General features: G+C 38.0%; 1 protein-coding gene across 2 annotated transcripts; it reads right to left on the reverse strand.

Annotated features, from left to right (window-relative positions):
- Positions 1-236: 236 nt before the first annotated feature.
- Positions 237-43,412, reverse strand: TTK (TTK protein kinase). Of its 2 annotated transcripts, none has more exons than XM_087914943.1 (22): positions 43,295-43,412; positions 31,461-31,604; positions 30,397-30,616; positions 28,000-28,106; positions 25,646-25,789; positions 24,006-24,102; positions 23,836-23,917; positions 23,619-23,716; positions 22,323-22,401; positions 19,219-19,330; positions 17,724-17,902; positions 15,835-16,001; positions 15,343-15,463; positions 13,219-13,311; positions 10,972-11,129; positions 10,724-10,875; positions 8,468-8,592; positions 7,254-7,334; positions 3,649-3,825; positions 3,340-3,430; positions 3,032-3,129; positions 237-1,110 (listed from the first exon to the last, which is right to left on the reverse strand). In XM_087914943.1, the coding sequence occupies exons 2-22, from the start codon at positions 31,600-31,602 to the stop codon at positions 1,021-1,023; spliced, it is 2,613 nt and encodes an 870-aa protein (XP_087771069.1). In that variant the 5' UTR covers positions 31,603-31,604; positions 43,295-43,412; the 3' UTR covers positions 237-1,020. The 2 variants fall into 2 exon arrangements, with proteins under 2 accessions (XP_087771069.1, XP_087771068.1); XM_087914942.1 differs by lacking the exon at positions 43,295-43,412 and adding an exon at positions 32,674-32,815.
- Positions 43,413-72,089: the final 28,677 nt, after the last annotated feature.

The raw sequence follows: 72,089 nt of genomic DNA on the forward strand, positions 1-72,089 counted from the left end.
AGCTGTGATTAAGTAGTGTTATATTTCAGAGTGATAAGGTAATCCATATTACTTCTGGGGACCTAAGAAATTAAATCAGAACCTCGTGAGGATTAGGATGTCTGTGTTTTAGGTACTTTCCCACTGTGATTGTTAGGGAAGAATTAATTGAGTCCAGGGAATGTGTCTGCACAAGAAATTATTCTTAAGTTTTTTTATTTTTGTTTTGTTTTGTTGTTTTATTTTTTGTCTTTTTTAGGACATGGAAATAGGAACTGACCTGAAAATTATTAAACTGCAATGCAAATTTCACATCACAAAAGGGTTTGCCTAAGTGATAATATCATTACAGTAAATCAAAAATTAAAAGAAAACCTTCAAGCTTAACAGTAAAGAGGAACAAATTTGTAGAACCAGAATTACTAGATTACAATTTCAATTTCAGGATCACTAACTTGTTAAGCTTTTCAAATAAAGTTATTTGATTTTTATAGGATGTTCTGTTTACTTAGAAACTGCAAGAAGATTACACAGGATGAGTATCTTTTTATTTACAAAGTTGAACATCAGTATCAGTAGTCTGTATCATCTGTACATCAAAATCTTTCCATGGGAATATGTACAGGATAAAATAATGGACAGAAGCAGCATAATTTGAAGAACTGCTTTTAGAGTATCTACCACCAGCAAAATATGAAAACATGACAGCTGAATCTGATAGAAAAGAATTGACTTGATTCATAAAGATAGTTGTCCAGAACTAGAGTTCCTCAGTTCACGTTAAAACAAGTAAAAATATTTCCCTCAAGATTCAGAATTGCAGCTAAGCTTTATTCAACCAATCCATAAGTATTTGCTATCCAAATATAACAGTAGACCGTCATGTTATATAGCAGGGATGATCCATATCTATATTCAAATACTGGATGAACAAATGATGAAAAGCATTTGTAAGTGGCAAGACAAATATACCCAGAAGGGACCAGCCTTTGCTAAGAATATCTTATTTTCATTAATATCTTTTGTAAATCAGGTCTTTTATTACTTTGTTTTCCAGGATGTCCAACTGTCAGATTTCGAAAAAGCAGACACATCTAAACCTTCACCTTTGCTGCACTGCTCATATAACGTCTGAAATTTAAAAAGACAAGACAAATTATTAAATCTTTCCTCTTTACTTTCAAATCCCCCCTTTTTCCCCTATGGAACATTGAGCTTAATCCTTTTTTGTCATCATCTCTAACTAAAACAAATCCTTCATAAATATTTACTCCTCTTCCCACCCAAAGTTTTTATTTTTGCTTCCATTTTTCTTCAGTTCTCTCAGACACTTAGGAGATGATTTTCTGCTATTTTTTTCTAAAACTTCTGCACTAGTGGTGTGTAAATGCCAGTTCAGTATACACACGAGCACACTGAAAGCATATAAAGGGAGTTCCACTGTTATACACATCCTGCTAATAACACAATTTGTAACACAATTCGGTGCAGGCCTTATTTTTCTCTTGTTTTCCACTTAGCATACTTTATTATTCTTCTGGAGGAAAAAAAGAAATAACCATCAAAGAAACCTGGTTGATGTTACAAATGCAGTAAAACACAGAAAAATAATTTTATAATAATATATAAATATATAATATTATAATATATAATTTTATAATAATAATAATAATAATCAGCAGTATCTGCTGATTTACAGTTGAATCTCATTAGTTTACATAGTCTTGGAAAGACACAACTAACTTGAATAAAATAAATTGCAGCTTCTGCTCACACATTTTCCTTATTCTTCCCAACACATATTGCAAATAATCTTCTGGAATTTATTTTGGCCATGGTCAGGAATGGCAGGTTTAATAATTAATAATTTAGGGTATCTTCATACTTTCTTATAAGACTTCTCTACTATTTTAGTAAAAACATAAATTTTAATTAAAATTTTATTTAATTTTTTATTGACAAAGGATTAATGTATTTTTCTGCAATTATTTTCAAAAGAAATTGGAAATCATGTCTATAAATATGAGTCATTAGAAAGCCGCACATTATATATTGCTTATTTTGACCAAACTAAGTAGAAACACATTGTATAATGAAATGTTATTTTATTTCTGTATCTAAACTCAAATAGGCATGATGAAATTTTTCTTTTAAAAAAAAAATCAGGGAAACCCATGAGAAATCAACTGGCTACTTCCACATTTGTAAACTTGTTCATTTAAAAGAGCTTACCTGATATTTCAAAACACACTTAATGAATGAGGTGGAATTCAAGACATTCAGGAATATAACTCTACTCATAATATTGATCCCCTCAAAATTAGAACATAAATTGTAAATACTCCTCCCCCAAGTGACAATTTCTTGGAATAAAATTCAAAGTTTCTCCAATTGTCCACAGCTCGTTTTATCTTTTCTTGCTGTGTTGCACTGGTGGGAAAGAAGGACTCTTTTAGGGTCTTCTGTACAAATACAGGCATTGACCAGGGCCCAAAGAGTCCCTGGTCAGGGCATGAAAAAAGCCCTGGCAGCACCAGTGTGAAAGGTGGCGCAAAGTCTCCCCTAGTACAGTAGTGGCACACAGTGTGGCAGTGGAAAGGGCTGGGAGGTAGGAGCAACTGGACAATAGGTGATCATAAATACAGGTAGGCCCAAGTAAACCTGAATTTTGTTCGTGTGACCATGAAAGTAATGAAACTGCCAGAAATGTGAGGACTGATGATAAGTCTTTGTTTAGCATTGTTGTAATTTTGAACAGTTGCTGAATGAACAGATATTAAGCAAGGACTACTTGCGTAGAAGAGCGTCCCATTTCACCTAACTCAAACTATTGGTTATTGTCTACTTTATAAGAGCCTCAATTTCATCAACAACATAATTCCTTATTATTTACTTACTAACTCTTGAAACTATTTCTTATTACACATTCACCACTCAGTGAACCTATTTCTCTCTCTCCTGAAGAAACTCTGAGCAAGAAATTTATAGTTATAACATGATTTTATTATTTTCATTTTAATTATACTATCAGTGATGTTCCTTATTTACTTACTCTAGCAGCTTTAGAAATAGAGTTAGGAGAATTCAAGCCAATCAGTTGACCAAGAATACGCTTCATTTCTTCTGATGTTCCTTTTGCATTTTGATGTCCTAGGAGAATTTAAAATTAAATTTTGTTTGAGATATATGCCCTATTATTTGATTTTAAGCTGTTTGAAAATGTTGGTACATACCATTTGGTAAACTTAAGGTATACATACATACATACATACATACATACATCTGCAAATATTTTTAAATCACTTTTAAATTTTAGTAAAATAAACACAATAATAATATCTATTTTAAAAGTTGAATTACCTATTTGTGAATTGGACTGTATATGTACATAAGGATGAATCAAAAGTTCAGGGATAGATATTCTTTGCTTAGGATTCCTAATTAAACAATTCTGGAGGGAAAAGACATAAAGATAGGAAATAATTGAAAATGGAACCAATCATGCTAAAGGATATATACATAAAATCAAGAAATATGAAATCAAGAAACCTATTGTGCCTTCCATATTCTGGGATATTTAAACATAATTAAAATCATGACTTGGAAAATTATCTCTAAAGCAGAACTCAGAGCATGAAATCATTATAAAAAAGAGATACAAAATATTACCTTTAAGACATCCAGAAGATCCTTTTCTGCAATATCAGGAAACATTATCTCATAATTAGGGTCAATTATGGCATGAATTTTTGTTATATTGTTTGTTATGTTCTGAAATGGAGTTTTTCCATAAGTCATGCAATATAAAATACAGCCCAATGACCACACATCACTTTTGGGGCTAATCTAAAAAGTAGAAAGAAAAATGGGATCACTCAATCACACCATTATTTTGACGTTCTTAACATAACCGTATCTGATCTAACTGATTATGCCGTAAAGGGGAACCATTTATTTTATACGATCATACATTGTGATTCTGCATACCACTGAAGTGATGTATATTAACATCTGTACTTGTCATTAATTCACAGTCAAATCAATGAACGTGAAAGATAATTAACCAAAAAGTAAACACTGTTTTCAAGGTAAACAATCTAAGTGGCATTAACAGATCAAGTTTTTAGGAATATGATAAAGGAATGCTAAAAATTTGCATCCATGAAATCACAAATTAAATACCAAAGCGGCCGCATTTAAATCTATGTAATTGTATGATCAAACCTCCTTAACAGATTTAGCTGAATTTCAGGGATGACAAAGAATAGGGAAGAGGAGGCAGAGAAAACTGGGCCAGGAAAGCAGAACATCACACTTTAGGAAGTGGTTCTAAATAACTGCAGCAGCAACAGCACAGCATGATGTGAAATCACATGGAGGTGGCAGTAGTTCTACCTCAGAGGTCTCATTCTCGCAGCCCGCGGGCCAATTGCGGCCCGCAGGACAATATCCTGTGGCCCCCACTGTGATATGAAAGTATAATATTAGTGCGTTCTCCATGTGTCGCTAGCTGGCTAAACACTTCTATGTGCGGCCCAGCCACACCCAGACTCTGCCTCCAGCGGCCCCCAGATAAATTGTGTTTGAGACCCCTGTTCTACATCATGCAACTTGCCTAGGTATCAGTAGAAATGTACAGTAAAGATAAGGCCAGGGTGAAGAAATCAGGCACTATCACCCCAATTTAATTTTTGTACTTGAAAACAATATTGTTTGAAGTTGCCATGAGCTAAATTTTGGCATCAAGGAGCAAATAGTTTGAAACAAACATTGGAGGGGGAGGAGTCCCTGTCAATCTTCCTGACATCAAAAAGCAAAGGCAGTTCACTATAGAAGGCCAGGCATGAAAGAACATAAATATGGGGACAAAAGAACGCAATGGCTAATGCCACCCATTGCACTAACCCAAGGTCAGTGGGTGACAAGTTATATACTCTCAGATGCAGATTACATAAGGTCATCATTTGCATAATATTTCAACACAGATGTAATCATTTTGATGTCTTCAACTTGCTGTCGATGCCTATGGGAATAATGCCCCTTCCTCTCTAAGCAAGTTATCTTCTACTGTGTTTCTCCAACAATACTGCCCACCCCAAAACGAAGGCCCGGCACTGTTTTGTGCCCATGCAGTTAAATGAAGGCCTGCCCCCAAAATTTGGGCCTATTTAAGCACATGCCACTTCCCCCCCCCTTCGCTTTCTCTCTCACACTCAAGAAAAGCGAGCAAGAAAGGGAGAAGGGGGGGGGCACTTTTGAACACATCCAGATTTTGAACACATCCAGATTTTCACATTGTCATGATCATCCCCTGCCGTGTGTGTGTGTGTGTGTGTGTGTGTGTGTGTGTGTGTGTGTGTAGGGGGGTGTTTCTGGAAGAGATTAGGGAAAAAGGGGGGTGGATTGGAAGAGATTTTCCCCATGAGAATGGGGAATGCAATGCTTATAGGGTGTGATTTATACAGGCTGCCTCTCCTGTTATCTCTTCAGCCTTGGGGAAACTTGTGGGAAAAGGTTAGATTCACTAAGATTCCATGGTGGATTTTTGACTTTTCCCAATTCGCTTGCTGAGGAGGTGGGAGGTATCCATTCTCCTCTAGCCTCTGCCTTTTCTCTTTGGCTTACAGCTTCCAGAGTTTTCCCAGTCTCCAAATACACACACGTTGGGGGGGGGGGGGGGGGGGCGGCTTCCATCCAATGCAGTGTCTGTGTATTAATTATTGTAATTCTCATGGGGAAAATCTCTTCCAATCCACCCCCCCTTTTCCCTAATCTGTACCAGAAATACACACCCCCCACACACACACACATATCCATCCATGGCAGGGGCTGATCATGACAACATGAAAAGTTCTGGACATGTTCAAAAGTGCCTTCTCCCTTTCTTTTTCTTGCTCGCTTTGGATGAGCGACAACTGTGGCAGGGAAATCAGGGAGCAAAAGAAGCGGCACAGTGGCCAGGCTTTCCAGAGTGGACGATGGCAGGCTACAGGTAGGCAAGCAAGGATGCGTGTGGGGTGCTCCTTACGGCCGCTAAAGAAGCGGCCCATTGGAGAGGCAAGGGTGCGCGCCAAGCCTTATTTTCTGAGAAACACGGTATTAATATTAAATTTCTGCCTGCTTGCAAGATGCTTCTTATTTTAGTAAGCTGTCTTCCACTTGCTTAATATCCATCTAATGTAGCAAAGCATGGAGATGGTCATGCTTCTTTTTTAAGGAATCCATTCAAAAGTTAATGCAACTCTTAAAGCCACAGCAAACCTTTTTTTCTTAGCTCCCGTGGAAGCCTGAAATAGTTGGGCTGCTTTTAGTACTTTTATAGGACAGAAGAAAAGTGCTGCAGTTGTGCAAGGTCCAACTCACTTCTAAATCATTCTTTAAAGCAGTGGTTGCCAACCAGTGGGCCAGGGACCACTGGTGGTCTGCCAGAAAATTTTTGGTGGTCCGCAGAGAAATGTCACCCCCCCAAAGCAATTAATCCTGGCTGCGCAGGAACACAAGGCTGCGCTGCCCACATGGCCTGCAGGAACACAAGGCTTGCATCGCTTGCATTGCAAACAACACGAAGTTGTGAGGGGAGGGGGATAAGGAGGAACTTGCGCCATTCACCCCACGCTCCTCACCTGGCCGCTGGGCTGCTTCATTCTGCTTCTTTCTTCTTCTCCTTTTGGCTGCACACAAGGAAAGCAGCAAAAGCCTTTCTTTCTGTCACCCAAACTCCACCAGAGACTTTGGGACCCTGCAAGGCTCATTTCTGGCGGAGTTTGGGGAGGAAAAGAAAGACTTCTGCTGTTTTCCTTGCATGAAGCCAAAAGTTTCTCTCTCTCTCTCTCTCTCTCTCTCGCCTGGAGACAGAATCCTGTGATCCCAAATAATGAATGAACAATTGATAGGAAAACAGGGTGGGGAATTTTCCTGCAGACTTTTGTTGGAATTTTCCCAAGGTCTCTGGTCCACGGGATTTAAAATTATGAGTTTGGTGGTCCCTGAGGTCCAAAAGGTTGGCAACCCCTGCTTTAAAGAATGCACAACCCTCACAATTTTGTGCTGCATAAATAAATCCCATGGGTTTCAATCAGCAACTGGCCACATTTAAGATGAACTTTTTCTTCCATTTTGTTTCAGAAGGAAAGTTGATAGGAAAAAGGAGTTTGCCTCAGTTTTCTTCTCAAGCTTCTTTATATTTTATTTCTATCTCCTTGTTCAAATAAAGTTTGCTCCAGTTTAGAAAACAATAACATTTTATCCTTTGAACTATAGGAAGAATATATTACCTTTGATCTTGACTTGCCATTTTCTGCACTGGAAGACATATCTTTGATCGCCTCTGGTGGCATGTAATTCATGGTGCCAACCTTTTAACATAAAAAATAGGATTATGTAAATTTAAATAATAGTTGCATTTAAGACTTCTATAACTGATTTAAAATTTAAATTATGTTAGAGATTTAACATAACAAAACTTTTTGGGTTTTGAGAATACTCCAAATCCATGCTACAAATCAAACCTTTTCCCCCTCAAATAGCATGAGAATTTAGCAATTTAATCCCAAAGATCTTATAGGCTTTTGAATGTCTTACTGAACATTTCAATAGAAGACAGACACCTCATAAGAATTTGGCCATTTTAAGTCTAATATATGTTTGGGGATGCTACATAACTATACCCTGCTCTAATATATTTTACATCAAGTCAGGAATCCCTGATAATGGATACTAATATTAGCCATGCTAAAGGATAATTAGGTTCTCTGGTTAAGAATTCGAATAAAATTAAAATCCTAATACACTCTAGATTCAGTAATAACTACACTAATTTAGCTACTGTCATGACAAGAGAAACTTGTTTTACTGAAAAACCAATGCAGTCATACAACCCATTCACGATTGCTTAACCTTAGTTTAAAAGTAGAACAGTTCTACAAATAACAGCACAATGTGTTAGCTTTTAACCATATTGCAGTGATGGGGCAGCAGATACTCCACTTTTAAACCTAAAGGTGGCCATTTAAATATTAAACTCGTTGGATTCTAGCTTCTCATCAGCTTTAATCAGAATAGCCATCCACAGAATAATGAGAGCTAAAGCCACATCTAGAGACCAGATTATTGTTTTATCAATATTTTTAAAACCTCTTAGACAGATGTTTAATACGCTTCATAGTCCTATACATTTACGTATATAGGATTCTCCTGAAAGTTTTCAGCAACAAAGTGAAATAATTGGAACTATAATAGCTAGGACAATTCACTTTTCTCTCTCATTAGAGGTCATTATGAATCCTTCAACCATAATCATTGGAAAAATAAGATTTGACTCTGTCCAAGCATACCAAGGAAGGAAGTAAATGAAACACATAAATGCAGTGTGCATGTTGCTGAATGTTTCCTGATTACAACATGTTCTTATGATACTCCATTTTCAAACAACAGGCAATGATTTAAGATAATTGCTTCTTTTATGTTTAGTCGTTCATAGTTGTCTCACCTGGGAATCTTTAACAATGCTAGTCACATCTGGCTGCATCTGATTTGCAATGCCAAAATCTATTAGTTTTAGCATTCCATCTACTAACAGAAAGTTTGCTGGCTTCAGATCACTATGGACAATACCTGTAAATTAAAATTTGTTCAATTAATTCAAAGTGTGTCAAGAATGATTATTTACCCACATATTAAAACACAAGGTAGAAAAAAATATCAAAATCCTATGTAAAGTATCTAGGTAATCAGGAGTGGAGGGTTTTTGTGTCCTTGATATCACTGGATCTTTTCAGCTATATGATATTGTATAACAACTGATTTAGAAAACTGTCTGGAGACACATGTGCAATTTTGAATTATATTTTTTCCCCCCGAGTTTGCCCACTGCATAAATGACCACATTCCAACATGCCATCTTCTCTATTGATTGCCTCTGAAAACATCTGGAATCCTCAAGTAGTACAGAATATTTCTATTACGATGTGTAATTCCAGCCTTTTATTTTTAGAATTTTAAATAGTCTGTAATTGGAATCTAGCTACTTGAAAGACTGTCTCTGTCTATTTCAACCTGTCCATCACTTAAGATTCATTGCTATGAACTACTTCTCCATGCAGATGTCTTTAGAGGCCGCTGGTAGCAATTCATAAGAAAGCAATTTTGATGGCCTCATCCTGAAGTGGAATTTGCTGCCTCAAGAGCCTATAATCAGCTTCCTTCCTCCTTTGGTTTCTGTGAAAATCGGATTGATTTTAAAAGGGGACTAAAAGCCTTTGGAGTGGTTGGTTGGTATAAAGTTTGTAAAGCTTTTTCCACCCAAATCTTATTTAGCTGACAATTCTAATTAAACATTATTATGGATATATAAATATTTTGCCCGATCCAAGGCATTATTTTAAATGTACTGTTATTGTGATGGTTGTTTTAGTGTTAATATTTGCTGAGTAGGTTGCTGTTTACTTCTAAAATAATTTTATGGGATTGATTTGTAACTATTGAGGGAAATGCTGTTTGGTCTGGTTTTGTACTACCCTTTGGTAAATAATAATGAATAATTAATACAATTAATGATATTAATTATGAAGTTTATAATAACAATAATAATGTATTTAGCAATAGCACTTATATACCGCTCCACAGTGCTTTACAGCCCTCTCAAAGTGGTTTATTACGGAGTCAGCCTATTGCCTTACCTAGTTCAACTGTAGAATAGAGCAATAGCATTTTAAGCATTAAGCAGCTGAGGAGGTTGCTGACTGAGAAATATTTCATACCTGACCTACACCTGCTTTTGGTATTGTTTAAATTATTGTGCCAACAACAATATGTAGCCTGACCGTTCACACATAGCCAGAGGAAAACAACTTTATAGCAAATCTGGCTATTCTCAAAGCAAGATTCCAAGTTTCCCATCCAAAATAAGGCCACCTACCTTATTCTTTAGCTCAATTTGGAAAAGAAGCACATAAATTAAATTTAATTTCACTACAGACCCTTTTTTGATAGCAGCAGTCACTGAATTCTTTTGTAAGGGCTTCTCAGGCTTTCTAGAGTAAAATTACTTATTAGAAATGTGTGTAAGTATATAAGTAATTTGTATCAGGGCTGTTAGAAAAACATGTGCTATCTTCAACGTGTATGTGTATAAATATATCTAACTGAAATGTAGCATTATTTAATATTTAATAATATATTTTTACAATTTTTATTTTTTTCTCACAACTACCTCTGTGAAACCCTTTTTTGTAATCAGAGAAGAGTATGGATTGCTTTTCAGGCAAAATTTCATTCCCATATGCTGACAAACTATTCTTTCTCCCTTCATCTTCTCAGGTAGGATACTGTAGCTTGTTGAAGTGCCTCAAACCCTCCAAGAAACATCTTTATTCTTAATCATCACTTTTCTTTGTTTGCACAGATGAATATTAATGACTAACAATAAATTACAAGTACTTTCTCTTATATCTATCTGTATCTTAAACCCTGGATGGGCAATCTTTTTCATGATAGTACCCAACAATGCCTTTGTAACTAAGGCAAAGTTACAAATACCATACATGTGAGTGAAAGTGGGCTTAACAGGAATTTTTCTTTTTAGAAACTTTTTGAATGTGCCCTTTACTCCTGCCATATCGTGCATCCATTGTCTTGCTGTTTTATTTTCTCTGGCTATTCAGTTGTACTATTTTAACTGTATTCCTTACACTTGTTCCTGAAACTATTCTAAAGAACAGAGTCCAGACATACAAACAGTAGTTACCATGTTGGTGAATTGTATGCACAGCTTCCAGCATGTTTTTCCAGTAACTTTTCCGTTCCCATGGATTAATTGTCTTTTTCTTTTTAAGCCAGCTATTAAGATCAATATTTCCACATTCCATCACCAGATAGATATTCTTCTCACTGATTTCACTAAAATAACACAGTTGCAAAAATAAAAGTTAATCTAAGTGTGCATGGGGAGGCAGAAAGAGGGATTAAACTGATTTTACAAAAGCGTTTACTTACTAGTCATAAAGTCGGATGATCTTATCACTATGCTGCTGAAGTTTGCTTAGGTGAGCAATCTCATTTTTATAGCTTTCTATGATCTGTTGATCTGCTTCTTCTAGATTAACATGTTTGATGGCAAAAAGCTGTTTCTTTTCATCGAGTACTTGAAATACCTTTAAAACCCAATTAAAAAAATAACGATTATTTTTAATATATTGCTATATTTATTCAATATCATTTTATTTTGGACAGATACATCACTTTACTGTGATCATTAACCAGCACAAGGCTATGAATTTCAACATACTGTATAATCAAAAATATTCTATATTTAAAAAACCAACAAACAGAATCCTCAATCATGTATGAAATAATAAATACAACAGGCTTGGCTGAGGTTCATTTTCCATTTAATACACTATATTAAAGCCAATGAACCAGTGTTTTATTTTTCACTGCTTCGCCACTATCTACAATCTTGTTTTGAGTTCTTTTTTTAAGAGCCTTTAAACAGTATATGATTATTCCTGCATTATTTTCAAAGTCTCAAAACTAACTTATTTACGGCATTAAATATATGCATTCTTATCACTAGGAGGGAGAGTCAAGTATTTATCACTGACTCAAGATTATCCACATATTTGCCTATTTCTACTGACTGGAACAATATTAAGGAGAATTAATACCAGTATGTATAACCATTTAGCATTGTTATTGTTGGTTTAAATGCATTTGCCGAAAAAGTATGTCAATTTTTTAATTAAAGTATGAATATACTTTTCAACCAATTTTTTTTAATCAATTTATCTATTTAGAGATCTGAACTTTTTGAGCTCTAAGAAAAAAGTAAAATTCTAGATTGGCTGATGGTAACTGTTTTTGGATTAAAATAGTTTTCAATGACTCACACCTAATAAACTCATAATTAGATGTGTTTCATATGATGTGTTCCAAATAAGCTAGCTTTGAAGGCTGGCCAGAAGTTCCATCTGGTACAGAACCCAGCTAGTAAGCTATTAAGGGTGTGTGTGTAGATAAATAGCATTATGTATGAGTTTGATGATAGAATTTGTATATAGAAATCTCAGCCACTGAAATTTCATAGAGTAATTAGCCTTGCGTACACAGGACTGAAGTTTCAGGACTACATCCAGTGTTATGGTCATTATGGTATGGTCATATTTGGGGCTTTTGTTGATATATACTACCTGTGCATACTCTTAACTGGAGTAGAAGAGTCCAAACCATGTTTTCTAAAATAGGTGTGGCATTTTTTCAAGGAAGTTATGAGCTGCTAGAATTGTCTACTCTGTGGTTAGAAGTATATAATCAAATATAAAAATATATTTTCATGGCTATACACAAGAAACAAGTATCCTTACAACAGAATATTTTAGTACCAAGAATAGTTACTATTTGTTTTCAAATAACAGATAAAATAAGCCCGCAGTTCCAAGCTGTGAATGTGGCACCTTAAGGTGCTACAGTGAACTCCCCAAAGTGCTATGGGATATTTTAAATTTTTGAGATCCATTTGCAATGTCACATTTTTGCAACACCAAGGGTGTGGTGAACTGAGGTGATGTAATCTATTGATATTTTATTCTTCATATACCATCTTAGTCACTTTATTAAAAAAAACACAGGCATATACTACTGTTGCATTGTACGTGCTAATTTTCTGAATTAATGAATAAATTGGCTTCTGCTGACCAAAACAATGAAGTATTGGATAGTGAAGTCTTATGCTGATCTTCTCAAAAGCAGGCACTATTATGCTCAAAGAGACTGCAAGCTTAAATTATTCAATTCTCTGAACCAATTTATAAGTACTATATATTAAAATTAACTAACCATGAGATATTGTATTTGTCGCTAAGATTTACTTTCCTCTTTTCCAAACTGAACCATTAAAATATGGAAATGAGGGGAAAAATACTGTTTATCAAATATTGATGATCTGGAAAGAGTGTACATTTGGATTGATCCCAATTCATTGATCCCAATTAATGGATTTTGCACTTTAGCATTCATATCTTTTTTCTATATTAATCTGAGGGTTTAACTGAATTGTATGATGAATGGTATAATGAATAATTTGGGGATTGAAAAATCATATAATGGAGAAGGGAAGTGTTGTATGTTTATGCTCTTAGCACAGTAAAGGTTTAAAGTAAATGTATGTGATTTATTTCACAACAATTTCTCACAAATAACAGTTTTCATCAAATCAAACAAATTTATATTGCAATATTATCTTACCTTACTAGATCCTCCACTGCCTATTTTTTTTAACACAGAGTACAATTTTCCTTTAACAAGTATGCATTCATTTGATGACACAGAAGCTGAAACCTGAATAAAAAAGTTTGTATGTGAAAAGAAATGTACATTAGAAAGAATCAAAATCTCTGGCTTCATTGCATTTACCATATTTTATTTTTATCATATATATTTTATTTTGTTTTATTGTGATTTGATTGCTGGGAACCACCCAGTCATTGAGTTGGGTGGCATACAGTATGTTTAATGAATTGTTTGTTGTTGTTATTGTTAAAACAAAGGGTAGATGTACAATAAGCAACATGATTTTATGAAGATGTAAATGATAAAATCAAGGAAGGCTCGCTTAGACCTTTTTGTGTCTCTCTTTGTGATTTAAAATTTGGCAGCAAAACAAACATCAGAAGTGTTATTTTCCAGCATTTTAGAAAAGAACAAAATAAATAAAGACAATGTTAGCTTTCAGATTGACTGTAGAATATGCAGATAATCCTCGACTTATGATTGGTCACTTAGCAACCATTCAAACTTACACTGACCCCCCCCCCCAAATCCTTATGACATGGTTTCACAGTTACAACATCCTACCCCAGAGTCACCGTGATTGCATTTTGGACAGTTGGCAACCAGCCCATTTATGACTGTTTGCAGCTCCTTGTGGTCACCTGACCTCAATTTATGCCGGTTTTGCTGGAAACTAGTGTTCACTTCCAGTTTCCTACAAAAACTGTCCCATAGTGAACAACAGGTCACTTAACGATGGCATTCATTTAATGACAGCTGCACTTGTTTAACAACTGCTTCAACAATGGCTGTAAAAATCCGGTTTGGTCACATGGCTTTCTGCTGTACAACCATCACCATTTATGATCATAACTGCAGGGCTCAATTACAGTTGTAACTTGAGAACTACTTGCACATAAATGTATTGATACATGTTTAAAAATCAGTCCTTTGACCACATTAAAAAAAAACAAGCTTCTTGAGAGGCCAAGATTTAAAATCAGTCTCAAAACAGCACTAGCATTACATTCTGATGAAGTCAAAAGAGCAATTGATCTTAAAGCGATTTAGTTTCCAACAATTTATGTACAATTAAGAGAACAAGTTAAAGTAGACAAAAGGACCCTTAGAACTGAACATAAGTCAGCATTTGAAACTGAATTACCTGCAAATTGTGAACATGTAATTGCTAAATGTTTTTACTAAAATTGGAAAATGAACAATTTAAAAAGTGTATGATATAATATACAGATGGATTAATGAGAAAATATGTGATTGTAAAAAATATTTTTTATAAAATAATGAATCGCTGGTATGACACCAGAAAAATGATTTAGGATATAGAAAGATGCTTCAAACTTTTGGAAAGGTGGAAAACATGTAGGGTTGTTTTATCATGCCTGTGGACTTCTAAAAATCTAGAAAAAATGGTTTCAAATAGATACAATGATACAAAGAATAATATTCAATTAAAACCACAACTTTTTTGTTGGGACTAATGAATACCAAACTAGAAAAGGCCTATGAAAGATGATTTTTGCATATGGTATCTGCAGCAAGATTATTATATGTGCAAAGAATGAAAGACTCTGAAATACCCACAATGGAGGAATGGTTGAAGATGATAAAATTTGCAGATGGCAAAACTGACTTGCTTGATTAGGGAAAAGACAAGTACATTTGTCAGTGACAAATCAGAAAAAAATAAGAATTTGTGATTTATGTGTTTGACAATTAGAAAGGATAGAATATGGAAAGAAGGAAACCACAGTGTAATTTATACATAGGATAAAATACAATTGCATTTTATTGCATTCATAACTGCAATAAAGAAGATTGGAAGCTGCTTTTTATATTTATTTTCCTTCTTACTCATTCACTAACTTACTTTCTTATTCTTTTGTTTGTTAATTATTCATTTTTCTTTTTTTCTACAAATTTGTATTGTTTTACTCAATACAAATTAAATTTAAAAGAGTTAATGTTACTCTGAAATCACTAGCAAAATTCTTAACCCCTTCTTGCTCAAATGAATGAAAAATTATTCAGAAATCAACACTTCTTTTGCACTGTCTTATACAATTTAGAAATAGTTGATACCTGCAATCCACTCTGTAGATGGAATGGAGTTGTTGGAGTACAATGTTGCAAATATGAAAAATGGTTATATGGTGTAGTTGCCTTATCCATAGGAAGAAAATTATTTCTTACAACTGGAGTACTGAAACAGGAAGAAAAAATATAATTATAATCCATGCACAAAATACTGTATTCCTAACAATCATATTTGCAAATAATGAACAACCTGGGGTGTCTGATCTGAGCACCAAGACTTGAAGGTATAAAGTTTTTTATTGGACTACTGTGGAGTATATGCCATTTCAGTATTTTAAGAAGTAAGTTAGGCCAACATGACATAACTTTCCAGAATTACCTTTTCACTTTCAACTTCACATGAATCCCTCAGAACATATTTCAACTCTTCATTCACATGTCTGTTTTCTTATGATGGCTTAAACTGTCCAAAAGCAAATTTAAATAACCTATAAACAAATCTGAATGTTAAAAAAAACCAGCCTCAAATGAAATTACCAGGCCATATAATCATGAACCATGTTGTTCCGAGGTGTTCCACCAACAAAAGCTTGACTCTTTCTCTCTGAAGCAGTCTCTGGTGAAATGGTACGTGAAACTTGCTCTGACGGTGAACATCTTTTAGGAACTGGAAAGGCAGCATGTTCAAAACTTGAGTTTTTTCCCTGCAAAATGAGGAAGACTATTATATGTTTGGTTCTTAAGAAGAACATAGTATATATCCACTTCCATTGATTCATAGTTGACAATATAAATTGAACTGGAAAGCAGAAATGGATAATATTACTTACTACAGTGAGTACAACTATCTTAACACTTTTGGGGGGAAACAAGTCATTGGAGAAATCATAGGGATGGAAAGGGCCTTGGAGATCTTCTAGTCCAACCCTCCTAAGGTAGGAGTCCTTACTTCATCCCAGACAGATGGTTGTCCACTCTTTTCTTGAAAACCCCCAGTGATGGAAGCAAAAGTAAATTGAAATCACAGCTTTATTTTGCTTTCTAGATGATTAAATGCATTTTTATGACTTCAACAAACAAGGTTCAAATAAACATGGGCTTGTGTAATATGCCATCCAAGCCAATCCACTTGATTTTTTTTCCCCCAGAATACAAAAAGGTTACACTTTCAGTTTTGCAAATCTAATCAGAATGTGGCATAATTTTCATTCTGGCTATATTTTTTCTGCTGACATTTCTGTGAATGCTTGGCTGTAATAATCAATCAATCTATCCAGTAAGCTTGTATCAGTTTGAAAAGCACATGTTCTCCATTTTGAGTAGAAACTCAACCAATCTTCAGGCTTATTAGCAGTCATCATAATCAGAGTAACAGCTCCAGAATTATCCATTGTATAGCTTTACTTAAAACTATTTAATTGTGTTTCTAGTAAGCATGTTTTTATAAGGAACAAGGACTTCCCTAGTGGGAAAGGTATGTAAAAGGGCAAAAGAAAAAAATGTTTTTTTTTCCTACAAAGGATGCTGCTGTAGACTAAAAACTATGGTTTAACATCTATTTCTAACAAACATATTGTTTATTAAAGTAGAGGGTAAATTTAGTTTTTAGCCTACAGCAACTTCCTTTGTAGGAGAAATCTTTCTTTTTCTTCCCAATGTTTTTTCTGCAAGTCAAAGGTCCACTTATTTGGGCCAATCAGGTGTTGATGCATTGGTTATGACAGGAATTGACTGATCAGTTTGTCCTTTGAGCCTAATATGGGCTGAGAGAGAATGAATGAATCAAAGTCACCTAGCCAATTTTCAAGCCTAAGGCGAGACTTGAAGAGAGTCCTCTGTTTTCTAACACATATGGAATGTTGACACATGATGAACACCTTCACAAAATGTGTTGCTGCTATGGTTACCATGATCAATCACAAAACAGCCATTTATCAGAAGGTGGGCTGTAATTTTTCTCTCAGATGCTCTCTGTCATCTTAGTGCCTACTTGAGTATGCCTATGTATAAATGTGACACTAACAGCTGGTATTTTCCAGATTCCTCTTTACTTTTCTTGATACTATTTAATAATAGTAATAATTTATCAAATGTGTATGCTGGTTGACTTACAATGATTCTGGGTGGCTCACAATAATCAAAAAAAAAAAAATTAACATAAAGTCAGGATAAAAATCAAGTGGAACAAGGAGTCTGGTGGGAATAAATGAGGTATCAGGGATCATACTAATCCCAGGCACTAGACTGCCTACTCTCACTCTAGAGTAATGAGGTTTTTTCCTGGACAGCAAAAGATGGGGTCAAATTAAAAAGACACAAAACTTCATTATATTACAAATTGCAGCAAATGCACAATCTCAAAAGCCGGGTAGCTCAGGATCAATTTTTACATTGACTAAATTAATAATTTGTATTAACAGATTTACCTCTGAGTTTCTTTTATACTGTGTTTCAAAGTGGGGCCATTTATTTTTAGATGCAAGACAATTTAATTTGAACTGCTCCTGCTCCTTTTGGTAACTTGCAAGAGAAAGAAGGGGCTGCTGTTGTCCTTCCGGACAGGAGGATTCTATTGTTCTTGGTTCCTCCTGCAGTATCTCAGTTTCTGAAACAAATAATCTAGTTATTAAAATGAATCTAGTTATTAAATGAAATTCCAGTTGGATATCTAAATAAAACAGCCAGTCAAGAAAAGGACAAATCATGTAGAAAATAAAATGTTGTTAAAAGTAATCTATTTGTCAATTTCCATTGTTTTCTACGGCTGAAACACCTAAAAAGATTTGAAAAGCAAAATGGAATGCATGAATTCCTTCGAATTTTGCTTCAGCAGAACATAGCCAGTTCAGAATATTTAAACAGAACAATCCAGGTACAGGTCATCCTCAATTTACAACTTAGTTAATGACCATTTGAAGTTACGGTAGCTCAGAAAGAGTGCTTTACAGTCTCTTTACACTTCTAGCTGTCATAAAATATTGTACCACCACCCCGATGGTCACCTAATCGTGATCAGGGTGCTTGGCAACCTGTTTACACTTACAACCGGTTGCTAAGTGCCCCACAATCATGGGATCATGATTTGCAATCTTCTCTGTTGGCTTCCCCAGAAAGTCAATAGGGAAGTTGGCAGGGAAAGTTGCAAGCTACTGCCACCTTGCCGAATGATTCTCCCCTTTCCCCTCCTCTCCGTGCACAGAGGGTCAGAAATCCTTCATCAGGATGCAGAAGTGAAGCTAGGATTTTTACAATCCCTGCTTCATTTCTCCAGCCCAGCACAGGAATTCCCTTCTGTGGATGAAAAGGAGAGGATCTTGAAGATCTCGGTTTCATTTCTGCAGCCTGTTGCAAGGGTTCTCTTCCGTGCACAGAGGGGAACTGCCTGCCCTCCTTACCAATTATGGCTGTCAGTCACGGGCTACCTGTAGTTTTTGGCGAAATCAGTAAGAACCTATATTACTATATTTTGATTTGACTCAACCAGTAGTTTCCTCTTTTTCCTCTTTCTATAATTCATAAAGAAGATTGTGCTGTCTATTTCTATGTTCTATTTGAGTATAGAAATCTATGCATGCCAACTTAATTGCCCACAGAAAACATATCTTAAACAAGCAAAGGATTTTGCTTCTTTTTCAGAATTAAATTTTCAATACAAAATCAAGTTTGACACCCAATATTCAAGGTATAAATCATAAGCCTTTGCAGTTCCTTGTATTCAAAGGGAAGGAGTTACTTTGGAGCATATGGAGACAGTTAAGAAGCACCTTTCGAACTCCTTAAAGCAGCTGCATCTTTACTCAGGCTATGCTCCACAGATGCATTGAAATCCCACCTTATTGCTTTTGAACCCAGAGACTGAACAGTGCTAATAAATTATAAAAATTACTAAGTTATCATAACTCCACATCCATTAAAACAAACCTCTTTTTTTAACGCAAACAGGATCATTTTTCTCCTTTAACGTAAGAGTTGAATTCATAGCAACTTCTGAATTCTCTTCGTCGGAGTGTATAAGATTTCTAATTGGCAAAGGCTAAATAAAGGAGGAAGAAAAATAAGGCTCCAGTTAATGGCTACATGACCACTCACTCCTTTCCCCATTTCCACTTGGTCCAAAATCCACAGATGAAAATGTGCAGCATATCAAGGGGGGCTGAACAGGGGTGGGATTCCACCGGTGTAACAACCAGTTCGGACAAATGGACGCTCTCTCTGCGCACACACTCCACGTTTAGAAAAGCTCTAATGCTTACCTTCAAGAGCAGTCCCTGTGAATAAAATGGGAAACTGCTCTGCCGTGCAAATCAGCTGTGCTATAAATAAAGGGAATAAAACATAGGAAAGAGCAGGGGCGGGCGGGTCCACATGCTTGTCGCAGCGAACCGGTTCGCTGCCAGCTGATCTTTGGAGCAGGGGGTTCACCTGAAACTCTCTAAACCAGGGGTGTCCAACCTTGGCAACTTTAAGACTTGTGGACTTCAACTCCCAGAATTCCTCAGCCAGCTTGAGGAATTCTGGGAGTTGAAGTCCACAAGTCTTAAAGTTGCCAAGGTTGGACACCCCTGGTCTAAACCAATAGAATCCCACCCCCCTGAGTCTGAACCATGTTAAGCAGGTGTACCCTTCAAAGAAAATATATGGCACTGAAAACAGTTTCCCAATCTCCCCCTCTGTGCAAGTTACTACCGGCCTACCGATTTTAAAGGCTTTACGGAACAATGCAGAATGAGACACAGAGGTTACTGGCAAAATCTCTCCTGAAAAACTTTACAGCATGAGAATCCAGTGTCGTCTAAATCTAATGAGTAGAAATTTCAAGCCTGTCATAAATATTCCGTTTCCCGTCACAGTATATCACTTGAAGGTTCGGTTCAGATGTTCTTATTTTATCAACTGCCGTGTTGTTAAGGCTGAATGTCTAACATTTGCTTTTGGATTGCATTCATGGGAAAAGATGGAGGGAAGAAGGTACAGTTCACCCACATTTGTCCACATCAACTGCTTTACTTTAATTTTATTTTGCAAGGTATCACTGAATTGTTTCAGTGACTATGTTTTAAAAACAGGGAAAAACGACTTAAATTCAAAGCTAAGAATACAGGTAGCGCTCAACATACGACCCTTTATTTAGAGATTGTTGAAAGTTATATCAGCTTTGAAAAAAAAAAACGACTTATGACCGTTTGTTCACCATGATAACCATTGCAGAATCCCCATGGTCACATGATCAAAACTGGGGTTGCTTGAATACTGCATGTATTTACCACAGTTGCACTGTTCTGAGGTTATGTGATCCCAGCTAGCTTCCCGAAAAGCAAACTCAATGAGGAAAGCCGGATTCGCTTAATGACCAAATGATTCACTTTAACAATTGCATGACTGGTTTAACAACTGCAGTGATTGGCCTAACAATCATGGCAAAAAAAAGTTGTAAAATGAGGCACAACTCACTTAACAACTGTCTTGCTTAGCAATGGAAATTTTGGGCTTTCATGTGGATTATAAGTCGAGGATTACCTGCAACTCATCAGACTAGGAAGATTTAGTATCCTATTTCCTAATAGTAAGCAATTTTTGACTTATATACTGTTTCAGTGCTTTACAGCCTTCTCTAAGTGGTTTACAGAATCAGCGTATTGCCCACAACAATCTGGATTCTCATTTTACCAACCTCGGAAGGATGGAAGGCCGAGTCATCTTACAACAGGACCTGTTTATATAACAGGATTATCTTCTTCATTTGAATATCATCCCAAAATCTGCTTAGGAAAGTTCCTCCCACTCTATAGAGTCAGTATAGCTCTGTTACCAAATCCCTATTTTTTTTTTCCTATGAGAGCCAGTTTAGTGTAGTTGTTAAGGCATCAGGCTAGAAATCAGGAGAAGGTAAGTTCTAGTCTTGCTTTAGGCACAAAGCCAGTTGGTTGACCCTGGGCCAGTCACTTTCTCTCACCCCTAGTAAGGAGGCAATGGCAAACCTTGCCAAGAAAATTGCAGAGACTTGTCTAGGCAGACTCCAAGAATCAAACACGACAGAATGGAGAAAAATAAATGGTCTATATATACTGTACACAGAATGGAGATCTCCAACTGTGGGCTGACCGGCCTGCCCTCAGCCAAGGGTGGCTGAAGCAGAGATCTTCATTTGCAGTGCAAGTCACATTTAACAAGTACTCTAGCTAGAACAGTGATGGCTAACCTTTTCTGCACCAAGTGCCCAAAGCACTCGCACATCCCTAAAATGCAACTTGTGTGTGCCCCACGCATGCGCCCTGCCCCCCGCATATGTGCCCTGCCGCCATATGCCCCCACACATGTATGCATGCGCCCCACTCCTGTGCATGCACATGTGACCCCCGTGCGTGCACCCCACCCTCTGCACATGTGCGTGACCCCCACATGTGCATCCCACCCCCACGCACCCCATGCCCCACGCACATGCGCAGCAGAGACCCGAAGAACAGCTGGTCAGCAGGAGGCATGTGCACATATGCACAATGGAGCTGAACTGGGGCGATGGCTCGCCTGCCCAGAGAGGGCTCTGTGCGCCATTTCTGGCACGCGCACCATAGGTTTGCCATCATGGAGCTAGAACATCTGCAAGGGAGACTTTCCTTCAATTACCATTCTATTTTCTTTGGTAAAGAGAAGAGGCAGTTGATTATTATCAAGGCCCATATTTGCTAGACATTTTATTTGGAGCATTGCAAGCACAGCTCTGCTAGTTTCTCTGCAGTATCAAATGTCCCAATTGGTGCTACACAGAAAAAAAAATTATCTGTGTGAGAGATAGCAGCAGGAAACCCTTTCCCCGTGTTCCTGGATGGAGAAAGGACATCAAGAAGCAGATTTTCCCTCCGGGATTAGAACTCTGATATTCCCCTCGCCCCCCCAGTCTCTTATTTGTGTCAGTAACTTCTAGATGCAGTTCCCCACAATTTACAAAATCAAACTCCATTTCTCTTATTCCTCCTCCTACAATTTATAAATGACAACAACAGACATGAAACAGAGTATTCTATTACCTTCAAGTCTCTGGGCAGATAAGGACCACTTTGGTTAGGTTTTGATTCAGGTTGGATCAGATTGGTTCCAGATGTTTGCCTAGTTTTCCACAATATTAAAATTTAGTTACAAGATTCCAGACATAGAAGCAACAACACTCAAAAAGAACAAGAACAAGCTAATATAACTATTTAAGAAACAAGATATTTACACTGTCTCAATTTGGCACCTTTTCTTGTTAAATAAACTCAAACACTTTAAAATAAATAGACTTCAATAGAAATTTTCCAAGCCCTGTGGCCTTGGGTTTGTCTATACAGTCCTTTCTGCCCTTTCACAATGCAAATTCGAAATTGTCTTTTAGAAGCAAATGAGTTTGAAACATTACTGTATAATAGGAATGAACAGCTTGTGTCCCAGAATTGTACTTACATCTAAGCACATTTTTTAAAGCTATTCAGAGGTCTGGAAAGTTACCTGCTCCTTCCCTGTCTACTACAAGTGGGAAAGAAACAGGAAAAACAGACCTGATTGTTCTGTTATTTTATCTTACTCACCACAGGCATTTAACCCGATACATTATCCCAAAGAAAACTAAATTGCTCCTTACATGCACATCTATCATACGATTCCCTTCCAGGATAAGTAATGTTATACAAGCCACAAAAAGGAGTAAGAAATAATAAGCCAAAAAATTAGAAAGCATGAGAGGAAAAGAAATTAAAAATAAATCTATTACATTCTTCCTCTTCCACAAACACATATGTAACTAACTTTGCAGATATCTAAACATCTATTATTTATTATTTTTTTATTCCGCCTTATTTCATCTACAACTCAAGGTGGTGAACATACCATAATACTCCTCCTTCCTCATTTTCCCCATAAGATGAGTTGGGCTAAGAGAAAGTGACTGGCTGTTTTTTCTTTCATTCCTTTATTAATTCATTCTCTTTACCCTTCAGTTCAAGGCCAAATCTTCCATGTGGCCTGGTCATCACCAGAGAGGTCCACAGATATTTGGCTTCTGCTGCCCATCAATTATTCGGTCATTCAGGACTTTTCAAGTAACAGTTAGTAAAAGAAGGGTGTAGATTAAATTACTGGCCTTCATTTTGTCATTTTGGAGCTAGTATGCCACAAATGCAACCTAGCTTGTTCATGCTATTCTGTACAACGTAGGAATTCTAGTCTGGAGACTACCTTCCAAGCCAACATACTGAAGGCTGTCATTTCAACTTCAAGATATACATAGGATACTCTTTCCTGTCAAAATCCCAAAAGCCTTCTCTGTAGCCAGTTTAATTGTTCCATACCTCTTTGCAACAGTAGGAATTTCCACTTTCAGTGATTCATTTGCATTACTCTCATTTTCATTTCTTAATTGAAGAGGAACTCTCCCAAACATATATTTCTAAATAATAAAATACAATGGAACTAATCAGATGGAAACAAATAAATAAATAAATATAACAGAAGCATAAAGAATATGTTGTATTTGCGGGATATTTATAGAAACAAAAAGCTTTCTACCTGATTAGACTTATTTAACTGTGTTAATGGTTTGAGTCCACCAAAAACTAATTCAGTTTCTCTTGAGGGATCATTTTTCTCTCTAAAATGAAAATATGAGACATGCGGTTGTATCAAGGTAACTGAAGCAAGAACAAAAATAATACTGTGTAATATTTTAATCCACTTACCCTGGGAAAAAATTGGACATACTGGTAGTGATCTCATTAAAATCAGTATTTTTTTTCTTATTCTGCAAGTTTCCAGTTATATTGTGGAAGTTTGGTCCTGTAAATATGCAATTTATTGATACAAAATTAAAATATTTTAGCCAATCTCTGCTAAATACTGTACATTTAAACATTACAATAGAATTCACAATATTTCAGAACACATGTTTAATATTTTATCATAGCACTATGAAGAACTTTAAGAAGTTTACTCATCTTTTTCTAGCAAGTAAGGCATGTTGGATAACATTTTAGGATTTGAATTAATGTCACATGATTCATAACTAATCATACACTTAGATCACTCTAAATCAATTGACATTATCCTCATTCTTCTAAAATTCATATTGCCCGTTAGAGCTATGCAGTGATGAGATTCAAAGGGCAAAATGCTGACATCTAGCCAAATAAAAATATCCAGTGCTTGGGAGCAAGCTTTCAATGCTTCCATACTTCTTTCTTACTCTTTCCCCTTATTAAAATAATTTTAAAAACGATGCAGAAGAGTACAGAAAATAAGGAAAAATAAACATATTTATCTATTCATTTATTAAATATATCCCCAACCCAACTCCCAGTAACTCTGGACAATTTATAAAATGCTAAAAGGAATTTAAAGTTGAAGATTCTGGATGGTCTTCAAGGGCAGCCCTACAGCCCTTGAGATGTCTAAGACATGAATAATTGATAGAAGGCTAACTGATAGAAGAAAGCACAACTGACATACTACATGAAGCTGCAAAGGTCTTCTTGGCTACAGTTGCTACCTACTCATCAAGCAGGAGCTGAGTGTCCAGTGAGATCTCCAAATGGTACCTCAAACTTAAATGGTACCTCCAGGCATTGGAATATACCTCGACAGCCTCACTTGGCCAGCCCCAAAGTTGAAAGATACAATTGGTATTCATATAGATATCTGGGATCTCATACTCAGCGGTGGGCTCCTCAGGAGAGAAAAAAATACCAGGAACAATTTACTGAAGTGACTTGCAACTTTCTCTGCCAACATTCCGACTGACTTTGTGGGAAGCCAGCAGGGAAAGTCACAACTGGCGATGTGATCTGGCTGGCTGTGATATCATAATTACGAGCCAGACACCAGAACATCCGGTTTGTGATCATGTGACCATAGGGATGCTGCAATAGCCAAAACTTTGATTGGTTCTATGTCTATTTTTTCAACTGCTGTCCTAACTTCACTGAACGTACAGACATAAACCAAGGACCACTTGTATAGATTTTTCTTAAGCAAAATTCCCCCTATCTATAATTGATAGGTTTCTGAATATTAAACATCCGGCTTAATTAGAGTTAACCAAGTCACAAGCATTATAGGCCTTAAAATGAAAGCTGGAATTATGATTGATATATTTGAATGAATAAATTAAAATTGTGAGCCATTTTTTTCAAAAATAAAACAATTATTTTCTAAATAGCTATAGTATATATTAAGTGTTTAATTTCCCAGTGAAGTGAACTTCAAACTTTAAGCTTATATGAAAAATCTAAAGTCTACAGGATTAGCTTAGAACAGTGAGGTAACTTACCCAAGTTATAGTCCTTTTAATTAAAATGCAAAAGATCAACAGTTTATGGCTCACCTGACAAATTTTCTTTTTCTTCCACAGAAAGTAGTTGTGTTTTTTGTAAGTTTAAGTTTCGTAGAGCAATTTCTAACATTTCTGTTGGAACTGCTCTCGATTCTATACCTTTTTCAAGCAGCTGCTTTGCTTTCTTGATATTTCCTAGTAAAAGATAACAGTCCTTTAATTTTTACAAGAAAAATCACATATTTTTGAAAATAAATAAGAAAAACATGTCCTGAGTCGAGTTCCTATTGTGCAATTATGTGAACATCCCAATGCAACTTTCTTGGCATCAGCACCAAATCATCTTCCAAGGTGTCCTTTGATGTCCCAATCTAACCTAAAGCAACCGAATTTCCTAGAAATCGTCTTGTCTAGCTCCCAAGTACAAAGTATTTAACAAAGAACTATTTGTTTCAATTATTTTCAAAAGGATTATTTCTCAAAGTGTTCTGCCAAATTATTTTTCTTTTGCAGCACATCTAGCTTTTCTTTTTGTTTCTTATGAAACATTTCAAAAGTAAAGTATCATAGATGAATTTGTATACAGAATTAATATAATAGCTTTTATCAAAAGAAATAATCCATAATTAGGCAAATAAAATTAAATTTACTTGAGAGTTTTCAATGTCACAGAGATATTTAAAATGAATCAATGGTCAAATAGAGAAAAGGGTCCATTTTCTCTATTTAAAATTTGACATTATCAAGCTAAGGAAAAGCAATATAAGATGTAAACATCAATCTGATTTGATATTTGTTATAGATTGAGATAAGTAAACATGGTCCTTGCTTAATGTTCATTTGTTCAGCTATCTTTCTAAGCAACAATAGTGTTAATGAAGGGACTTATGATTGGTCCTTTAAGTTCCAGTCATTGTAGCACCCCTGGGACCAAAATTCTGGACTAGACTAGCTGCATTTACAATCCCCTTGTGGCTGCCCATCTACTTGCTGCCTTTGGTTAATCCCCCAGGCTGGCCTTGCCTCCTGCCACCATGCCACCTCACTGCTTTCTACCACTGTACAGATTCGGGGCGTTCTTTTTGTGCCACTGCAGCTAGGGCCTTCCTCTTGCGCACCTGCTGGGATTTCTCTTGCACTTTGGCTAGGGATTTCTTTCACGAATCCAAGAGAAAATCTCAGCATCCAAGAGAAAATCTCCCCTGCACTGGCACAAAAGAATGAAGCATAGAAGAAGTCGACCAGGACAGGGGTAGCATGCAGTATGGTGGGCACTGTAGGCAGGGTTGAACAGCAGGGGGAATCAGCAGAAAGGGATAAGTGGATGAGGGAAGATAAAGTGGAGGCAGCCCCTTACCTTCTTCCAAGAATAGATTGGATCCAGGTGGGTCCTCACCTAACTACCACGTGACAGTCACTCAACAACAGCAACTGGGATTGCCAGAAGTGCTGTCGCTAAACAGAGTAGTCAACATGACGTTTTGCATAATGACCGTATCACTTAGCCACAGAATTGCTGGTCCTTCCCATCTAAGATAATTAAGTGAAGATTACCTGTATTTCCTTTATTTAAGATCTAAAATATAAATGTTAAATTTTTCTAAAAATTTAATGTAGCTGTCTTGAAAGTTTAATATTAAATTATTTAAATATGAGCACCAGTTTGGCGGGTGGTTAAGGGCTGAGACAGAAATTTGAAGGCTTGAGTTCTAGTCCTCCCTTTATTCATGAAAGTCAGTGAAATCATTTGGGCCAGTTATTCTCTTAGTCCAACTTTCCTAATTAGATTGCTCTGGTGGAGAAAATAGGAAATGGGAAGATTATGTATACAATTTTGCATTATCTAAAATAAAGATGGGATATACATCCTGTAATGAAATAAATTCAATTTAAAGAAGATTAAATACATTATTTAATATTTTATATATTTTATAGAAATATTTAAAATATTTAAATATTTTAGATTTATTTAATAAATAATCACTTCCATCTTAGTTTATTTCCCTATTTCAATTTACATTTGCCCAAGCACTGCACAGCAAAAATATCCTTATATTGCAATTAAAATTTTTTTCCTTCTGATCAATTGAATTCTCATTGCATTGGAGAAGTAGTGAAGTGAAAAAATATAGAGTGAGGACAAGACAATATGATGCTCAAGTTATAGTAAAGGAGTGGTCTATTCTAATTTTGTCTGCTTTGGGATAAAATTTGTTGGAAACTACCTTTAAAAAGAAAAGAACCATTTAATAGTTCTATTATCAATGTGTTCTCCTATCTAACCAAATAACTGTGTCTTTAGAAGAAAAAACATTGAGTGTAACTGCACAGTTAATCGCTCTACATGGCTATGATAGCTAAATAGCAGCAAACCTACATTTAACTATAAACCTGTTCCTACAAACCTTGTGAGAGTTCAAATTGTGCAAAAGCTACATGAACAAAAGCAATTTTCTTGCAGTTCAGCCTAGCAAGATGGAATTGATCACGTGCATCTTCTGGTTCTTCAATACTGCAAATTTAAAAACAACAACAATACAACACTGATTAATTCAGAGAGAGAAAATATTACATATGGTTTTTAAAAATAAATAAAACCCTTACAGAGTAGTAAAAGCTATAACATTTACACAAAACTACAGTATATTCTTCCTTACTGTAAAGGTATATCCTTCAGGTCAAACTCATCTGGGTTTCTTGGAAACAGTACAGAACCATTTCACTATTACTTTTTATCTGGAATTTTTTCACTTTCCATGCTTGCCTATATCCCTAGCACAGTGGTCTCTAACAGAAGTATCATATCCAGTTCTGCTTAGTCAAAGCCAGCAAAGCTATTTAAAATAGCAACTGAGGCTCAACTAGAATATATTCCACAACAATTCCACATGATCAACTAAATCCAAGCATGGGCTACCATGGATTTCTAGTAGTGTTCAGGAAGCGGTCACAAAATGGATACTCTATCCTAATGAGGAAAACAAAAGGAACTGAAAATGTGGAATGAACTGAGAAACAGGTCGCAAAAACAACAAAATGAGTAATAAGAATTGCTAATGTCAAGTCTTTAAAATTTGACATTAGGTATTGTCAAGACTACCTCTTCTAATCACAATCAACCTATTGAATGCCTGCTTCCTATGATAACCTACTAGGTCTTCTCTACTTCCATGAAGGAAAGGAAGGGAAGGCCAGGAAGTAGGTTTTTTCCTTTTCAAAAGAGCCCTATTGAATAGTCTTCCTCCATGAAATCACACTTTGAGCAATTAAATGAGAAAGGAGTGAAGGATATGGAATTTTGTAACTCATGCCTCCCCAGAGGAAGCAAAACATAAGAGACTTTCTGAGAGCCTCAATAAATGTAACACGGGGAATCACCCTATCAGCTTTGCTTACTTGAATTTTCAAAGGCTTTTGAATTGGTGATTATGGGATAGAAGATCTTCTAAGAATTTGTATACACAGTACATAACACAAAAATACAAATAAACTGTCAAAAACATTAATGAAAGTGATTAAATGGAGTCGCTTAAGAACATATTTTTGTTTTTAAACTGCTTTTAATGATCGTGATTTAAAGGTAAACAGTGAATTGGCCAAGTATACAAATGACACCATCTCTTTGGGTAATGTGATTCTGAAGAGCTCCAGAAGGATCATTTTGAACAGGGTGAATGATCAGTCAAAAAGCAAATGCAGTCAAGTTATTCAAAGATTAAATAATAGAAATCAGGGCAGTATAATTACATAACTTTACACATGCAAAGGTTGAATGACAAATGGTCCACTGATGGCAGTACTGGTGTGGCATGTTCTTTAGCATTGGTCTATCACTTCATCTGATGGGAAGCAAGAGACTTGTATTGCTATTGTTTGGAAGTAGAAGCCTGTAGTAAGTACCCATTCCTGTGCTTTAAGTAATAGATTGAATTTTTGTGAGTATTCTAGGTTGTTGGCCCCAAACAATGTGAAGATGGTGAACCAAGAAGAGTGGTGTAATCACATACAAAGTGAAGGGTGGTGACAGCAACTGACAAGTTTCATATCAGGAAGGTTGATAAACTGATTAAAGACCATCAGTGATTTGCTCATGGGGAAATTGCTTGGCTTTTTGTAAGAATGTATATAATACATTGATGTGTTTCTTTATTAGATAGTTTGTGGAAGATGGATTTTACAGCACAGAAGTATTTTAATTCTTGATTTTATTGTACGCCCCCCCCCCGAGTCAATTTGAGTTAAGATGGGAAGTCATATAAATTTGACAAATAAAGATAAATAAAAAACAGTTATAAAATCAATTACTGTGATGATAGCCATGTATGTGGATGGCTTTAAAAGAAAACTGGATCAATTCATGAAAGACAAGCCTATCAAGGTCTATTAGTCTGATGGCTTAATATCATTTCCAGTCTGAGGGAAAAATGCTTTTAAACACCAGTTGTAAATGAACAGTGGAAATATAAGATTGTCTCCACGTCCTCGGGACTACCTCAGAGGCTGGATGTATAAAATAAAATGCTGAGTTAAGGTGGGTCTGATCTAGGATGGACTAGTTTATGTTCTAGATGGGGTCTGTGCAAAGAGTCAAAGCCTCTAATCCAGAAATGCAAGGGCAAAAGCAAAAGCAGCAAAAAGGAAGGAATTAAAATTAAAATTAGAACAATAAGGAATATTTTGCTTTTGTAGAAGATGCATTTTTATGATTTCAACAAAACATAATTAAAATAAGCATGGTTTTGTATAAAAGACTATCAAAGGGAACCCATTTGATTCTTTTTTTCCAGATTGCAAATACTTACGCATTCAATTCTGCAAATCTAACCAGAATATGAGCATAATTTTCATTCTGGCTATATTTTTCTGCTGATAGTGATGCAACTGCTTGGCTGTAACGACCAATCAATCTATGTAGTAAGCTTGCGTCAGTCTGAAAAGCTTTCTCCATTTTGAGTAAGAAACTCAACCAGTCTTCAGGATTATTAGCAGTCAACATAATCTGATTAACAGTTCCAGAATTATCTAAAACACACAAACAAAAAGTATCTTTATACTTTTTGTGTTTAAGAAAAACAAATCCATCTTCAAAATTAATATAGGAAATTATTCCTCACAAAATAGTAATCAAGTCTACAAACAGAAGTCTGTGTGTGTGTGATTAGATATAACAATCCCCATTATACATCCAGGTTATTATTTTAATTTATAATGCAACAATTGTGAAGAGGGACTGGTGGCTTGTATGCATTACATAAGAGCATCAGATATGACAATTGAATATTTTCTTACAATGCTTTTTGAATGGAATTATTTATTAAATATAAAGATGCATTACACCTAGAAATGTAGGAGTTTGGTAATCAAATGACAAATATTTAGATGAAAGAAACTCAAAATATCAAATGACCACTGGAAGTTTTCTGTTCGTGTGTGTGTGTGTGTGTGTGTGTGTGTGTGTCTGTGTCTGTGTGTGTTCATGTATGCACAATAATACAGAGAGAATGAGTAGGCAACATATTTTAAAATAGGCCATTGCAGATGACCTCATTATCTGACAAATACACAAATGTTCCTTATATTTTGCTATTAAAAAATAAGTATTACTTAAATCTTTAAGATTCAAGGAATAAAGTTAAACCAAGTATCAATACAAAAAATATAGCTACCTTAGAAAAATGTTGGAGGGAAAATAGAAAGTAATAGTTATAGAAGAAAAACTACATTTATTTTTATCTGTCAGAAGAAATGTAATACATGTCGACTGAACATAATTTATTAAAAAAAAAATTAAACAGACATTTCTTGGGGAGTGGGGAAGGAATTCTTCCATTCAGTTTATTATTAATTTAGCTAAAATACTACATACCTGTTGTATCAATTGATACTTTAGTAAAGTTAAGTTCATCTGTAATATTATCTTCATTTTTATTCTTGCTTTTTAGGTCTCTAACTCTATTCATAATAGATGCGACAAACACACCTTTTTCATTCAAATCGTCTTCCTGCATCTCTAGAAAAAGGAAAGTCATATTAAATATAGAGCTTTCTAAAAATCTGACTGTTTAACTTTAGTGTTAAAAAGAAACCGGGATAACTTTATAACCAATATTTTACAGAAATAATTAATTGCAAAAATATTGTAATGCTATACATTTCAGTAAAAAAGAATAATTTAGATCTATCAAATTCTGCTTTATTTAGCACATATACTAAGAATTCAGTTAAATCATATTAATTTGTACATTAAAAAAATAAGTAACTTAGTAGGAAAAATTTGCATTTGTCTAGCATAGTTTTTAATGCAATATTTTCTGTGTTCCCAGAAAGCCAGCCAAGCAACTTTCCTGAGAATGTGGCATAATCACGTATAGCATATACATTCAGGTTTTCTGGCAAGGGAGCACATTAACAATCTAGTCATGCCATACTGAGATGGGAAACGTTACAAAAGCAACCAGTTGAAGCAATATAAAGCCACTTCACAAAATTGCCACATTTGCCTCTCCCCAGTCCATCCTCATTCGGCATCTAAATTAAAAGTATACAATCTAGGATGTGACATAAAAATTATGTCATTTTTTAAAAAATCTTTTGCTAAATGTATCAGTGATGCTTTGCTAGGAAAAGCATTCAAATCTTCCTTTATTTCTACTTCTTTTCTGTGAACCAGATTAATGGAAAAAAATAACTCTGCTCTCAAAAATAAATCGTTTCTAGTGTCCCTTTTCCTTTTTATAGAGGTGTAGCTAACAACTGCATACATTTGCTCTCAAGAAAGGGAGAGGGGCTCTGTTTAATAGACACATCAAACTTTCATTCTCTTAAATGAAGTCCATTTATCTCTGAGCACATGTTTTTCACCGATCCTGCTGGAAGTGAAGGTATCTAAGTGGGAGAATGCTGAACCATTACAGAAAAGTTATCTGACTCATGGGACAGTAAAAAGTCTAGGCAAAAAAACCTGAAAACAGCTCCACCTTGTACTGTAAACGGAAATAAGAAGGGCTTTGACAAGCTTTCAAGAGTCTGTTGCAATAATCTAAACCTCATTAAAGTGTATTAAAGACTCCTAATACTACCTGTTTCTTGACCGTGTCTACTTTGAAGAGCTGACAAAGGCAATCACTTGTTTTTGAGTCATTGTTGCTTAACCATCTTTCTAGGTTGTTTGGCGATTTGCTTTCACTTGGGAAACCTGATTTTCTCCAACTTCTTAAGAGTCTGAAATCAGATAGTGGACATTATCTGTAAATTGGGAATGAGACTCTTCTGTTTAATGTTATTGAGATTTGTTTTCCTTCATTAATTTGCTAAAGTTAATTAGTGTAGCTCTTTCTTGTTCAACCTCTTTTCTGACTTTTTTCATTCACTCAAACAATTCTCTTCACTGCTAGTAGTTTCCCTACCTCTTCTTGGGGGAAAAATAAAGCATACACCTTAATAGTCGTCTGTACATTTCAATATTTTCCTGGTTTTTTTTTCTAAAAATCTTGACTGTTTTTCCTTCTTGAAAATATTGAATAATGAAGATCAGTTTGTGTTAATTTATCAGAATATACAATTTACACAATATGATTCCCCTTGCATAAAAATTAATTCATATGCAGAACCAGCCACAGTTGCATTCTTAACACACACAAACATTCAATTCTCTGATAACAGAGGATTCGTGTCTTTGCTTCCACACAGTGCAGTCATTAAAATTAAGAACTATAGTAACCGAAATACCAGTTGATCAAAATGGAACAGAAAAAAACAGAAAAACCATTGATGTTTATCAAAAACAGAAAAAATCATTGCATGAAGAATTTTAAAAGAAATGTTGACACTAATGTTTTGTTATGAATTGCTTTGATCTGAAATTTATCAAGTTTTGGATAAAATGGATTTTTATCTTGTGGATCCTTTTATGCATCTATAAGATTCCTCAATAGGCCCTTTCATAATGTGGACAGTTCATAAGAAACTGGGGCAGAAAATATAAGTGAATGAGGAAAATGGTACCAGGCTGCCAAAACATTTATTAATAAAGCAGTAACATTGAATTATAAGAAAATAGTAACAATACTTTATTGTCATTGTGTGAATACACACAGTATACACATACGAAATTCACATAACACCCCAAGACCAGACCCAACACGCACACACACGACAATCCTCAAACACACCCCACCCGCCAAGGTTCCCTACCTCCTTAAAACCTACAAGCATCCACATAACAGACTATACTGTCCAACAGCTCACTGATGGTAGTCCTTAAGTTTATTATTAAGTGCAATTATAGCTCTGGGATAAAAACTGTTCAGAAAATGTGTGGTCCGAGTTTTAATTGTTCTGTATCTTCTGCCAGAAGGCAACAGTTCACAAAAAAATTGTGAGCAGGGTGGGAAGAGAACATTGGGCAATTTCCTCAAACAGTGAGATGTGAAGATGTCGTCCAGGGCTGGTAGCTGGAACCCAATAATATTCTGTGCAGTTTTAATGATTCTCTGTAGAGCCTTTTTGTCCACTACAGAACTGCTCCCATACCATGCAAGAATGCCAAATGTCAGGACACTCTGAATGGTGCTGCGATAGTAGGGCAGAAGTAGATGCTGAGATAGATTTATCTTATTGAGCATTCTCAGGAAGTACAGCCTCTTCTGGGCCTTCTTCACAAGCATCTTAGCATTCATAGTCCATGAGAGGTCCTCTGAGATATATGTGACCAGAAATTTAAAAATATCAACCCTCTTCACATCCTCACCACTTATGTACAATGGTAAATGTACATCTCTCTTCCTCCTGAAGTCAATTATAAGTTCTTCAGTTTTTTTGTGTTGTGAGATTATTTTCTTTACACCACAGTGTCAGCCTTGTACTTCCTTTCTATAAGCAGACTCATTGTTCTTATTAAAGAGCCCCACTACTGTCGTGTCATCCGCAAATTTGATAATTGCGTTGGTGTTATACAGTGAGGTGCAATCATGTGTACAAAGAATAAAAGAAAGGGTTTAGCACACAACCCTGGGGGGCTCCTGTGCTTAGTATCAGAGTAGATGAATGGTGAGATTCCATCCTTACTGACTGCACCCTATTTGTCAGAAAATCCTTTATCCACAAACAAATCCTCCGATTTATACCCAAATTGGACATTTTAAGAAACAACCTGTTGGGTAGAATGGTGTTAAAGGCAGAACTATAATCCACAAATAACAGCCTTGCATATGTTCCCTGTTGTTCTAAAATGATTCAATACATTATGGACATTATAGACGTAGCATCATCAGTTGATCTGTAACTCTTAAATGCAAATTGGCATAGGTCCAAAGTAGATGGAAGACCAGCCTTAATGTAGTTCAACACCAGTCTTTCAAAACATTTCATGACAACAGATGTTAAAGCTACTAGTCTATAAAATCACTGAGAGATACCACTACTGTCTGCTTGAGTTATTGGCACTATAATGGATGTCTTCAGGCAGGTAGGGATAGAGCACTGCGGCAGGGATAGATTGAAAATATCCATGAACACTTAAGCTAAATCTGCAGAGCAGTCCCTAAAAAGTCGTTCCATGATTCCATCTGGCCCAGCTACCTTCTGGTGTTAACATTCTGGAAGGCGCATTGCAGTAGAAGTAGTTGTCTATCGATGGTAGATGTTAGTGGTGTACTATCAGTGGTAGATGCTGGAATGATAGTCGTTCCTGTTTCCACCTCAAAGCGACTGAAGAATTGATTTAGCTGCTCAGCCAAAGAATCACTACTGCTAGACAAACTATTTTTGTTGCTCTGCTCCGTAATTTGTCGCAGACCTTGCCATATCTGACGAGAGTCTGAGCTCTCAAAATGATGTTCAATCCTCTGTCTGTATGTAGCTTTAGTGTCCCTGATGTCCTTTTAAAATTTAGCTCTTGCCTCTCTATACTGTAATGTATCACCAGAATGAAAAGCAGCATTTTTAGCTCTTAATAAAAGACACTTTTCTATTTATCCAGGGTTTGTTGTTAGAAAACACCCATACTTGTCTGTTGGTGGTGATAGCATCAGTGCAGCTTTTGATATAAAACAGTACTGTTGAGGTGTAGGTATCAATATTGTCCTCCTCAAACAGTGCCCATTCATTGCTCCTAAAGCAATCTTGAAGTTGCTAAGATGCACTTACTGGCCATGCTTTCTCTAATTGATGGTCTAATTCTGTTGGCAAGAGATCTGCATGATGGAATCAAAAACAGAGATATATGATCAAACTGTCCCAGATGGGGTTAAGGCATAGTCCTGTATCCATGCATAATGTTACTATATACCTGATCCAAGATGTTTTTCCCTCTAGTGGGACAGTCTACCTATTGATAGAACTTAGGGAGGACAGTCTTTAAATTGGCTTGATTGAAATCACATGCAGCCACCAGCATGCCATCTGGGTAGGCCTGTTGCTGTTTTTTAATAGCAGTTAACAGGTGACTCGTAGCTGTAGTCGTATTAGCATCAGGAGGAATATATATTGTAGTTATTACAATATTAAACTCACAAGGAAGATAAAAGGGGTGGCATTTCACTGCCACATACTCCAAATCAGGAGAACAGTGAGTGTCCATTATTTTAACATTTGTGTTCCAGTTGTTATTTATGTAAACACAAAGTCCCCTTCCTCTGCTCTTCCCAGAGTCAATGGTTCTATCAGCCCGATGTACTGAGCATCCTTGTAATTCGATAGCTTCCCCTGGAATGGTGGGGTAGATGCTTGACAATCACCTTTGGTTTTGTAGATTCAAAATTTATCAACCTTTTATCATTAGCTTGGTGGCTTATCGCCAGGGAAATCCATATTTAAAAGAAAAGATGGGGTATATTTTTAGATGGTATCTTTCAACTACTCAACAATACTTGATTATCTATAGTTCTGCAATTTAGACAATACATTCTTTTGTTTAATATAATTTTAAAGCAACTTGAAGCTTAGCATATTGGCTAAAAAAAACACTACTCTCAGTTACTCATACTGGGCAATGACAATAAGCATAACATAATCTTATAAACAACTCCACCACGAAGTTGAAATGAAAATAATTTGGAAAGCAAATGTCAACAGTAATCTCGCATTCATTTTCTAATATATGCACATGAAGACACAAAATCTTTCAGTGTATTTTAAATAATCCTTTAAAATTAAGCAACATTGCTACTTTAAAATCTTGCTCTCAACAGGGCAGTCCCACACTCTCACACAAGAATTAAGAAACAGACCTAATGCCCCAAATCTCACTTGTGTAGAGGCAAGAAGAAGCATAATTTGCATTTACATCACCACAGTGTTAGGCAACTTTTCCCACTGGCAATAAAAGATTTTGTTCAGTTTGTTCCTCTGATTGAACTGATTTTTTTTTTCACAAACAAATCACTCCCTTGCCTTAACTGATCCTAGCATCTTGAACAAATATGGACTTGCAAGAGTTTGGAAACAAGCAAATGCTTTTGGGGTCTAAATTGGCACACTTCCTGTTGACACACTGTAGTGTTCCTCCTAAGGAGGCAGACACGTTTAGAATGCTACAACAAATACATAAATGAGGTTGGTTTATGTACATGATCTGGGGCGATGGCTCGCATGCCGGTAGAAATGTCTCTGCATGCTACTTCCAGGCAACTGCATTCCTGGAGGTGGTTTTGTTGGATCTGCATAATCTGTTTGGCTATGGCTATTAAAAGTCATCCATTTAAATCGCCATCTAAATCAAAGATGCCAAACTCAAGGCCCAGGGGCCAGATCTGGCCTGCAAGATTCTTAGATCCAGTCCATGGGGGAGCCCTGGAAATAGTGAAGGACCAGCCCGCGGTGCCTCTTCCAGCAAAAATGTGGCCCTCCCAAGCTCCGTTTTTGCTGGCAGAGGGTTGCAGGAGGCCATTCCAGCCAAAACCGGAGCTCGGAACCTGTTTTCTCTGCCAGAACACTCAGGCCACAGGTGCCCACAACATGTGTGATGGCAAGCTGGGCAACCCTACCATCGCAATCAAACACAACCCTAATCCGGCCCTCAATGAAATCAAGTTTTATACCCCTGATCTTGTAAGACTATTCCAAATTGGTTTCCTAAACCCAAGCTCAGTGCAAGGTAGATCTCTAGGAGTCATTGGCTTGTTTATCTTATTCCACCCTTGAACTGTCTGTTTCTGACAGCTGAGACCAAGAGGGGAACTGTTAGAAACAAAATGGAGCCACGAGAGCAGTGTAGATTTAAGGGTTTCAGATATTATTCTTGTGTCATTAAGGTGAGCACCAATCTTCTTGGCATGACAACTTCTTCACCATAAAATAGGTGAGCAATATTCACGGACAGAGTATACTAATGATTGTGCTACTATATGCAATGTTTCCTAATCAAGTTGTTCCTCGTTTTCAATTTTTATCCAATTACTTCAAGGTGTGTTCCAAATGTAAGGAATCTGTCAAGAATTCTTCCAAGCTATTGTGGATGAGTTGTGTTTTATCCTCTTTCTACAAAAAAAATATGTTTAACTCTTTCTTTGTTGGAAGGTGCATACTTCAGTTTTATTTGGGTTAGAGCATAGCCTCAACTTCTAATAATATTGGCTTCGTGTTCTCAGATCCTTGGTAAGAATGCATTCCGCTTCCTCAAAATCCTTGGTTTAGAAAGCTATTGCATATTATCAGCATAGCAAAATTCTTCAGAATTGGTTTCTGATAAATCACTACACATAGTAGAGTTAGATCAGAGGCAAGCCATTCTTAACGGAAAAGGTTTTACTAGTGAAGCCTCCAACAATGACCTTGAAATATCATTTTTTTCCAATTGCAATTGATCAAGCAAGAGAGTTCTGTTAGATGAGGACCTCACATTTCTTCTGCCTTGCCACAATCAGCTTCACTTCAACTCACCCAACTGGCTGGGTTTCTAGAATTGCTTCCAACATGAGCTGCAGAGTGTACCCTGTGTCCCCGGGAAGCCTGCAACCTTCAGTTTCCTCCAGTTATGCCATCATCCTAAACAATACCTCCCAAACAGCCTCCAGCTTTGCCCAAAGAGCCACTGTCAGCTCTCCTGCCTTAACCGACAAAGGGTGCTTCACCAACCTGTTGTCTTCTCCCAGGCCTGGTCTGGCAAACTCTCTGCCATCTCAAACTCAGGAATCCTAGGACTGGATCCAGGACCACCAGCAGCAAGAAGACAGTGAAGGTCAGCTGGAGACAGCTGGAATATGTGCAGGATACCCAAAAGTGCACAAATGTGAGTGGGTGGGGAATATGGAATTGGTTGAAGTTAAAGTGCCCCTGCAGTTTGGGGCACTGTTAGAATGCAGCAAAAGATTACTGGATGAGTGGTTGATGTGAAAGTGCTAAGCAAGTAGTAAGGAGTGCTTTGTGATGGCCATGATTTTGACAGGAGAGAAAAAAACATGGCCTGCAATGCTCCTGCCTAAATTATCGTAGCTTTAAAAAGTCTTAAGATAAAACTCAGTTGCTGGACTTCCCTATGGAAAGTCTGTACACATTAGGGTTTGATAATGCTAGAAAGCAACAAATCTGGGATACAGATTCCAAATTAGCCTAAGTAAGGTAAAGTATCATACACTTTCAACCACATATTTTTCATCCATTCCAGTTTTAAAGTTTCATAAGCCCTTCTCTTTACCCAGGTTAGATACTACATTCTTAGCATGGATGTTTTAAAGGTACACCTAGATATTTTTCATTATTTCCATGTAGTGATAGTTCAACAAAAACTCTAGGCCATATGCTTTTTTAAAATATATATATATATATATTTCAGTTTTTCACATTAAAAACAAAAATCTCTTTTTAGTGGACAACATATTTCCAGGTCATCACCTTTACATACAAATATGACAGCAATTATACATTCATATATGCATACTTAATTCTATTATTACCTTTTCCATTCCAAATTTTCAGTAAGGAGAGAAACAAACACATTAACTCTAGCCTCTTTCATTAATCTCAATCGAAACATCTTTTTGTTTCATTTCAATTATTTCAAATATAATCCTTTAATATTTATTTTAAAAATAAAGATAAATATGTGTTTGCCTAATAATAATAATAATGACAATAATAAAAAAAGGTTACCAATGTCTCTCCTTGCTTTTAATAGTCTATATTAACTTATTTAGTTGGTTCTTTAGTCTGTCATATTCCCTTTCCATTACACATTCTTTTTATAAATTCTAGATTAATACAAATTTTAACACTAAAGAAAAAAAAAACAAGTATAGGTTTCCCCCCTTCTACTGCTTTTAGTGCGACACCTCAATGATTAAATATACCTTTATTCCCTCATCTTGATTCCCAATAAATGATTATTTTTAAGAAGTTACAATAATAATCATTACATCTTTTTATTTGGATTCCGCAGCATATTTTCCCCCCTTAATTTTTAATAAGAGTTATCAGTATCTATATTACCCTATTTTCTAAATATTTTTAATTGCAGAAATATTCTTATCACCCCTTGTCACCCTGCAGAATCCCCTTTTTAATTCATCAACCATTATCTCTGAAAAAACAATTGATTTTCAACATTTTACTATTTCCGTATTTCTTTATTTCATGCACCTGTTTCTTACTGCTTCTCCTCCCCCTCTTTTCCCCATATCTTTTCTCATTCCAGTTTATATCCCTCTCTTTCTTAATATCTTCCTTTCCCCTTTGCTGCTGGGTCTTTCTGCCTTTCCTGACTTCACAAGTATTCCCCCTTTTGACTGCCTTCTTAAATTTCAACTTTTTAACCTTCCTTCTTTCCCCACTTCTTTGTAGTGTACTTTGTGTTAATTGTCTATTTAAAATGCCTTCTCCTTGAGTTGACTCCTCCTCTGAAGCTCTTTCTTCTTGTTCTTCAATTGCCATTGCCATTTTTCTAACACAGAGCAAAGTTATTCGCCTCTTTCTTGTCTCATATTTTTAAGTTCCATTTTTAATTCCTGAAGAGATATCATCATTACACACTCTTGTATTTTATGATCATTAAAGTCCGCAAAAAAAACACCACTCTTACTTTCCTTCTTTCTTCTTTCAATTTTCTAAAGTTCTCAATTAGCCCAGGGTCTATACCAAAAACATCAATCAATCCCACAGTCAGTCTTTCCTTGCTTTTTTCTTTATTCTGGTTCTGCTTTCACTTTCTAAGATTCTTAATTTGTTTCAATATTTCTTTAATGTTATATCCACACAAGTTCATTCAGAAACAGGATGCTTTCCCTTTAGTTTGAGCTCAAGTTTTTGTCAAAAGGTGGCACTCTCTATTATACAAAGTCTTCACCTTTTCCCCCTATTTTTTTATTTAGGGTTTTTCGAACCTCAATATTCCAGCACAGTCCAGTCTCCAATTTATATACTTTATTATTATTATTATTATTATTATTATTTGACAATCCTAAGTCCAGCTTTATTTTATGCCTGTTTATTGCCAAAATATTTTAGTCCAATTTAGTTAAATCTTTAGTTCCTGCTTCTTCCTTTCCTGGATCGAAGCCCTGCTTAGCTGTCAAAAATGTTTTCTTATTTTTTTTTCCTGTCCCTTTTTTAATTTCGCCACTCACTTTTCTTAAAAATTCCATGTTACCTTAATCCCGGGGTACTTTTGTTTAATTGTATTGCCCAGTTGTCCATGTTGTCCATAACATGTTCAGATGTTATCCACCTCTTTCTTCCCTCCTGCACATATCTTAATCCAGCTGAGTCCTCCTCTTCGGGGTGGCCATTTTAAACCACTGCTGCAGTCATCTTCAGGGGGAAAAAGACCAAGACCAGGGGGGGAGATGCGGCTCCCCTCAACTTGGCTTGCAGCTTCCCCTTACTCCGCCGCCCCTCCAAGGCAGCTTCAGCCCCTAAACGTAATGATCGGGGCTCTCCAACGAAAGAGCATTGACCATAGCCGCAGAGAGATGCGATCTACGGACTATCAGCAAGGAGGCTCTGCCTTCCGGAGTCAGGCCATATGCTTTTATATAAGTTCCCTATATAAGAATTCTAGTCAGACTCATATATCCTGTCTTGAAGAAATTTCCAGGTAGGGAGTGCAATTTCTATTTAATGTACTTACTCTCAGACAAGACTCAAAATCTCTCAAATTGCACAGTTCTGTGCTACCATTTGTATGATATGCCACACCACTACTTAAGATTGAAACTTTTTATAATACTATTTTATTTGGATTTATTTTAGTAGGTCAAGTTCTTAATTTTTGTTAGATTTCATATACTTATTTTCTTTTATATACTTGCATACATATAGAAGGGTGTAATACTTCTTTTATTCAATATTTGTTTGCATCTGGCCTCAGGGCTATAATAAATCTGAATTTTTGATTTGATTGACTGCTCCTATCCAAATTCCAATAGCTGAGGCAGATAATAGTCATGAATAAAATGACTTTTCCTTCAGAAAAGGAAATTAAAGGACTTTTCCAACTTTAATTGCACATTTTTTCTGATATAAATATAATTATTTATTAAATTTATATGTTGCCCATCTCATTATACAAAGTGAGCCTGTTCTGATTGGCAACATTTGGAATATTTATGCAATCCTGAATGGCAGAATGAAAAAAAAAAAAGGCAACCTGAGTTGATACCTTTTGTTTTCTCTAGCAAGTGGTTTGGACAAGGCAACAATTACCTTCCCAGGCCAAGCTGGAAGCGCTTCCTTTCTTCCTTCCTTTCCAAGGGTTCAGCTACAGGGATCAGTGATGTGTCAGCTCCTGGCTGGATCACTGTTGGGTATTTGCTCCCAACTGTGCCCAGAGGGATGGTAGTAAGTTTTTCTGCACTGCTGCTAGGGGAAGCAAGAATCAACCCTTGATTAAAAGTGGATCAGGGTTTGAGTAAAAGTAATACCCTGAGAGGCTGTGCAGCCCTTTGGAAGAGCAGATTTGAATTTGGCTGCTTTCCAGCTTGCTTCCAGTTGAAGGATCCTGTTTTGGAAAATAAAGAGGGCTCTGCCATTGTTTTGTTAACAGATAGATTTAAAATTTGGTTGCCAAGAGTGCAAGGTTATTCTTTTTTGTTTCTGTTTAATCTAGCCCCAATGAAATCCTTGGGTTTTTTTCAAGGTGGTAGTAGTAGCAGTCATACAGTTTTGTTGGTAAAACGGGATGAGAGTTGCAGCACCCCAGAGTTGAGAAGTACCAAGCCAGCTATGGGAAAGAGCAAAACATCTGCACGTTCAAAACCACACAACCTACAGAAAGCCATGGAATATTTTAGGAGCACTTCCCCACCCAAACAGTCCAAAATACAACACTGAGTGCCTGAGAGAGCAGCACTTCATAAGCCTCGCTCTGGTTTCCCTGACCCCTTGGAAATACATTATTGGCCTTGTCTCAGTCAGCCAAGCCCCCCCCCTTTTTTTTTTTTTTTCCTTTTCCGGCGAGGATTTTGACATCAGGCTCTTGCTCCGATCAGCGGGACCCAAACGGCTCGGCTTTCCGACATCACCAAAACCCGGGAGAAGAGGAAGAGGGAAGGAACCGAATATACCGAGGAAGGCAGCGACTCAAAGAGGGGAACGGGGGTGGGGGAAGCAGCAAAACGGGCCGCGAAAACGTCCGCGCGACTGGGAAAGGCCTGCAAGCCAGGAGGACATCAAGAGCACCGCGCTCGCCTTCAGAGGAAGGCCTCTCCCCTAAGGGAGCAAAACTTCACCGAGGCCCGGAGGGAAGAGCGCCATTACGGAGCAACTCACCGCGTTCTTTTCATTAACACACTTCGTGGAGAGATGGGGGGCGGAGGAGGTGCCGCCTTCCCACCGTTTGAATCTCGTCACCAAGGAGCAGCTCGCAGGCGATTGGCTAGCTCCACGGTGGAAGCCTGCGTCAGATTGGATCGCCGGTAGATTAGCAAAGCGGCCCAGGCCGCTTCGGATTGGATCGTCGTTTGATTGGCAAGCGGCTTCTTGACGGGGAGGGGAAACGGGGGGAGGGGGGGTTGAGGGCTGGTTCCGATTGCTTGAAAAGACACGTTTTAAGGCGGGCGAATCGGTCGCCAGCGAAGCCTCGGGCGCGCGGAGGGGGGGCGTGGATAAGCTCACGGCTCAAACAATGCTCGGCGCAAACTGCTGTCGCCTCAAGGCTCTTCGGTCATGGCGTTGAGAAAGAGAATCACGGAGTTGGAAGGGACCTTGTAGGTTGGAACTCCCCCCACTCCGCCCAAGCAGGAAACCCTAGCCTAGCCGGGGTCTCCAACCTTGGCAACTTTAAGACTTGTGGACTTCAACGTTGCTGGCTGAGGAACTCTGGGAGTTTATTTATTTTATTTGGTTTGTCAATTGCTTTCAAGATAATAGGTATACGTAAAAACATAGTTATGAATACATGGATACATATAAGAAAAATAAAAGAAACAATAGGACAGGCTATCCAGTTATGCAGGTGTCCAGAGATACCATAAGATTTTAGTTTGAGGAGTAGTTTGTCGTGTACCACTGAATCAAAGGCTTTACAGAAGTCTATGTAGATTGCGTCTATTGCTTTGCCTGATCAAGTTTTGTAGTCCATATGTTTTTGCAGTGTAAGAATTGCAGATTACAGGATAGTTTTTTTTCTGAAACCAAATTGTTTATTGGAGAGTAGGTTGTTTGTCTCTAAGTGGAGGATAATGGATTGGTTAATAATTGATCCCATGATTTTACAGGTGATGCAGCATAAAGAGATTGGTCTGTAATTTTCAACTAGGCTGGGGTCTCCCTTTTTGAAGATGGGGATGACCGTGGCTTGTGACCATAGTTTTGGCAAGGAGCTGGTCCTGAAAGATTTTTTTGAAGATTATGCGTAGAAGTTGGGAGTTGAAGTCCACAAGTCTTAAAGTTGCCAAGATTGGAAACCCCTGGCCCTAGACCATTTCTGACAGATGACAGTCCAGTCTCTTCTTGAAAGCCTCCAGTGATGAAGCTCCCACAACTTCTGAAGGCAAGCTGCTCCTTATTTCTAGGTTGAATCTATTCTTGATAAGCTTCCATCCATTATTCCTTGTCTGGCCTTCAGGTCTTTTGGAAATCAGCTTGACCCCCCTCCTCTCTGTAGCAGCCCCTTAAATATTGGAATACTGCTATCATGTCCTGGTCCTTCTCTTCATATGCCCAGTTCCTGCAACCATTCTTCATATATTTTAGTGTACAGTCCCCTAATCATCCTGGTTGTTCTTCTATGCACTCTTTCTAGAGTCTCAACATCTTTTTATAGTGCAGTGACCAAAACTGGATGCAGTACTCTAGGTGACGTCTTACTAAGGCTTTTGATTGTCTTTGGAGATTCTTAGTCACCCAGGTCATGGTTGTCCCAAAGGTGCTTTTTTCAAGAGGCAACTGGACTTTCTGGGGATTTTCTTTGAAGATGTTTTGCTTCTCATCCAAGAAAATACTTCACCAAGAAGCTGATGAGAGTGAAACGGATGAGAAGTGAAACATCTTCAAAAAAAACCCCAGAAAGTCCAGCTGCCTCTTGAAAAAAGCACCTTTGGGACAAGGCTTTTGATTGTTGACGGTTGATTGTTCTCTGTCAGAAAATTTCTCCTTAGTCCTAGGTTGAATCTCTTCTTGATCATTTAGGGCTGCGCGCATTGTAATGTTGGTCTAATGAAAGAATTGAAGGTTTTCGCGCACCCCTTTCTCCCATTTCCCCATATATACTGATAAGCACAAGAGATTTTGGAACATACAAAGAGAATAGAGAATGTGAAATTATGACAAGGGAATGCACTGAATGGTAAAAGATGGTCATGATTGAAATCTGTAATTCAGAGAAATTCTTCTGGGTGCTTAAGAGAATTTAAATGTTCAGCAGGCTTGGCCCTCTTTCCCTAAAGCGTACCCCAAACCCAAGGTTTTGTATTTATATATCCAATTTAGAGACCGCCCATCTCCTTCATACAGCAATGGGAGGGGGGCTGTGTATAATTAAAAACATAATCGTGTCGAGGTTTTTCAGAGCTTTGAAAGACTAAAGTCATTTTTGCAGTGCAAGCTGACAGAAGCTTTATCCAGGAGTTGCACCTAGCCGAGTCTTGAGCATTTTTATTGTTTGCCAATAACAATAACAGAGTTGGAAAGGTCCTTGGAAATCTTCTAATCCAACCTCCTGGGTCATGCAGGAAGCCTTTATGCCATTTCAGACAGATGGTTGTCCAATCTCTTCTTAAACACTTCCAGCATTGGACGATTCACAACTTCTGGAGGTAAGTTGTTCCACTGATTAATTGTTCTAACTCTCAGGGAATTTCTCATTAGCTCTAGATTGCTTCTCTCCTTGATACAACATGAACTGAGGACTGTTACACCGACTAAATATTTGCAAGTCCAGCACTTGCATCATGACCCAATTGGAGTTCAATTCCTTTCCAACTTTCCAACCCGTCTGAACAATAAAGAACATCTGGCCAGTGCCCTATTTCCTTAGTTATGATAACTTCTGTCTCCTGGAGCCTCATGACTGCTCAGACATATTTGTGTGAATGATACAAAAGTGAATTGCTGCAGCCTCCTGGGATTTTTTTTTTACATTGTAGTGTAGCTTTGGCTCTAATAGTTCCATCTCAATGCTGCTACACTTTTGAATACAGACAGACAGACAGTTGAAATATCTCCTGCATTTCTGATGCAAAAAAAAATGTTTGCATACCAGAGGTGGCATTCAGCAGTTTCTGACCAGTTCTGGAGAATCTGTAGCGGAAATTTTGAGTAGTTCAGAGAATCGGCAAATGCCCCCTCTGACTGGAGATTTTACACTATCCTTCCCCTGCCACGCCCACAGAACCAGTATTAAAAACATTTGAATCCCACCACTGTTGCATACCATTATCCATGTTTTTCATTTTAAATCTCTGTCTCTTCCACTTTCTCTCTCCAACACCAAATGTGACAACAAAAAATCAGGGCAGGGACCTTTCTATCAGCAGAAGTTGCAGTCACAGTTGCATGTTGATATGGAGGTTACGGAGATAGTAGAAAATGCATTCTCAATAATGCATATAGAAAAGAAGAAAGAAACACAGAAATCTAAATGGCTCTGCAAAAAGTTATATTTGTTTTGTCTCAAAAGGCAGAAGACAAAATAATCCTTAATGATGGGAAAACACTGACCATTAGAGGAGATTTAGAAGGGATTGTTGCTCTTGCCACAATTTTCACTCAAACCGAACAGGAAATAAAATAGTAATTTCCCCAAATAAACAACATTGTGAAAATCATCCCGGATCATTCAGAACTAATTCCTGAAGCAGTTCAAAACATTGTGTAAGTCCTGTAAGAGATAAATGGGGAAACTGTTGAATCTAGCAGCCAGCCTGGAAGCCAGGAGATTGTGAGTTCTAGTTCTGCCTTAACCTTAAAAGCTGGCTGAGTGACCTCAGGGCAGTCATTCTCTGTCAGCCCAACTGACTTCACAGGTTTGTTGTGCTGGGGAAGAGTAGGAGAAGGAAGTACAGATAGTCTTTGATTTATGACCACAGTTGGGACCAGAATTTATGTTGCTGAGCAAGGCAATTATTAGGTGACTAATGTCCAATTTTATGACCTTTTTGCTATAGTTGTTAAGTGAATTACACTATCATTGAGAAGATCTGGCTTCCCCCATAGACTATAGAAGTCAGCTGGGAAAGTCACAAATGGTCATCATGTGCCCCAGGATGCTGCAGTTGTTGTAAGTACATGCTGGTAGCCATGCACCTGAATTTTGATCGTGTGATTGTCGAGATGCGAGGACCAGTCTTACGTCCCTTTTTTCAGTACCATTGTAGCTTCGTAAGTAACTAAATGAATGGTTCTAAGTCGAGGACTACTTGTATTATGTATGTGTGCTGCCTTGAAATAAAAATAATAAAGGCGGGATATACATAAAATAATAAGCAAACTACACAATCTGACCCAAAAATTAAATTCAAGGTGATCTCTTATGCTGGGTCTGATCCCAGAAAATGAATGATCGACAGAAGATGCAAAGATATTTAAAATCAATTAAAAATATTAATTAAATTTGAATATTTAATGGTAGAAAGATCCTCTCCCCCCCACATCAGCTGCATTGAGCAAAAATAGCAACAAGAAAGGTTTGGCATGACACACACAGCTCACAAAGGGATTAGATCTTCAGATTCTTTACCCCACTCTTTGGAATGCTCACCCCAAGAAAAGAGGAGTCGAACAGTGAGGAAAGCACAAGAAAGATTACATATTAGCACAGATTGTTCACTTTATTAAGCCCTTAATTTGAAAACAGAAGCCATGCTGGAGGTGAAAGCAGTAAGCAATTAGCCTATTAAGGTCAGAGCAAGGAGGCTGCTAATTTGCAGCCTGGCATTTAGTAAGCAAAGTTGTGCACTTCTCAGGAAAGCACATTGGAAGAGTTGCCTTACTCAAGCAGCCTTTCTTCTTGCCATTAAAAGTGTGAGTCAATCACAGGACAGTGTTGATAAGAGTACAGCCTGATCGTACTGTTTAAACTTCATTTTAATTGGATGGAAAACCTGATACCACTGAAGCTCTGGATTACCTCATACCCAGTGGGGCCAATAATCGGAGATAGTGGAATGATAGTCCAACATTATTAGTGTTAGTATATTAGTATTAGGACAATAGTATTTACTTCTCAATAGACAGGCAAATGATAGGTGATCCACATCAGTGTTTAAGTATCACAGTTCTGACTTTATAAAGAAAAGACAAGCCATGAGAGGACGAAGAAACCCCATCTAAACAAATATGTGTTTTAATTTTGACAGGATCTTTTTATGCAATAAACATAATATTTATGGATATTTACTATTATTATGGGTATTTAAGGCACAATTTTATGCATATTTAATGTAGGATCACTAAACTTCAAAGCCTTCGATTAGAATAACTTTATTGTTACTTTAAATGTACACTAATCAACATACATTAAATTGAAATTTTGTTGCATACAGCTCTCAAAGGGTGACTACCTCCAATATGCACTACATAAACATGACTAAATAAATACATATAAAATTATGCATATACTCACATACTTTATATGACACAGAGAAACAACATAGCCTAGTTCAGATGCATACATGTATATGGCAAGAAAAGCGAATCTTGCAAGTTTACCAGATGGATGGCATAGGGAACAAAGCTGTTACAAAGCTGGTAGTCCTGCTAGAAATACTTTGAAACCTCCTCCTTATGTTTTGATATTGCTTTTTAAAGTCCTGAGTAATCTAGAGAAATTTTTTTTCTTAAGGGACATCTTCTCCCATATATATACCAGCTCAAAAACTGTTTATCATCCCCGGTGGCTTTATTCCATGTGACCCATCAAGTAAAATTATCTTTGTGGCTACTAGAAAGGGCATCTTCTTTACTATGGGGCTGCATTTGTGAAATGCTAACCCTAGATTGCCCACACCATCATTCATCTCCCAGGTATTTACATAATAATTTTTTATTTTAAATTGTTTACATTAATTTTGATGGTAGCTTTTCCATGGATTTGTTCTTATATCTGTTATGGTCTATTTACTAATAATTGGGAGAGGGGATTTCCCTTTTAATGTTTTCAACAGGTTTATAATCTATCAATAAAGTCCATATATTGGGTGGATTAAGCAAGACAGGAAGAAAATCAACTCATTTGAGCTGTGGTGCTGAAGAAGCCTCCTGCAAAAGTGACCAACAAGCAAGTACTGGAGTGCATAACACCAGACATGACACTGGAAGGCAAAATTAAGAAACTGTGTCTCACTTACTTTGGCCATGTCATAATGGGGGAATTCACGAGAGAAAGCAGTTATGTTTGGAAGAGCTGGAAGCAAAAGGAAACAGAACAGGGTGGGTAGACACCATCAAAGATGACACTACCCAGAACATATAGAACCTCAAAGTAGCGCAACATTGGAAGATGTGGAAAGACTTGGCACATAGAATCACCAAGCGTTGGACACATCTCAGTGGATAACATCGTCATTAACAGGCAGGACTTGGAAAGTGGTATCACAATTGCAGCTTGCCTACATATAGTTAAGGATACCTTCATATATCTACATATAGTTAAGAATCAAAAATAGGAATATACAATACTTTATTATAATATGATCTACTTAGGACTGCCCTTGGAGAGTATTTGGACATTTCAACTGGTACAAAATATAGATCAGTTCTGAGTACCCCTCAGTTGGTGCACATTATACCTCTGCTCTGCAGGTTCCAGTTTGGTTCCAGATTAAATTCAAGGTGCTACTAATGATCTATAAAGTCCTACATGGTGTAGGACAGGATTATTTGAGAGACTATCCCCAGTTATACCTACCCATCCCATCAGGACTCACAGGAGACGCATATAAGGGATCTACTAACTTGCTAGTCAGTATCGTTTGGAAGACAGTCTTTTCTGCCATGGCTTTCAGATTGTGGAACACCATTCCCCGCCCTCACCTCCCCTGGAGATTATATCAGCCCTGATCCTGCTGCCTTTTTGTAAGACATATTACTGGGACCAAAAAAAAAACCCATTAAGGGGGAGTAGGACAGAGCAGTTACCTTCTATGAGTCTTTGACCTGCAAAAATGGTATTTCGAACAAGATTCTAGAAGTCTTCTGAAAGAGCAGTACACCTATTTTTAGAAATAGCCTTGTTCCATGCCTGACACTTACACAACTTGAAAAATGGCTGAGCACCTTCCAGGCTCATATCCACAATTGTCCTGACCCACCACATGTTCAGAATATTTTGGGGGGTGGGGGAAGCCAGAGGAATCAAATCACTTACAGAACTTGAAAAACGACTGAGCACGCCATTGCAGGCACGTATCCACAATTGTCCTGACCCACTTCCATATTCAGAACATCTTGTGGGCACATGCATTGTTACATTTGGGGTTTTAGATGCTGCTAATCTTTGTATGTACAAAATGGAGAAAATGAAGATTCCATCGGAGGAAAACAATAGACGTTTTTAAAAGAACATCTGGTCATTATTACAAATAGACAAAAATCTGATATAATTGCAACGAACATGCTCATACTAAAGAATCTATGGTAGAATTTTTGTTTTTATTTTGCTTTCTATAGGTACTCTGACTTGTTAACCATAAATTTGAATTATATTTTTATAATTTACTATGATATTTCATTAATATACAAATGTATGCTTTAAAAGTTTCTTGCCTATTTCCAGAACTCTAATTCCAGCCAGAACCAATTACCATATTTTCCATATTTTCCATAGAAACATCACTTTGAATAGTGTGAATCTGAATAATGAGACCATTTCCTGGGATTCATTAACAGTGCCAATCAAGACCTCCCTATATTTCTGGAAATTTAGATTAGTTGGGAATACCTTTCTATCTCACTTTTCTTGTTTTGTTCATTCTTGGCTCATTATACCCAGATTAGATTATTATAATGTGTTGTATATTAAAGTGAAGTTTATTTGGAAAATTCAATAAATGAGCAGCTGACTTGTGTTAACTGGAGTTTGTAGATTATAAACTTGAAATGTTGTGGGGTTTGCTTGGTTTCCAATCTATCTCCAGGTTTAACTGTAAAACTGCTTTTCATTCTTATCTTTAAACAGCCTACAGCAGCTTTCTCTATTCATTGCTTTAATGCTACATCTATTCTACGGCTCTACTACGTATCCTACCACTCTTGAGAAAGTGGGGATAAGATGAATGCAGAAAACAGGCCTGTCATTACTGTGAGATAAATATTCTCTTAGTGGAGATCAGCATTCTCCATCTCAGTTTGTGCTTTGGAGAAAGACAATTTTTCAATGCCTTTGGGGGGAGGGTATACCATTTTAATAATGACATCCTTTTAAAAAGGGGGGGAGTAAAATAGAAATAGAACCTTTCCATCTTTCTGCATTAAATAATCTTGCTGTGGTTATGCACAAAAATAAAGTTCCCTGACCTTTTTCCGACGCTTTGTCCATTAATCCCAAAAGAAAAACTTTTGTTTCAATTGAATGTTAGTCTTTAAAATCTTCTGAATCAATGTATTTGAATCCAGAATTTTCTGCCTTTTTTACACTTATGCCATATATGATCAAATGTCCTTTTTTGTTCACATTTACAACATAAATTTGAAGTGCTCTTATACATTCTAGACAATTTCTCTGATGACAGATACCAATGGTACATAATTTTTTTAAAAAATATTAAGAGTATAACACAGTGTAAATTTCAATCCTTTCAGCCACAAATTTTTTCCATTGTTCTGTCAGCATATTATAACCCAAAAATTTAGCTCGGTTTATCATACACTCCACTTCTTGTTCTGTTTCAAATGTCAAATGTTAATAAATGTTAATACATTTATTTTTATTAATACATGTACACAATTCTATTTCAATCCTATCTAATAGTGCTCAAAAACGAATTCTTTTGTCTAGTATAATTCTTTATAACAATTGTAGGAAAGGGCATTTCATGAAGTGCCTAAGGCATCAGGCTAAAAACCAGGAGACAGTGAATTCTATTCTTGCCTTAGGCACATAGCCACCTTGAGTGACCTTGGCCAGTCACTTTCTCTCAGCTCTAGGAAGGAGGCAATGACAAACCACTTCTGAAAAACCTTGCCAAGAAAACTGCAGATACTTGTCCAGGCAGTCTCTGAGAATCAGATACAAATAAGTGGAATATTTTTTAAAATGTATACTATTGTATATATATTGCACAATCAACATCCAGTCTCCGTACTTTCCACTATGTTGTCACAAGCCACTGAAGATTACTTTGAATATTAATGTAGAAGTCATGATGCAAAATTATTCTTTGAACAGATACACACCTTCAACTAAGTGATTCACCCACTGAGATGGATGTTGCAACGATAGCATACACCTGCAGAGTATGGACCAGCTAAGTGACATACTTTAAATCTGATCATACTTGAGACTATAATTTCAACATAAAACTTCCGGTTTGGCATATCCTTGTCTCAAAGTCAATACAATATACATATTGCAAAAATTCACCACACCTAATATACACTAGATAGTACGTTCACACAATTTTAACGTATTACTCAAAAAATTAATGAAATTTGTAAGATGCAAATCCACAGCACTCTAAAGCAATGTATGTCCATGTATGTTGTTAGTACAGACAATCCTTAATTTACAACTGGTCATTTAACAGCTGGTTGGAGTTACAACAGTCTCAAAAGATGTGATTTAGGGCTAGGAAGCACTTCCAGCCATTGTAAAATATCACATTCCCACCCCCCCATCACATGACCTCATTTCAGACACTAGGCAACCAGTTCGCATTCATGACTGGTTGCAGTGTCCTGTAGCACATGATTGAAATTTGTGACTTTTTGGCTGATATCCAACAAAAAAAAAACCTGCCCATTTGAGAGAATGCATTCTGATTTACAACAGTGTGATTTGGATCTACCACTACCATATAATGACTGCCATAAAAACAATCGTAAAATCAGGTCTGGTCACATGGATGCTTCAACGTATAACCATCACAGCTTATGACCAAAATTCTAGGTGCAATTGTAATACTTTTATCAATCTACATCTATGGCTGTGGCTGTGAAGAAAACAAGAAACCCTGAGATGATTTTTTGATCATTCATCATCTTCATCTGTATGATTTGCTTTTCCCAAACCAAAGCTCCCACAGCTCAGGAAGAAAAGATAAGCTGGTTGGCAGTATTGCTAATCATTCCACAGTGTTATTTTTTTTTGTTCATTCAAGGAACTTATTAAGTATTTAAGATGCACCACTCATTCTATTTTCTGCTGGGGTTGTTTATTTTAACATAAAACCTGGTTGGATTTGATCAATAAAGACTTTCTGATCTAATAGTCAGAAAGAAATGGCCACCCAGCTCTTCCCATAAGCAAGAGAAACCCTGCTCTTGCATATTATCCAATTCTTACTATTCAAGGACTGACTGCTCTTGATCTGAGACAGGGGTGGGCAAACTACGGCCCATGGGCCACATCCGGCCCATTGGTCATTTTAATACGGCCCGCCTCTGGAAAAAAAAATTCCCCTCTGAAAAAAAATTGGGGCCGGCCAAAAGACACCCCGCGCACCATAAAATCGCACACTCAACACAGCGGGGCCGAGGTCACCACCCAGGGAACGCCCACTGCTTTCCCTCCGCCCGGGCTCCTCTCAGGTGTCCGGCTGGGGCTGTCAGGAGTTGCTACCGCAGGTGCAGCTCCGTGCAGCTCCAGTCCCGCGTTGCCTTGTGAAGGGAAAGGCAAAACCAGGAGCTACTGAGCCTGAGCCTCCGGTGCTGCTGCTGCCGTTGCAAAGCGCCACCGCGGTTCTTCCTTTTTGCCTTTCCCTTTCCAAGGCAACGCGGGACTGGAGCCGCGCGGAGCTGCGCCGGCGATAGCAACTCCTGACTCAGAGGGCCTCCGAGGGGAGGGGAAGGAGGAGAAGAAGGGGGGAAGGGGGGTGGGGTAATTCCCCAAAAATCTTGTGCTGACCCGGCCCGTCTGTCAAATTTTAAAAGTCAATGTGGCCCCCGAGCCAAAAAGTTTGCCCATCCCTGATCTGAGAGATAATAAAGGGGTTTTTTTTAGAATTCGGAAGACAAATGTTAATTTGTAAAGTTCCAAGCTCCCATCCCCAATCTTTTTAGAGTGAGTTTTATGTATGTGCTCATTGAAGAAAGAACTTTTTCCCCCTTCTCTCCTGTATTTCCTACATTTCAACAATATGTATTCTAAATGAATGACTAATTTATGTATTATTTTTAAAGTTTTATCTCACCATTATTATTTTATAAGTAACTCAAGGTGACAAACATACATAATACTCTTTCCTCCTATTTTCCCCACAACAACAGTCCTGTGAAGTGAGTTGAGCTGAGAGAAAGTGACTGGCCCAAAGCCACCGAGCTGGCTTTCATGTCTAAGGCAGGACTAGAATTCACTGTCTTCTGGTTTCTAGGCCAGCACTTTACTTTGTTGCAACAGACTGCTAATATTAATAATAAGTTATAACCTAATATTGCTGTTTGAATAAAACTCAAAACTCTTTTGAAAGATCTGATACTCCAATTTCCTTTTTTCTATGTATGTTTTTATCTGTTCTGTCATTTTTATTTTTATTTTGTTCAAAGTAAAATAGTCTGTGCTTAGCTGTATAACTGGTTTTAACCTGAGAGGTTGAACTTGTTTGTGAATGTTCTAGAATTTAAATGGTTCCACCCATCACCAATACCGTGATCTAGTCCTCAGATTTCTCCTGTTCCTTCTATTGGTGGATACATCACCAGACTATGAACTGAATATAATCTTGCAGTGATACGTATTGCTTGATCTACTTGGATGTTTCCATATCATTTTGACAGATAATAGCAGAATCTCTCATAGGCAATACCATTTTTATTCATGAAGCCAAAATATTAGTATTTAGTATTATTATTCTTTCTTAGTATTATTATTCTTTCTTTTATTATTTTAATGTGTACTAGTTTTAATGTTTATAAGCTACCCAGAATCGTCTCTGATGAGATGGGTGGCACATAAATTTAATAAATTAATTAAGCCAATCAGCACAGTATTGTTGACCCTGCATCTTTTACATCACCTTTATAAAGATAAAGAATAAAAATATCTTTTATACCATCTGCGGTGTGAAGAATGTTTTAGAATCAAATCTAAGAAACATTGATTGCTTGTTTGGGTATGTAGAAAGTTAGCACCCACCCCTCTCCTAGAAGAATGAAATATTCTAGGAAATATTAAAAAGGCAGAATATTATATTTCCCTGAATGAGAAAAGGAGAAATATGTTTTAAAGACAAAGCAGCTTCCTGCAGCTCCCTGCCCCCGCCCTTCAGCTCCAGGGTGATGGGATTAAGATATGGCCCTCGGGAAATGATAGGATTACCCATCTCACCACATGATCTGGGAAGATTGCATTAGCCAGCACTCAGGTGAAGCCATGTGGTCCAGACAAAGTCTACAAAGTTAGCTAAGACCCTTACCCCTGGGTATCTGACAGCCAATGGGTGATATTTCTTACACAGGAACAGGAAACACTAAGGTAGGGCCCAACAGAGGTTGTAAAACCAAGGGATTCTCAGCATCTCTCCCCTTTTCGCCCAGGAGCTCAAGACATGTGGTCCTGTCTACCATTAAACCTTTCCAAGCAACTGTTTCCAAGCTATTGGGGGTGAACGGAAACGGCCAAATGCCATCTTATTTGGTCTAGAGGACATCAATGACAATGATGACATCACAACTGTCCAAAACATCATAAGTGATTATCAAGCATCAACCATCTCCCCTGATGAAATACTTGACATTTCCCGCATTGGCTGAGAGCTCAAAAACAGAGATGGCTCTGTGGCCCCACGCTTCTGCAGGGTCATTTGCAAAAATGAATCAAGCAAATGTAAATTCATTTATACTATAAATTCACCAACCATAAGAACCTCCGTTCTTGCCCTGATCTAACCATACAGCAATGCGTCCACTCCTGTGTACTCCGCACTGAACTAAAACAATGTCTAGACAATGGAGAGAAGAACCTGTACATTGACTACCATACTGACTGTATCAAAAGTAAGTCACACAACCCGCAACTCAGCTTTAACCTTCAACCACAACCCTACCTCAACCAATCCACCATCACCCAAGACTAGGCACGCACGCCCCTAACTACATCAATTCCAACTACTGCTGGCCTTAATGCAAGCTACTCAATGCAAGAAGCCTTGTGAATAAAATACCTGAATTTCTCCTCTTACTAAATATGGCTAAATTCGACATCATATTTGTCTGTGAAACATGGCTCAATGCATCTCTCCCTGACTCCATTACCATGGTAAGAGACTATCATGTTTACCGATCAGATCATGAAATTCGTAGAAGTGGTGTTGCTATCTCCTATAAAAAGTATATGTACCAACTAAAAAGTATATGTACCAAAACTATATGTACCAACAACAACTCCCCCGTCAAAAAAAAAACAGATTACCCATAACAATAAGGAAACTTCAATCCAAAAAGAGATCACTCTGGAAGAAAAACAAATCTGGTCACATTGCCAACTTCAAAAGCTGATACAAAAATTTATGCCACCAGATAAAGACTGAATGCACCAATTATCACATTAAACAATGTGTTTTTTACAATTTTGTAAACAACAAACTAAAAGACACAAGGTCCATCCCACCCCTGATAGGACCTGCAACGACGACACCATTAAAGCCAACATCTTTAACACATTATTTGGCTCAGCAATGGATCATGCCAAGTATTTACTAGCTGAACCACAGAAAACTACAATGATCTAATACATATCGATCTTACAGAAGACAATGTTGAAAAAGCACTACGCAATCTAAAACCATCTCTATCTATTGGACTGGACGGAATATGTGCCTACTTCTTTAAAAAGCTACCCGCTGCCATAGCAGAACCTCTAAGCATAATCTTTGAAAAATCTTTCAGGACCAGCTCCTTGCCAAAACTATGGTCACAAGCCACGGTCATCCCCATCTTCAAAAATGGAGACCCCAGCCTAGTTAAAAATTACAGACCAATCTATGCTGCGTCACCTGTAAAGTCATGGAATCAATTATTAACCAATCCATTATCCTCCACTTAGAGACAAACAACCTACTCTCCAATAAACAATTTGGTTTCAGAAAAAACTATCTTGTAATCTGCAACTCTTACACTGCAAAAACATATGGACTATACAACTTGATCAGGGCAAAACAATAGACGCAATCTACATAGCCTTCTGTAAAGCCTTTGATTCAGTGATACACGACAAATTACTCCTAAAACTGAAATCTTGTGATATCTCTGGACACCTGCATAACTGGATAGAAGCATTCCTGTCAAACAGACAACAAATGGTCAAAATTGGGAGCGTCCTATCAAATTCTGTACCTGTCAACAGGTGTCCCCCAAGGCAGTATTCTAGGACTAACTCTCTTCATACTCTACATAAATGACCTCTGTGATCATATTAAGTGCAACTGTGTTCTCTTCGCGATGATGCAAAGCTGTTCAACACCACAGACAATACTGCTACCCTTCAAAAAGACCTCGACTATGTATCAGAATGGTCAAACGAATGGCAACTTCAAATCTCAACAAATAAATGCTCTGTCTTACTTATTGGCAAAAAATAATAATAATCAGAAAATAAAATACAAGCTGAATGGTCAAGACCTTGTTGATAATCCAAGCTCTGTAAAGGGCCTTGGAATACTTATCTCTAATGATCTAAGTGCTAGAGCCCACTGTAACTACATAGCCAATAAGGCATTAAGAGCTGTCAACCTAATCCTACGTAGCTTTTTCTCTGGTAATATCACACTACTAACTAGAGCATACAAAAGATTTGCTAGACCAATACTCGAATACAGCTCATCAGTCTGAAACCCACATTACAAATCTGATATTAACATAGTTGAGAAAGTCCAGAAATATTTCACAAGAACAGTTCTCCACTCCTCTACTTGTTGTAGAATACCTTATGCCACCAGGCTTGAAATTCTAGACCAAGAAAACCTTGAATTATGCCATCTTTGGTTTGATCTAAGTATAGTGTATAAAATCATACATTGCAATGACTTACCTGTCAATAAATACTTCAGCTTCAACCATAACAACACAAGAGCACACAATAGATACAAACTCAAGGTTAACCGCACCAAACTTGATTGCAGGAAATACGACTTCAGCAACAGTGTGGTCAATGTCTGGAATACTCTACCTGACTCTGTGGTTTCTTCCCCAAACCCCAAAAACTTTAACCTTAGACTGTCTACTATTGACCTCACCCCCTTCATAAGAGGCCTGTAGGGGGCGTGCATAAGCACACCAATGTGTCTACCATCCCTGTCCTATTTCTTTTATTTTTCTTATATGTACCCATTTCATGTATTCATAACTATGCATATACTTATACCTATTATCTTGTAAGCGATTGACAAATCAAAATAAATAAAATAAAACTTCCATGAATCCAGTGTCTTTTTCCCCACTTGGAACTGAACCCAGAAGGATATTACTTCCAATAGGTAGATGCACAACTGTGTGTTTCATTATTGAATGAGGATTCTTTCTCCTTCTCCTTTCCTGGCTCTAACAGAAACTTTACAATAATACTATGCAGAGGTAACACAAGATAATCCAATTCATCATTCTGTTGTTGGGGCATAAAAACTGAACGTTATCCGCCTTAGCGAGGAGAAGACTATCACAGGCAGGAAAGCAATGGCAGTGACTTCTTTCTTTCTTGACATTAACTGTGGCAGAGTTTAATATGATATGGCCACCATTCAGCACCTTTTTTGTAGCCTTGTAATAAGTTTCCCAATGACCCGAAGGAGCAGGTAACAAGGCAGTGTTTGTGCTGTGACTGAAATACTAGTTGTTCAACTTCTGCTGTTAAGATCTCCTCCCTTTGGGGAACAATTGTTTATAATTAACTGAGAAATATTCAAGCTTGCGGTCAGCAGCATGCAGCCCTCATTGGTTCAGAGTGGTAGTAAAGTATGGTCCTAGCTTAATCTAGTGGTACATGGTCTGCCTTCTTTGGTCAAAAGCATTGTTGAAACCAGCATCATTGGTAGGCAGCAGTCAATTCCTCATTAACTAGTAAAATGAAACAGGCATGAGAGAAGTGAAGGACCACCAGCTTTGAGAACTATGAGTTCTACACCATGATAATTCTAATACCATGAAAGTTGGTATAATTAAGGTTAAGAAAAATTAGTGTCTCCTTCGTGTTTTTAATGCTAAGGGAGCAGTTTCTCTTTATGCCGTCTCAGCTTTTCTTTCTACATGATTCTTTTCTGTGAATCCCAGATTTCTTGCCTAATTTTCTATTTTCTTTGCCATGCCACCTTAAAAGAAAGCCAGTTTGGCATTGTGGTGAGGGTGCCGGCCTAGAAACCAGGTGACTCTGAATTCTAGGTCTGCTTTAGGCATGAAAAATGGAGAGTTATCTAGTGCTAGATACTTCTCAATCAGAGGTGGTATTCAGCAGGTTCTGGCCAGTTCTGGAGAACCGATAGAGGAAATTTTGAGTAGTTCGGAGAACCGGCAAATACCACCTCTGACTGGCCCTGCCCCCATCTATTCGCTGCCTCATGAGTCCTAACTGATTGGCTGGGTCTTCTTTTGTTGCCCTGCACAGGAGAACGGAGCTGGAAAGCAGGTTAACGGGGTAGGGAGGAAATGGAAATTTTGCAGTAACCTTCCCCCAGGAGTGGGGAGAGAATGGAGATTTTACAATATCCTTCCCCGGGAGTGGGGTGGGAATGGAGATTTTTACAGTATCCTTCCCTTGCCATGCTCACCAAGCCACGCCTACCAAGCCATACCATGCCCAAGCCACACCCATAGAAACAGTAGTAAAAAATTTTGAATCCCACCACTGTTCTCAGTCCAACCCACCTCACAGGGCTGTTGTCATGAAGAAAAAAGATGGCAAGAGTATACCTGTGTTTGTTCCTTACCATATATATTCAAAAAAGGACAAAGTCCCTTGGAAGAGAAACAAGTTATACCAGAAAAGTCTGAGGCTAATTTGAAAGTAAATTTTAAAATGACAGGTTACAAGAATGAGATGGAATGAGATTTTTAAAAAAGGAAGGGAAAAAAACCAAGAATGACAACTATTACTCAACAAATTAAGCTTTTACTGAGGCAATTATCTGTGATAAGAATGAGAGAGATGGAAATAAAGATGATCTGTGCAAAACAAAACAAAAATTGAACTAGCAAATAAGCCAGAAAAATGGCATGTAAAAAGAAAAGAAAGTGATATTAAAATTACAAGAAGGTAATACTGTAATAAAAGATAAATCAAATATGCAAAAAGTGCTTCATTCTATCAAATTATTTTATACAAAGCTCAAAAACTTACTACAGAAAACGTGGATAAATATTTTTATGAACAGAATTTACCAAAGATTACAGAGAATCAGATACCAATTTAGTACAGGCTAAATTTAGACTTATTTAGTCAAAAAGACTAAAACAGAAAAGGCACCTGGTCCAATGGGCTGTCGGCTTTTTACTATTTATGTTTTGAGGTAAAAGCTTTTAGCAATTTTATAACAAACAATGAATATCATTCCAAAAACTGGAAAAATTCCTGACAGCTAGAAAGATGCTAATATAGCATTACATTTAAAGACTTGACTTTAATAAGAAACTATTGATCAATACTTATATGAAATACTGACAATTTATTAATGATTATGATTTTCACAGAATGATTGAAAATAATTTTACAGATCTTTATTCATGAAGATCAATACACAAAATTGACATAAACAACAATTATTAGATATTAGAAACTTGTTGAATATTTTGGAGTATTTGGAACAACAATGAGTTGCACTGAAATTCTTATACAAAGAAGGTATTAGATAATTTGAATGAGATTTTTTGTTAAGAATTTTGGAATATTTGAGCCTTCAAGATAATGTTATTAAATGGGTAATATCCTTTGATACTTCAGTGAAAACACAAATAATTTATAACAAAGAACTACCAGATCCTTGTGAGATTGAAAAAAAAAACAAGACAAGGATGTCTACCAACTCCACTCTTGTTCATTTTAGTTCTAGAACTACATAATAGAGACATAAGACAAGATCAGAGAATCATGGGAGTAAAGATTTAAAATAAACTTATAAGTTAAGGGCATTTGAGGATGGTTTGGTATTAGTATTGGAAGATCCACTAGAGGGAGTAGAAACATCAATGAGAAAATTAAAAGATTTTGGTATGTTCACAGGTTTTAAGATTAACAATCAGAAAATGAAGGTGTTAAAAATATGAAATCTATAAAAACCAATTAGAACTGATAGGAAAAAAACTGGTATTAAGACTGAGAAAAAATTAAAATACTTTGATATTACTAAGATAAATATCAATTGTATGTCATTTCAAAATACCTACCGGTATGTTAAGACATGGAATGAAATCAAGAAGATATGCATGCTAAGTTGGGAGAAATTAACATTGTCGCTGTTAGGGTGTGTTTCTGTGATTAAAAAATGAATGTTTCCTAGAATGGTGTTTTTGTTTCAGACAAGCTATTTTGACAACTGATGCTTCATTCAAACAATGGCAAAATATGTGTCTATTTTTTAATGGCAAAGTAAAGAACAATGAGTTAAATATAAAGTACTAAAAGATGCAAAGGTAAGATAAGTGAACTCTATCTGATTGTATCTTGTAATATGGTCTGGGTAAAAGAATGGATTTGCAAAAAAAAAACATTTTTGAAGTTAGAAGGTCACTTTGATTTGGATGGCATAGATATATAGGGTACAATAAAGTTAAAATTAATGTGGATTTTGAACAATCATTTTATTAGATGTGCTGTTGAGCCTTGGTAGTGCAGGGTTAGAGTGCTGTACTGCAGGCTACTTCTGCTGACTACCGGCTGCCTGCAGTTTGGCAGTTCAAATCCCATCAGACTCAAGGTTGACTCAGTCTTCCACCCTTCCAAGTTTGTTAAAAAGAGGCCCCAGATTGTTGGGCGTAATATACTGACTCTGTAAACCGCTTAGAGGGGGCTGTAAAAGCGCTGTGAAGTGGTATATAAGTCTAAGTGCTATTGCTATTGCTATGTTGAGAATGTGGAATAAACCAAGGTTGTGACCAAAAGTACATTTGTGAACCTCAGCACAAGAAGCATTCCATAGAAGTAACTAGAGAACTTTACATTTTTCTCTGTTACATTTTACTGTTATTTTCAGCCCATCTGTTTAACCTGTTAAAATCTTTTTTTTTTCTTAAAGGAATATTAGCTATCTCATTCAGTTTTGTGGCATCTGCAAATTTGATAGATGTTCCTTCCACTCTACATTTAATTTTTGGGTCTCACTTCAAATCCCACTTCATTTTTTTTACTTTATATAATCACAGCAAATAGGGATGAGTTCATATCTCAGTGATCTGATTATTTTGTTTCCTTTAAATTGTACTTTTACAAAAAAATCCATAATTTGAGCAATGGTTATTACCAGTTTTTGTTCAGTTTTAAGTTATACTCCTGCCTATTTGTTCTGCTATTCATTTTTGTGTTTTTCCGTAAATAGTGTTCAACATACATTTCAGTGAAAGTTGTAGCAGTGGAATGGAATGGAAAGGAATTCTTTATTGGCCAAGTGTGAGTGGACACACAAGGAATTCGTTTCTGATGTTTCTGAAGTTCATAGTGTGCATAAAAACAGCACGTAATAAGTCATAAATCATAGTTACAATCATTAATCGTAAGTTTCGAACAACGACTGATAAATCATAAGAAACCAATAGGACAAGGAAGAAGGAAAGATGAAAAGATGTGAAAAGATAAGAAATGAGACAGTGCTGAATTGTATTCAGTAGAATGATCGCATGGAGGAAGAAACCATACCTTTATGTCTAGTTGTTTTGACATACAATGCTCTATAGCAGCATCCTGAGGTTTAGATGAAACCTAAACCAAAAATATAGGATCTGACCCTAAAAACATTCTAGAAAACTTCACTGTCTACTTTTTTTTCTAGAACAGGGGTCCCCAACCCTGGTCTGTGGACCAGCATCAGATCGCGGTATGACAAAAACCAGGCCACACAAACAAGTGAAGCTTCATCCGTGGGTTGCAGGCAAAATGTGAAATTACACCCGTCCAGTCTGTAGAAAAAGCCTCTCTCCATGGAACCAGTCTCTGGTGCCCAAAGGCATTGGAGGCTGTTGTTGTAGAAGGTAGGCAGTAATAGAGGAAAACATATCCCCAGGGGAAGGTTATTCCAGAGGGCCAGTTCCCCAAAACAGCCCTTCCATCCCCGCCTCACACAATGGTAACAAGTAGCTGTTTCTCCTGGTATGAATGGTGTGGCCTTAATAGGGAGATTTTGTTCTGCATTTAAGTGATCCTGACATGGGATTATAATGAAAGGCACATCGTGTTTCATAATACATCCACTAATAAAAAGGGTTTTCTAAGCTTTCCCAGGCATAAGGAACAAACTAATTATGAAAATATCCTTTGACACCAGCATTAAAAGTCCACATAAACTAAGTGTTGTAAACCAAGCAAGCAGGACATTTTCCTTGATTTGCATTAAATGTCTCTGATTAGAGACCACAATTTTTTCACTGAAGAAAGGCAACAACTGCAGGTGGTATTTTACCTGAATGGTTTTGCTTTCCTAGAAAGTTATTTACAGTTGTGATTAACCCTGTACATGGTTTTCTTGCATCATCCCTCCATTCACTCTCTTGTATATTTTTCCTTTCAGATGAAACTGTTCCATATTAGCAGGCTTGAAACCCTGCGTTCCTATTGGTCCAGAAAAGCCAGATCGTGATTGGCTGGCTTGAACGTTCCTGGTTGGCTCATACAGGGTTTGCCGCGATTGGCTGAAACCAAGTGCGGCAAACTTAAAGAGTTGTCATTGGCTGCCTAGCCACGGCCAGCTCTATAAGAAGAGCTGCCGTGTGCTAGGGTTCTCCGTCTCAGAATCTATCTGTAAATAAAGAGCTGTTGTTCACTATCCAAGTCTCGTCTATTCCTGGGACCCACCGACCATACTTAACACTGGCGACGAGGGTGGGATTCTGAGGCAACAAGGCTAACCAGCATGTGGCAAACAGCGCAGAGACGACCAGCGAAATGGCCAGCAGCACCATGCCGCCCGCACCATTTAACCCAGCCAGCGAGGACTGGGAGTCCTACATTGATTGTTTCCAAATGTTTTTGGAATCCAACAACTTGAAAGACGCCACCGGCAGCAAGAAATGGGCGGTGTTTTTAATGCACTGCGGACCCGTCGTTTTCAAAATGGCCAAGGCTCTAGCAAAGCCCGCAGATGTCAAAATGATGGATTGGGACAACCTAGCTCCCATCCTCCGGAACCACTACGCTCCGGCCGTACCAACTCTTATCCGAAGGCATGATTTTTATCAACGAGACCAGTGTGAGGGCAAGAGCATCGGTGAATTCGTGGCCGACCTGAGGGACCTTGGAGGATTGTGCAGATTCGCTAACCTGGATGAGGCCATGCGAGACCGGGTCGTTCTCGGCCTGAAAGACCCAGCGCTCCAAAGCAGACTAATGGCCAAGGGTGACATCTCCCTCACCGACGCCATAACCGAAGCAACCGCAGCCGAAGCTACCTGCAAATCAGCGGCCCAAATGTGGTGTTCAAACGGAACCGATCATCAATCGACCAGTGAGGCAACTACCACACCAGAAAAACTCACAGCCACCACCCACCATGGCGACGCCGAATCCCCTTCTGACAGCGAAGAAGAAGAAATTCACCAACTTCAGTCGGAACGCGATCGGCGAGACCGGCAAGGTCGTAAGTCAGGGTACCAGTGTGCTGGCTGCGGAGGAAATCACCCGCGTTCCGAATGCAAGTTCCTGGACACTGTTTGCTGACATTGCGAGAAGCAGGGGCATATCACTAAAGTATGCCGTAATAAAAGAAACTTCAGCCCCCGGCGTCGAGGCAACAGCCCAAGAAGACAAGATGGCAACCCCACCAAAAACCGGGACTGCCAGACTGACAGCCTGTGGAGCAGGGATGGCCGAAACAGAAGATTCAACGAGGCACCACAAAGAGAAGAAACACACCAAACAGTTATCATCGCCCACTCTTCACCAATAGATGCACGGAAGATATGCATCGAGGTCGGTATCGAAAACCAACCATGCACCATGGAGGTAGATTCTGGCTCCTACCTCTCCATGGTCTCCTGGCACACCATAAAGTGTCTAATACCCAGCATACGCCGCCAAGAACTAAGTGACCAGAAATTGATCCTGAGGGACTACCAAGGGAACCACATCCCAGTGGCTGGCATTGGGCATTTCAAGATCACCTACAAAAACCGCACCAATATTTTACCACTTACAATTGTAGCTAAAGATTGCCCGAGCCTACTCGGATTACAATGGTTCACACCGCTAGGGATTGAGATGGCAGGCATCAATCACACAGACGAAGAAGATTGGGAGGCGACGCTCGTACAAGACTTCCAAGAGGTCTTCAATGACACTTTAGGCAAGTACAAGGGGTCCCCAATCTCCTTCAATCTTAGCCCAGACATCACTTCCATCCGCCTCAAGCTGCACTGAGTGCCATTTGCACTCAAACCTAAGATAGATGAGCAATTAAATAAGCTCATCGCGCAAGGGGTTTTAGAACCTATCAACCATGCCCATTGGGAAACACCTATTGTCACCCCCATCAAACCAGATGGCTCCCTGAGAATCTGTGGAGACTACAAGGCCACTCTGAACCATGCCCTGCAGCAGAGTGCCTACCCTGTGCCAGTAGTCCAGCATCTCCTACACTCACTGAGGGGTGGCAGAATCTTTGCAAAGCTTGACCTGGCACAAGCCTATCAACAACTGCCAGTCGAGGCTGAAACGATCATGACACATTGAGGGGCATTTAAATGCAATCGACTCCAATTTGGAGTCAGCATCGCACCTGGCATTTTCCAAAGCCTAATGGAAAGACTGCTGCAGGGAATTAAAGGAGTTGTACCCTATTTCAACAATGTGCTAGTAGCAGCCCCCAATAAGAAACAATTGGAGAAACGGCTAAGAGCAGTCTTACAAAAATTTAAAGACTCTGGCCTCAAAGTAAAAAAAGAGAAGTGCCAGCTATGTACTGAAAGGGTTGAATTCCTGGGGTACCTCCTAGACAGACATGGAATTCACCCTACTGACAAAAAACTAAAAGCCATCAAGGAAGCCCCCAGACCGAAAAATAAAACGGAACTCCAATCATTCCTTGGACTCATTAATTTCTATAATGTTTTCCTACCCCAGAAGGTGACTGTCGCAGAACCCTTGCATAGGCTCCTGGATAAAGTGGCATCCTGGACCTGGGAAAGGCGAGAGGAACACGCCTTCCAACAAATAAAAAACCTTTTAACTTCCGACGCAGTCCTTATTCAGTATAATGAAACCCTGCCGCTGACTGTCACATGCGACGCATCACCTTTTGGTGTTGGGGCAATCCTAAGCCACACCTTGCCAAATGGGAAAGTGGCTCCCATCGTATTCTTCTCAAGAACCCTGTCCAAGCCGGAAAGGAACTACAGCCAGCTGGACAAAGAAGCCCTAGCCATCGTCTCCGCAGTGAAAAGATTCCACGAATACATTTATGGTAGGACTTTTTCAATTATTATGGACCACAAACCCCTACTAGGCATTTTGGCTGGGAACAAACCCACTCCAACCATCCTGTCACCTAGAATGATGAGATGGTCTGAATTTCTTGCCGCTTATAATTACCATTTAGCACACCGACCCGGCAAGACGATCTCGCACACTGATGCTTTAAGCCGATCCCCCCTACCAGACGTGCAAGACGACCCAGCACCCACATTACCAATTTTACAAATAGAAACAGTAACCACGCCGCCATTGACCATGCAAGACATTGACCGCGAAAAAAGAAGGGACAAACGCTTGGAGCAAGTCCTCAGCTGGGTGGAGAGAGGCTGGCCAGAAAGCGAAAAAAATGAACTCTTTAAACTGTTTAAAAACCGGCAAACTGAACTTTTTTCACAATGGGGGTGCATTCTTTGGGGAGACCGGGTGGTTATACCAGAAACATTACAGAAAAAAGTTCTAGACATGCTGCACGACAGGCACCCAGGCATTGTGCGAATGAAAGCTCTGGCCAGAAGCTACGCTTGGTGGCCAGGCATGAACAAACAAATAGAAACTTGGGTCGCCACTTGCAGCAGATGTCAAGAGACTCACTCGACTCCCCCAACAGCTCCTCCGCTAGAATGGGAAACCTCCAGAGGCCCCTGGTCACGAATCTATATTGACTTCGCGGGGCCAACCAAAGGACATACCTTTTTAATCACTGTTGATGCTTACTCAAATTGGCTCGAAGTAAGCAAAATGAAAACAACCACCACAGAAGCCGTTATCAAAAAAATTAAACAAACTTTTCGCCACGCATGGTCTGCCAGATGTGATAGTATCTGACAATGGACCTCAATTTACCGCATTGGCGTTTGAGCAATACTTGGCAGACCGTGGCATCCGACACGCATTGACATCGCCCGCTCACCCGGCGGCGAATGGGCGAACTGTTCACAAAAAAGACCATCCAAAACATTGAACACGGCAACATCCATGAAAAAATCAACAAAATGCTCCTAATACAACATATCACACCCAACACCACCACAAACAAATGCCCAGTGGAATTACTCATGGGCAGAAGTCTCCGGTCACCTCTAGACCGTCTGCACCCTACTTACACTCCAGAGAAACCCCCAGGATCTACTAGCAGACACCAAGCCTTCAACGTGGGAGACACTGTTTTCACCAAAATCTTTACTGGGGACCCACTATGGCTACCTGCAAAGATCACCCAAGTCACTGGCCCCCAGTCCTACCGACTCGAGACCACCGACGGGAGGAGCTGGAAGCGGCACATTGACCAGCTATGGTCTAGACTGGCCACTTTTCCCCTCACAGACTCCAACCAGGAAATCAGAGGGGGGGGGAAACCTCAAACTTAGAAAAAGAACCAGTATCTGCGCAAGCAGAACACCCCCACACACACACATTAAATAAAAATCAAACATTAAACCAACAATACTTACCTACGAACAGGGAACCGAGGCAGATGGGTGCTTCACCTGGAAGGACAAGCCGGACAAGTTCAACCAGCCCAGAGAGTCCAGGCGGGAGTGACAGAGTGAACGACTCGACCAATCCGGACACACCAGGCGGGAGTCGCAGCTATAGGCCCGGCTCACCCTTCCAGGCGGTTCCATCGAGAAGCTTGAGAGCGACGCGGAGCCCGTCCGAACCTGACAATGACCAGAGACATTATGAACTGCGCAAGTCAAGTAGGCAGGTCCGAAGACCCGCCTACTTATGGGACTACGTTACCCCGCCCCTTGGACAGAACCAAGAGGGGAGGGGTGTTCCATATTAGCAGGCTTGAAACCCTGCGTTCCTATTGGTCCAGAAAAGCTGGATCATGATTGGCTGGCTTGAACGTTCCTGATTGGCTCATACAGGGTTTGCCGCGATTGGCTGAAACCAAGCGTGGCAAACTTAAAGAGTTGTCATTGGCTGCCTAGCCGCGGCCAGCTCTATAAGAAGAGCTGCCGTGCGCTAGGGTTCTCCGTCTCAGAATCTATCTGTAAATAAAGAGCTGCTGTTCACTACTCAAGTCTCATCTCTTCCTGGGACCCACCGACCATACTTAACAGAAACAAACTGTTCTTCTTCAGAACATCAGCTCATTTTATCAAAATTATTAGTATAATACAGATAGGGCGCTATCTTTGCTGCAGGATTTTGCACATGACTTGATGCACAGTATTTATTTATTTATCTATTTATTTGTAGTTCACATTTTTTAATTGCCCATCTCTCTCTTTTATCTACCTGGGCAGGAGATGAAAAAGTTTCCTTACTTCCTTCTTTCCTTCCTTCCTCCATGTTCTGATGAGTGTGAGAATGAGTGTGAGAATATTCAAAAATATATTCTACAGAAAGAAATTAGAAATTGATCGTGCTTCAGGCATATTATATGGAACCTTCACTATTACATGTTGTGACATTGCATGTAAGAGCTTTAAAGGTTTTGTAAGATAATTGGTGGATAATGTGGGCATTGACCTTCTACCAATTTCTAATTCTATGTTATTCAAATTTCATAATATGATTTCAGTTCGACCTGAGATGACAGATGACACATTTCAGTGACTGAGAGATGGGCTGCCCCAGTTGTGTAAGGCCTCTGTCCTACTTAGACATTGTTCCATTTCATTTCTTCTCCACGTATGCTGCCCATAACTGGATCCAATGCTCAAACAGGGCTCTCATCAGTGTAGAATAAATTGGAACTATTATTTCCCAAGACTGGGAAGCTATACATCTATTAATTGGAACCTGAAACTGAACTTGCGCAAAACATAATCACTGAACCGGTAGTAACACCGGTTGAATCCAGGGGTGGAATTCTACCAGTTTGCACCTACTCGGTAGAACCGGTTGTTAACATTCTAAGCAGTTCGGAGAACCAGTTGTTAAAAGAAATTACTGGCCTAATCCTGTAAGAAAGGCAGGAAGGAAACATTCTGGTGTTGCTTACAGAAACTGCCTCTCCATTAACCCTTATTACATTCTTGGCAGGAGTAGACTTCCTGTCTCAGGAACTTCTCTGGAGTTTTTTTCCCTCCTTTGCTGGTATTTTGCTTGTGTGGAGTGACCATTCAAAGTTACAATGGCACTGAAAAAAGTGACTTATGACCATTTTTTACACTTATGACTGTTGCAGCATTCCAACAGTCATGAGAGGCCGGGCGAGAAGATGCGTGCCTCGATGTGAGTGATATTGAGTTGGCCACGCCCAGCCAATAACATGACCACCAAGCCATGCCCACCTAAGCCACACCCACAGAACTGGTTGTTAAAAAATTTGAATCCCACCCCAGTTGAATCCCACCTCTGCTCTAAACATGTTTTTTTTAATATTGTGGTGACCAGAATTGGATGCATTATTCCAAGTGTGGTCTTACCAAGGCATTATAAAGCAGTAGTATCACTTCTCGTGATCTTGATTCTATCCTCCTGTTAGTACAGTCTAGGATTGTGTTGACTTTTTTGATTGCTGCAGCACATTGCTGGGTCATAGTTCAGTGATCGTTTACTAGGATTCCCAGATCCCTCTTGCAGTTACTGCTGTTGAGATATGTTTCACCAAATCTGTACCTGTACATATGGTTTTTCTTGCCCAAATATAAAACCTTACTTTTTCTACAATGAATTTAATTTTGTTAGATAGGACCCAGTGCTTTTTTTCTGGAATTCAGCATTTAGTAGGGGAATTCCCCCTCACTCATGTTGCTTTTCCTTTCTCCTTCATCTAGCTATTTTCAATGAATCTACACAAAGCCCATTTTGCATTTCAGGATATTTTTTTTATTTGCTTCATTGTTAACAATATCATGAATTTTAGTCTAGAATTCTTCAGGTTCTCTATTGAGCCAGTCTTTCAAAAACTTTTCTTCACCTGATCTGTATAATCGCATCAAATATGGTTGTGTTCTTATCTTGGTGATCTGATAATTATTTTTATTTGTTTTAGTTTAAATTGTAATTTTATAAGGAATTCTTTATCTGAGATCTAGTTATCACCCGGTCTCGTTTTTGCTGACTGAATAGAGGTAACTCCATTTTAATCTGCATAGTAGTTAGTTTGATTTAATGATAATCATTTGGAAATGTCCACGTGTAGAGTATTTGATCAAAAACAAGATAATGTTAGTTTGATGAAGTCTTTGTAAGAAATAATAACGTGGGGTGATCACCATTAGAGTTATCACATTGATCTGGAAGTTCTTTGCAAACATGTTCTTTATGATGTGCTCTATAATTTTCTTTGGTATCAGTGTCAAAAATAGCTGCAGTATAGTTACCTGGCTATTTCTTTCCTCCTTTTTCAATACCAAGATATCCCAAAGAAGTGCTCTTTGGGATTTTTACAGACAACAGAAAAAAAAAATCCAGCTGGATTATAATTCACTTGGATTCACTTTAGAGTACAATTTATCTTGCCCTGGTGATTTAAATTCATTCAAGAAATGTTTCCTTGCCATTTTATTATCAATTTCAAATTTTACTCACACCCATTCATTCTGTTCTTCCTTCCTGTGTTCTACTGTGAGGAGTGCTTAAGATGTTGCAAAGTTATATTATTAATTTTATTTGATTCATAACTCTATTCTGCTTAACATTGGCATATGTTTGATTATTATTTATTAATCAAATTTGTGCATCAATACAATCATAAGATTTGGGGAATAACAAGATATAAAGATGCAATGTTTGTTTATCACATTTTTATCCCCCTCTTTATTTCTTTATAAGTAACTCAAGGAAGCAAACGATGATTGTACTCTTTCCTTCTTCTCTTTTTCCCACAGCAGCAACCTATGATGTGGGTTGGACTCAGTAGTGGGATTCAAAAAAATTTACTATCGGTTCTGTGGTTGTGGCTTGGTGGGTATGGCAGGGGAAGGATATTATAAAATCTCCAGTCAGAGGTGGTATTTGCCATTTCTCCGAAATATTCAAAAGTTCCACTACCGATTCTCCAGAACTGGTCAGAACCTGCTGAATACCACCTCTGGTTGGACTGAGAGAGTGGTCCAAAGTCATCCACTGGCTTTCATGTTTAGGTGGAACTAGATCTCACAGTCTCCTGATTTCTAGGCCAGCACTTAACCGCTCTCTTTCAATGTAGTATTTATAGCTGAAGAAAGATGAAATCTAAACAAAATATATGCACCAGGTGCCAAAAGCCCTCCAGAAAAGCTCAATCATCTACTTTTTCTAGAAGGTAGATGATGCTAGGTGCAAACCCGTGGTGGGATTCAAATTTTTTTACTACCAGTTCTGTGGGCTTGGTTTGGTGAGTGTGACTTGGTGGGCATGGCAGGGGAAGGTTACTGCAAAATCCCCATTGCCTCCCCACCCCCCTAACCTGCTTTACAGCTCTGTTCTCCT

This window comes from Pseudonaja textilis, chromosome 1 (genome assembly GCF_049901715.1).
Source record: "Pseudonaja textilis isolate UNSWEBS1 chromosome 1, rPseTex1.2, whole genome shotgun sequence".
NCBI lineage: Eukaryota > Metazoa > Chordata > Lepidosauria > Squamata > Elapidae > Pseudonaja > Pseudonaja textilis.

Coding starts and splice junctions, on each gene's coding strand:
- TTK (XM_087914943.1), bottom strand. CDS start 31,602: ATGCAGGAAGACGATTTGAATGAAAAAGGTGTGTTTGTCGCATCTATT. Junction 17,903..19,218: donor TGTTTGCGTTAAAAAAAGAG/GTTTGTTTTAAT, acceptor TATTTGTTTCAG/AAACTGAGATACTGCAGGAG. Junction 15,464..15,834: donor GTTCATGATTATATGGCCTG/GTAATTTCATTT, acceptor TTCCTGTTTCAG/TACTCCAGTTGTAAGAAATA.